This window comes from Pangasianodon hypophthalmus, chromosome 3 (assembly GCF_027358585.1).
Source record: "Pangasianodon hypophthalmus isolate fPanHyp1 chromosome 3, fPanHyp1.pri, whole genome shotgun sequence".
NCBI classification, from domain to species: domain Eukaryota; kingdom Metazoa; phylum Chordata; class Actinopteri; order Siluriformes; family Pangasiidae; genus Pangasianodon; species Pangasianodon hypophthalmus.
In genome coordinates, this window is record NC_069712.1 from 27,142,559 (window position 1) to 27,197,705 (window position 55,147).

At 38.1% G+C, this 55,147-nt stretch overlaps 1 protein-coding gene across 1 annotated transcript; it reads left to right on the top strand.

The window, feature by feature from the left end:
- The first annotated feature begins 1,918 nt into the window (after positions 1-1,918).
- Positions 1,919-47,436, top strand: lrrc1 (leucine rich repeat containing 1). The gene is made up of 14 exons (XM_026939470.3): positions 1,919-2,512; positions 19,950-20,067; positions 22,866-22,944; positions 23,818-23,907; positions 34,312-34,368; positions 34,478-34,541; positions 34,880-34,954; positions 37,523-37,667; positions 38,723-38,841; positions 39,237-39,320; positions 41,453-41,568; positions 42,661-42,830; positions 44,156-44,295; positions 45,969-47,436. The coding sequence occupies exons 1-14, from the start codon at positions 2,354-2,356 to the stop codon at positions 46,125-46,127; spliced, it is 1,575 nt and encodes a 524-aa protein (XP_026795271.1). The 5' UTR covers positions 1,919-2,353; the 3' UTR covers positions 46,128-47,436.
- The last annotated feature ends 7,711 nt before the right edge of the window (positions 47,437-55,147 follow it).

Sequence of the window (55,147 nt, forward strand, 5' to 3'; positions counted from 1 at the left end):
TTTCCCACTTTACACACACACACACATATATATGTAATATATATATATATATATATATATATATATATATATATATATATATATATATATATAGGTATGAATTAGTGGTCATATGAAACACAGACATGTTCGTCTGTCTCTGCCCATGGAGTGAGAGTTTTATGGAGTGTCAGTGTTTTGAGTTTTAAAAAAGCCACTTTAAAAGCTACTGAGACTCTGAAGTCTACATGAATCATGGTGTTATGGCTGTTTTCCCACAGCATGTTTGCCAGTGGTGTGTGCTGTTATATGATGAAGAGCCATACCCTGACATCATAATGAATGTGTAGGAGGACAGTATTCAGTGCATACAGCAGAATGGCATTAACAGGGTCTTTGCAGCCAAGCTAATGCTGACAACCAGGTGATTTGCCTGACTTAACAAAAGAACTGAGCATTATCTCCAGTGTTTTATGGTTTAATCTATTAATTTTAATGCTTCTAATGCTTGTGAAATTAGGCTAAAATCTATGTAAATTAAATTAAAACAAGTAATTTAAATTTAGTTGCTGTCTTTCTATCTGTGAAGATAGTAGGAAACAAACTACCATGATAGATTCATTTTCCTAGCACATGTTTTTGATGGACAAGGTTGCTTAAAACTGGTAAGTGGAATTCCTGTGACACTGTAAGCCAATGTCAGTCAGGTATCTACTACTATTTGTAGGCTTAACCTGAATGAAATAGGAATGACCTGCCTTCTTCAAATGAGGTCTGGAGATCAACTTACTGATTGGAAACTTAACTTATTGGAATTGTTTTTCAAAAATACCCTCTCACTCGCTCATTCACTCACTCACTCACTCACTTTTAGTAATCACTTTATCCTGGTCAGGGTTGCGGTGCATCCAGAGCCTATACTGGGAACAGTGGAATACCCTGAATGGGATACCAGGATCTATCACATGGTGCAAAAACTAACCTTATTTCTAATATCTTATATAAAACAGGGTTGGGTGCCATATAGCAGTGGTTCTCAAAGTGCCAGCTGTCCGTGAAGCATTTTTATTTTTTTTATTTAGCTACAGCCAGGGTGGATCGTATCAATATGGCAAAGCCCCCATGTTTTTCCAAGAGTAACAGGTTTGTTTTGAGGCCCACATCATCTTTTTCGTGGATAGCAAATGCTTTAAAGAGGATTATTATTATTTTTTTTTTTTTGTGAAACTGAGTGCCTCAACACCACTAGTGGTTATAAGAAGAACACACAGAATGGTATGAAGCGGGGGAGGAAACCAGGGTACCTGGAGGAAACTCCGAAGCACAGTACTATTATTATTATTATTATTATTACTGAGACCTCAGGAGATAGTCAACACTAGAAGTTTTATGGTCGAGCTATTGATAGATATTAAAATTCAGCCCTTCCTTCCGGTATCACTAATAAGTACCATTCATTACAGTCCACAACCTACATTTATCAAAGCTCTGAGATTTACTGAGTTCAGGTTATGAGCCTGTTTGCCTGGTCACGTGAACTGAATAGAAGTGAATAGGTTTAATCTAAAACTCAATAACTCTCGGATAAATAATGTTACCTTGGACCTAATGTGTTGTGTAGAAATAACAAAAAAAAAAACTTTACAGTTCTAAGAAATAAGGAGGTGATCAGGGGAATCTATAGTGATAGTATATAAAGCTTCTGTGTATCTATAGTGCAGAATTACACTATCCACTAGTTATTTAATACAGTAGGCTATGATTTGTGAGTAGTTAACCATGTCAAAATTCCCTGGATCGTGTTGCAAAGGAAATACTGATTCATTCTGGTGAGTGGGAAGCAGGTACGCTTGGCAGCTAACCTCTTCCTGAACTCCTGAGTTGTGTGGCATCACAATTCCCTCCCTTCCGGCTTTCCAGGGGTGGGCGGGGCTAAAAGTGGGAGGGGCTCCGGGAAAGCGTGACGCCAGCCTGGAATGAAGGAGTGAGTTGAGTGAGTGAGTGTTTTCCGGGTCAGAAAGTGGACTAAGAGGAAATAAACGAGGAGCAGCGCAGTAGACATGTACAACCCGAACAAAGTATGGAAAGTTTGTCAACATTCCAGCTAAGACGAGTCGAGAGCGATGATGGAAGGGGCGATGTTTGAGAAGTGGACTTGCTCTGTGGTTAGTGCATGAGAGTGTGTGTGTGTGTGTGTGTGTGTGTGTGGTGAAGCCCGGCCCGGGACGTGCTCCATCTCCTGCGTTTTGAAATCTGAGTTGACGATATTAATCGGAAGTTGCAGGCGCTTTGATCTGAATCGCTGTGCGTGACAGCGTCGTGTTGTGAGTATCGCGCCTTGTGGACGATCCGATCCGATCCGATCCGATCCGGGATGTTTCACTGTATCCCACTGTGGCGGTGTAACCGTCATGTCGAGACCATTGACCGGCGCCACTGTTCACTGCTCTATGTCCCAGACGAGATCTATCGCTACAGCCGCAGCTTGGAAGAACTTCTGCTGGACGCGAACCAACTCCGAGACTTACCCAAGGTGAGCAAAGTGAGAAACAGAGGAATACACACACACACACACACACACACACACACACACACACACACACATACATACATACATACATACATACATACATACATGTGTGTGTGTGTGTGTGTGTGTGTGTATGTATGTATGTGTGTGTGTGTGTGTGTGTGTATATGTGTGTGTTAATATATATATATATGTGTGTGTGTGTGTATATATATATATATATATATATATATATATATATATATATATATATATATATATACAATAGAAATTCTGATGGTTTCCACTACAAACACCACTACAAACCATCAGCTAACCATTAAAACCATTACCATTACTGCTAGCATAACATGCCACCAATAAAAGGTAAAAAATTACCTGTAGAGACACACAGGGACCGTTAGAGTTTCCATTAAAACCAATATAACTCCCATTATAACCATTAAAACCATTACTGGCCATTAATGGTATTCACTAGACATAACATGCCACCAATTAAAGGTAACACATTTCCAGTAGAGACCCACAGGGACCATTAGAGCTCCCATTAAAACCAAAACAATTCCCATTATAACCATTAAAACCATTACCATTATTAGTCCTTAATGGAATCCACTAGACATAATATGTCACCAATAAAAGGCAACAAATTACCAGTAGAGACCCACAGGGACCATTAGTGTTTCCATTAAAACCAATATAACTCCCATTATAACCATTAAAAGCATTACCATTATTAGTCCTTAATGGTATTCACTGGACTTAACATGCCACTAATAGAAAGCAACAAATTAGCAGGAGAGACCCACAGGGACCATTACAGTTTCAATTAAAACCAAAGCAATTCCCATTATAACCATTAAAACCATTACCATCACTGGTCCTTAATGGAATCCACTAGATATAACAAGCCACCAATAGAAGATAACAAATTTCCAGTAGAGACCCACAGGGACCATTAGAGCTTCCATTAAAACCAATACAATTCCCATTAAAACTAATTCAAATCCAAGAGGGTTTCTACTGTTTGTTATTTTTCAGCAGGGACGATTCCAGGGAAACCCAGGGAAGATTCAGCGGCTTGTATGACAAACAAAACCTGTAGGATATCACTTAGTAGCACTAACAACTGACAGGCCCTGCTAGGAGCTGGTGATCACAACAGCATTATGGTTATTGAACCCTACTTTTCAAATATTCTGTATGTTATTACTAAACTGTTAAGTGTATTGTGGCTCAGTAGGACTTGAGCACAGAGTGCAAGAGCTCACGTGTGGCCTAAACTCTTAACACTTTCAATCTCAAGGCCCAGGTTTGATCAGAGACGAAGATTAGACATCTGTCACGATGAAGAGCAAGCTTCCTTGCTTAACAACTTCATGTTGTTATGTGTCAAGTTTTCCTGTCCACTAGGTGACAAAGGATAATCCAACATTAGTTCTGCATTAGTTTAATGACACATTAAAAGTGATGATGAATATTAAACCCTGATGGAGTCAGCTCACAAGGGCATGATTTCATGATAATCGTTAATATACCAATACAATACTATAGCAATATAGCAATACAATGGGCTCCAAAAGTCTGACCACACTAAAAATGGGTATATCATATATAGAACACACTATACAAGAAAACATGAGCTTCACAGACCACTGAAGAGTTACACTGTCTCAGACATTTCAGGAGAAAAGTAACTTATAACTTGACAGGTGTAATAATTTGTTCAATTTATTCAAATTTTAATCAAATGTAAAGTGTCTAGAGGCCTGATCTCGGGGCATAGACAGGTTCACAAGGCATCGAGTTGAGACCAGAGGTATGCATCGGATCCTGCACTGGGATCCCACAGGACACAACTAAAAAGTAATGAGAACGGGAGGTTCTTACTTTCATGCACGTATGAGCAATCGTTCAGATATGCAGTTTGCGAGACACATTCATTAACATAATTGTGAACTATGCATTTAAAAGGTTCCTTCATTCATCCTTAGTCACTGCCTGGTCAGGGTCACAGCAGTTTAAATTAGGCTACTAGTTTGCTTATGTTTTGGAAAATAGAAGCAAATAAATTAGAAAGAAAATGCTACAGTCAGAAAAGTGTTCGCCCTAACATCTGGAGATAGCGAGTTCGAAACCTGATGATACTCAGCTATCTGTGGCCGGGAGTCCAAGGGAGCAAAATTGGCCATGCTCACAGGGAGGGAGAGGTGTCATACCATTCATGGCTATGTGTGAGCTCATGTATGCGGAAGTGAGCGGATAGCGCTTACCTCCGTGTGTGTTACGCCACCCCCTGACATTGCATGAGCAGAAGTTCGAAAACATGTGGTCGGCTGGCTTCACATGCCTCGGAAGAAGCACATGATGGCCTTCGCCTTCCCTGATTGGTAGCTATCGTGTAATAGGGGAGAGCTACCTGATAGGTGGGAATCAGCCATGACTAATCTAGGGAGAAAATCCGGGGAAAATTTGGTTTACATTTGGTTCAAATCTGAGTACAGTTACAGATCTTTGGACTACTAAACAAATAAAGATACAGATAGTGGCATTGTGTTACACCCCTGAATATCTTGTATGTTTACAGTTTTCATTTTTTGTAGTGGAGTAACCACAAATTAATTTCTGGGGGGTGGGATGAGAAAATATGCTAACTAAAATCACCATGGGATCTGTACATTTAAATTTTTTGGGGCTGCTAGACAGTAGTAGACACAGTTGTGCTATTCAGAAGCTGTCATTTAATCATTTAAGGCACGATCTACCGTCAGCCAATCTTGCCATATTGATAGCGTTAATAAATGTAGGAAATAAAATACCTTTATGACACAGTTACACTGAAAATGAATGAAATAACATGCTGTAATAAGGAAAATGACACCCTACATTATAAAACCAGACCTATACCTCCAGCAGTATACCTTCAGTACTTCGTTGGTGAGGGAATGATACCCCTCTGCTCAGAGTGTAGTGAGGTGGCCAATAGCTTTCAGACAGAAATGGGTAAAATAAATGATTCCAACTGCATGGTTAATCCTATTTCTCACCATAGAAGCTGGTAGCCAATAAGATGGGATTAAACAAACTGAGGGATGTGTTCACTTGATGTCTGGGGCAATTAAATATGGAGCAGTTATAACGATGACTTTGTTGACCTTTTATGCAAATCATTATAGCACAATCAGTTACTGTGCAAAACAAAATTATTTAATGTGTATAATACTCAGCTGTGATGTATGCGTGTTATATTAACCACCTACGATTAAGCATTTGGAACTTTCAGAAAGTATTTCATGGGGTTTCAAACCCGACAATGGCCCGTGACCATAGATTTTGGTTTTGAGCAGCTTCTAGACGTACCTTTGTTCAACTGTGTTCGATACAGCAGGTGTGTTTCCTGTCGCCATTCTCACAGTGTGCGAGGCACATACAGAAGGGCTAGCATCTTTAGCTAGAGTTGCCAGGTTTCAGGAAAATGTTCATCCCAACAACTTCTCTAAAATGACACAAAACACCTGAAACTAGCCCAAAAAAAAGAGTGACACATTTTTCTTCTTTTTCTCAGACTTTGTGTGGAAAACTGTGGTGCACACGCATTTCTAATGAACGGACATTATCCACTTCGTAATCCACTTTTTTCCTCTCCCAATCTTTGCAATAGAAATAGTTTTGTACCTCATAGACACACTGTCTGCACTTTGGCATTGTTGTGTGGCGGTTTATCAGATTTAATTCCAACTTGCGAGATCAGACAAGATCTTGGCAGCAACAGAATATTATTAAACTAGCTGAAGTTGGTGTAAAACCGTGACCTTGGCAACCCTGTACCTGTCCTGTCCACTGATCCTCCTCTACTGAAAATAGAGTGAGCATGGAGCAACGTGATTCTTGCCCCAATGTGTTTTTATTAGCACTTGTTGCAGTTCCCATTTTGGCCACTAGGTGCAATAATAACTACAGAGCTAAATGGGGCAGTGAGCACTGTTCCCCACGACTGCACAACAACTAGAAAGGTGAGCAATTCAATGGAACATGGGCTTATTTTTGTCAAATAGCAATTTAAAAGAAAAATACTGGTAGGTCAAAAGAGGTAAATAATATTTCAGCAGAATTTAAAATGTATGGAGTTGTAAATGAGGACTTTATGAAGATTTTGAACATTTGTTGAGCACTTTATATGTTCAATGTCTTTTATATTTGGTGGGGCTTTACCTCAGCTGCCCCTTTAGATAAGGTGTAACTATCCAAACTAGAAATCGACCAGCTATGCCTCAAAACAACAAAATACTGTATGGGACGGCTTTAAGATTAAGCTCATAATTTCATGTCCCTTAAAGTGTGTTGCAGTAATGATGTCAAGTGCACCATGCAAAGCTGTTAAATTGAGCAAAAGAGCTGCTGACATGGAAGTAATCAAATCCCATAGCAGCTCAGTGAACCAATATCAGTTAAATGGGGGAATCTTTCTGATCAGCAGAACGTTGAAGAATTCAAAAGAAAACGCTGATGTTGGAGATCCACTTTGACTAAACATGCGTTCAACCTAGAGGACAATTTTACCCAATTTTAACTGATCAGTTCTTCAATCAGTTCATCTCCAGTGGCGCTGGTCTCAGTAACTTCACTGAATGGGGAAGGTGAATATGGTAGTATGTGACTGTAACTAATTCCTCATTTTAATGGCTAAATTGTCTAGAAATCATCGAACGGCTCAGGCTTATCGTACAAGAGTTCATTTTGACGATATAAAAATGTCAATCTGTAGATCTATTACCTTCTTTCTTTTTTTTAAGGGCATTTTGTTTTGATTATTTCTTGGAAACCTTCCCCATAACATGCCAGTAGAATACAGTTCCTGCTATGACCTTGAGAAAGAGCAACAACGATGGTCATGTTATCCATCATTTACATTTCCTAACCAGGGAATTAGTCATGTTCCTTAAGAAAACAAACTAAAGCAAATAGAATCGCTGAAAAACCACTGCGAGTAGCCTGATCACGGGACCGTTGCTATAATACTGTAATTTCAAAACAAGAACTGCAGCCTTGGTGTGTAAGTTATCAAGTTATTTTTCCGTTGCTCCTAACAGCTTTTTTTTTTTTAAAAGAAATAAACAAACTTGAGTAGCTACTTATTTTCTCACCTACATGTGTAAACATGTAAACCAAAGTTAGTAGCTGTGTATTTCAGTTTCGCTTTTAAAGGGTGCTGTGTTTACACTCGAAGAATTCCTGCTTTTAACCGCTGAATGCATGAGCCTTGCTTTATATTAATGACAGGCTTTTTAATGGGTTTCCTCTTCACACTGAGATTACATGACGAGTATTCAGCACATTTGATAAGTTACAATAACTGGGAAAAGGTTAAACACTTCCAATAATGGTGTTTTATCATTTTTTTAAAAATGGCTATAGACCAGGCTGTACAATATGATAAGACCTTGTTGCCTGCCAAGTATTTTTTCATCATAGAAGTTCATTATAGCTAGCGAACTCCATTTAGCTGAAAGAACACAGAACATCAAGATCGTTAGGCGTGACAATATGTACACAATCAGGTCCATAAATATTTGGACGTTGACAGAGTTATTGTTATTTCAGCTATGTACATTATAATAGACTTGAAACTACATGAATATGAGCTCAAAGTGCAGACTTTGAGCTTTAATTTCAGGCCATGGTCTTCCTTATTTTGAGGTTTACCAATGGTGTGTATCTTGTGGTAAACCCTGTGTATTTACTCTGGCGAAGGCTTCTCTTGATTGTTGACTTTGACACAGATGCACCTACCTTTGGGAGAGCTGTTGTGAAGGGGTTTTTCTTCATCAGGGAAAGAATTCTGTCATTCGCTGCAGTTGTTTTCTATGGCCTTCTTGGCCTTTTGGTGTTCCTGAGCTCACCAGTATGCTTTTTTTTCTTGTTAATCATGTACCAAATAGTTGATTTGGCCACACTTAATGTTTTTGTTTGATTTTTCAGCCTAATAATGGCTTGCTTCACTGGCAGTCAGATTCCAAATGCCAAACGTAAATGCTTGAAATCAGCTCTAGATCTTTTATCTGATTACTTGTAAGTGAAATAAAGATGGAAAAACACACACTTGGCCATGGAACAGCTAAGCAGCCAATCGTCCAACTTTTGGTCTCTTAAAAAGGTGGGACCGCATATACAAAGTGCTGTAATTCCTACACTGTTAACTCAGTTTGGATCGAAATACCCTCAAATTAAAGTGTTTCTGTGCCTTATTTAATTTCAATTCCAATATACTGTAGTAGACAGCTAATATAACAATACAACAACTTTGCCAATGGCCAAATATTTATGGACTTGACTATAGTTTTCTGTATAATGTCACCTGGATGCTGTAGATTTACACCTAAGAACTGCTGCTGTAATCATAAAGACTCATCCCAAGACATCTTTTCGACACACTTGGCATTGTTTACCTTTACTGTTCTACACCCTTATACTGTAATGATTTATAATCCCTCTATCCGGTGTCACCCAGGAGAGGACAGGTTCCCCTTTGAGTCTGGTACCTGTTAAGGTTTCGTCGTCTTAGTGAGTTTATCCTCGCCATTGTCGCCTCTGACTTGCACATCTAAATAGGGATCTAAATATAAATCAGCATCCGGATTTCTGTAAAGCTGCTTTGTGAAAATGTCTGCTGTTAAAAGTGCTTTACAAATAAAATGAATAGGATTTATATAGCTAAGGTAGCCACAACAACACCGGCTTTCCAAGTGAATCACTTGAAGTGAATTTGGAGCATCGGGAAATAATAGCACTTGGATATAAATATTATAGACACCCCAAAACAAGGGAACAAGAAATCTTTTTTTTTTTGTGCATTTTCATTTTATAAGGAGCTTTAAACTGTAAATTAGCTAAACTGCTAGCTTGTAAACTGCATTTCACAAACATCGTTAAACTGCACTTGTGTATAACTTGTAATTGCATTGTGCGTCATTTGATTTACGTGAAAGAGCTTTAAAATTCACTTTGAATTGCAGGTTAATGTGGCAACTACAGATCCGATGAAACGTTTGCCATTCCTGAACAGACTTGCTGTTATTCTTTGTGCCTCATTTTACAGACTGCTGTAGCGTGTTTGATTAAGTTAATGAAGTTGTTTAGCTGTTTGGAGAGCAAACAGGAGTGGCATATAACAGAGATATAGCCTATTCATTTAAGGCCTTACCGAAGTGTTTAACGACTTGATTTATAGTAAAAAATTGTGGCCTGACTTCTTCACTTCCTGCAATAAAACACCTTGCTAATTCTACAGGATGGGGCGGAATTAGTAAAGCCGTTGTCAGCATGATTTCACTGTTATTTGCTATATATATATATATATATATATATATACTGTAGAGCAATGATGCCTTCAAAAATAATGAAATTAAATGTTTCTACATTTAAAAAATACTATAAAGAGCAGTAAACAGTAATAAATAAAACAGTCAATATTTGGTGTGACGATCCTTCACTTTAAAAAAAAATATGTAATCTGCTGCTTTCTTTACTGACATACAAACATTTTTCTGTAACATTTAATTTTGTGCTGGAAAACTCATGTTTGGAATCTAAAATGTTTTTGTACTGAATCAATAATGTAGAAGTCATAAAATACAAATCTATAACAAAGTTTGTACTAAAAAATACAGGGTGCCTAAGACTTTTGCAGTGTACTGTGTGTATGTGTGTGTGTGTGTATATATATATATGTATATATGTATGTATATGTAAGTGCAGGTTAGTCATATTTAAAAGCTACAAAAAAGTCTACACCTGCTCAGAACTGTGTGGGTGTGTCAAATTGGAAACTTATTGGCGGTGGCGTTTCCCGGCAGTGTAAACAACCCAAACAGCAAAGAGAGCAGGAATGACAAAGCGTCATGTTTCCGCAGTGCTTTTGTTTTTTATAAAGGTCCTGTCATGTTTCTTATGATCTGGTTTTGTAGATCATAGATTTGTATATGTCACCCTACTGTAAACAGGCTACTTCACCCTATATACTTCACTAAATACGACGGACTGAATTATTTTATTTGCGACTAATAAGAACAAAATACTCAGTTTTAACATACAGAAATTACTTGTTGTGTTATGCAAGGAACAATATGTAATGAATAGAATGAATAAAACTTTAAACTGAAAAGAAGTAAAGCTTTCCAAGTGGCACATTTGAAATCTTTCACCCTATCATCAGGCGATTGCGAGTTCTCTGGGAGTCTAGAGAGCAGAATTGGGAGGCATGGCATAGTCTCTCTCGTCTGTCAATCACAGCAGCACTAGCCAATCGTGGGGTTCTGTGAGATCATGAGGTATGTGGAAGAGGGCAGATAGTTTGTGTGGAAGATTTCCTCCTAGTGTGTTAGTGGAGGTTGGCTTGACATGTTTCGGAGGTGGCTAGTGGGTGTGAATTGGCAAGACCAAATTGGGGAGAAAATGGGGGCGGGAAAAACCCTTAAAGGTAAATAATACCAGATTTAGCCAATTTTTGTCAGCTAGTCAGTTATTTGTGCCTGCTATAATTTCTGTCAATCTTCCCCAATGTGTCAGTGTGCACTGTTTTAGCACACTACACATTAAGGCCAATACACACTAAAATGTTTTAAGATGTGTTTTGATATAAAGGCATTTACATTTTGACCCTATTCAACCCCACCATCTCTGTAAGACGTGCATTACAACAAGAACCCGTCTGACCCGCTGTGGTGATAATGCACCATGTCTTCTACTTTTTCAATTGTGAATCGCAAACTCCATATAAACCCAGTCAGATCTCTCCCTCCCACTTTCTATAGGCTGTGAATTTCATTTCAATTTGCATCAGTGTTATGGCCTGTAGCAAAGAGCAGACTGATTGTCTAGTCAGTAATAAATATCTTATCCAGTAATGAGCTTTATTCTCTGTCATTCTCTCCGTATTCATCCTTTTTGCTCATTTTCTCGTTTCTTGTTTATGCCCTTGAATCTCTCTTAGCCTGATATTGGTGTCTTTAAACTCTTATTGAAAACCAATAATAATTCAATATTTCAATTTAATATGTTGAATTAAAGAAAGTTGCATAGGATTAAAAGTGGTAAAGAACATAAGGTACTAACGTGTGGCAAATTAGTTTGCTAGGTAAGTGTGTTAATACAGACTAAAGGGAAATGAACATGTATATGATTATTATAGTCTTAACAAAGTGTCTAAAGTAGCATATCATGTTTGCACCCTGGGCAAAAAGTCAGCAAGTCATTGGCCATTGTTTTGGCTTTGAGTTTTTTGTGTTCTGTCCTCACATCGCACCTAAAAGATATTTGCGTCTGGCTAACATTTTTCTCCATATGAAACTGCATGATGACTGTATGTATTGTAGCATGTGTTATAGTTAATGTAGCGTGTGTTATAGTTACGCTAAAGTGCATAACACCACTGTGAAGCTGAGGTTTAACACAGCTGCATTTAACACGTTGAGGTTTAACACAGCTGCATACTAAATGAAACCATGAATTTTTTGGGTTTTTGAACCTACTGTTCCACTGGACGACTACGAATAACAAAACTAATATCTCAGACATGAGAGTTTACCAGTCTACTGATTTGTCCAAGTCTGCTTAAGTGCGTGGATCCGTGACTACCTGCCTCAGCGACACGGCACATGTAGATTAATAACTAACCCTACGCAATCCTCCCCAGTTTTCTCTGGGCTTGAAACCGGCACTGAGAGCACCCTGTTCCCTGACTGGGAATCGAACCCGGACATGAATTGGACATGATGCATTTAACTGTTCACTTATGCTGAAGAGTTTGTCTTTTCTAAACCACATTAGGCCTAGCGGCTGAAAGCTTCACTTCTGACTATTCTTTAATATGTTTTTGATGACTAAATGATGCCGGATACAAGAGTAGAAGAGTAGAAAGAATTGAGTCAGAACCTGGACCAACATTACTGATTTCATATCTCTAGTACTAGAAAGCATGTTCTTGGGTTGTCTGCCTGCCCATCCGTCCATCCATCCATCCATCCATCTATCTGAGATTTTCCTAAGTGTTATATCTTTAGAATGAGTGGTTGGATGTGTGTAGGATTTATATGGAATTATCACTGCAACCAGTAGATGAACTGAACCGATTTTGGATTTGATCCAAAACAGGGTTAAGGTAAAATATCTGAAATACTTTTTCTTCAATAGCTTCCTTAACGTTTAATGTATATTTTAAGGGTATTTCAGGCAAACAAGAAGCCCTAGACGTGTAAGTGGCAGAGACATCCCTGTCGAGTTTTGTTCAAAATGATTCGATAACAGGAAACGCATGATCTCATAAAGATTGAGATGAGACCGATCCCCGAACAATGTTTTTGCAATGTTTTACAGCTAAACAGACAGATCATGCCATTGTACCCTAAGCTTCTAGTTTTTCCAGCTTCCATTTGGAATGACCTTCTAATATGCTAACTTGCAACCTCAGCTGTCTGTGTATGTATTTCGCAGTATACCTACAGCTTAAAAAGAGCTAGTTTTTGTTTACTCCTTGTAAATTGGCTGGTCATCCTCAAACAGTTGTGTTTGCTGTACTGCTGGGGTGTGAAACAGGCCTCAGTCAGGTTGCAAATCTCTTCACCAGAGACGTAAATATATGCTAATCTCCTGCAGCGAGATGAAATTTACATGATTTTATTCAAATTTTAAGATATGGGGTGAAAGGTTCCAATCGGATGACTGGGAGTCCAAAGTGGTCCACCTGTTGCTGTTGTTGTTGCTGTTGGTAGGGTACGGTGTCTCTCAGGAGACTTTACAGCTTGCAGGCTGAGCTTGAGGAACAGGACAAGTGAGATTTTTGTCTGACACTCATTGCAACGATTTTCAACACAGAAACCAGTGACGCTTGATGGGGATTTAGTTACACGGAATGCGAGCTGATTTTTTTTTTAAACAAGGCTGACATGTTCTCAGTTTGCACTTAGACGGATGGCACATCTAAAAGGAAATACTGGTGGCTCTGTTGTGCGGTGGGAAGAATGGTGTCGAGGCAGTTCTGGTGGCTTGTGGTGGCCAAACATCTTACCACACATATAGTCACCTGGTTTAATGCTGACTGTTCTTGCACAGGAAGTGCTAGAAGTCTGTCCAGGATACTGCTGATGCTGTTGCAATTCAGAAAAAGAATTGCTTAGATATGAGATGTCCAAATAGAAAGGTGTTTTGTGTTACAAGAGTGAATAACCTTCAATTATTCTGTCTAGGCTGCCAGGTATATCTGAAGCCCGAGTGGTTAAATGTTTGTAGGATTTATATGGTATTATCATTTTAACCAGCAGATGAACTGATTAGATTTTGGAATCGATCCAAACAGGATCAAGGTCACAGCAAGGTCAGATGTCTGAAGTATTTTGTTTTTCAAAAGCTTTCTTCTTGTTTGTCATGCAGACATGTTACTTACTTGGTCATATTCAGAAACCCGTGGCCCATTTTCTCATTAGCACGATATCTCCAGAACGAGTGCTTGAATGGTTGTAGGATTTATATGTAGTTATCATTCTAAGCAGCGAATGAAATGATTGGATTTGGAATTGAGCTAAACAGTGTTAAGGTCATATCAAGGTCATATATCTGAAATAGTTTTTCTTCACTAGCTTGCTTCCTGTTTGAAGTATATTTTAAGAGTATTTCAGGCATGCAATTTAGTAACAAGAAGGACTAGACTTGTTGGCGGTGGAGGCATTCCCATCCTGATATTCCTGTACTTCTCCTACTCAGCATGTATTGATGTATGGAAATCTTCTGGACAGGTTTAAACAACATCAATTCTTGCAATATGGAGCCCCAGATAACCAAATATTGATATATGTTTGATAATTAGTAGAGTTTGATAATTAGTAGTGTTTGATAATTAGTAGTGTAATTTGGTAGTTTTGGTAGATTTTTTTTAAACAGTGCACCAAGTTTTAAAAAAAAATAAACGTCCACCTGATGATGCTTACTCTGTGTATAATTATCACAGGCATAGTCCACACTAACATGGCTAATTTTAAAAACACTATTTTTATGTTTTGGCCAAACTAGTTTTCAGTCTGTTTCTCAAAATGTTCCTGTCCACATTGAGAGAAAAAAAAAACACAAAAAAGGACAGAAAACTGTATGTGCACTGGGTGTCAGCCGTGGTGTATGATCCGAAGGGTACCTCATCATCAGGATGGAAAATACTTGCGTAATTGTACTTCAGTATTTATACACTTGCCATATTTATCCTTTTTTCTAAATAATTTTAAAGTTCAGTACTTGTACTCTTAGTTACTTTCATGTATAAGACAAAAACTTGCTTTTTACTCCTTACATTTTTATTTGGACCTTCAAAATATACAGTACAATTCGCAAAAGGCCTCTTCTTCTCTCATCTAGCCAATGACTGTAAACTATATATCAATAGAATGGGCTCAGTTTAGCATCTCATCAGGTTTGTAAATGTAGAAAAAAAAAACCTCCTCAAGAATCGTACCAGTTCATCATCGGCTGTGATCTCGTGTAGTTAGTGCTATAGCTATATGTGTGTTTAGAGCTGGAAAAGCCACCAGATAACAGTGTGGAACTTGAGGATGAGTGGCCCTGGTCCTATCTCAGTAAAATGTTTCAATAAGCTGGAATAAGCAAAGTCTCCTTTGAAATAAGATATCTTCTATGCCTGCCTAAAAGGCATGAAATCCATCTAATATGAAAAAGCATGTTCAGATAAGTTTCACTAATTTGCTAACATTAATTGGCTATATATTTTTTTGGGGTCCCTGGAGGACTAGTGGTCCGCTGCGGCAACAGTTCACTCCCAGTGACGGTCCCAAGCCCGGATAAAACTGGGGAGGGTTGCGTAGGGAAGGGCATCCGGCGTAAAAACTGTGCCAAATCAAATACATGGACCAATGATCCGCTGTGGCGACCCCTAACAGGAGCAGCTGAAAGAGCAACAACAATTAGCTATATATTTCTTTGCTAATGCCAGGTTTGATTAGCACTGATTCCAGTAGCTAACATAATTGGCTAGCTGCTTTAAAACAAAAATCATCTTCTTACAGTTTTAGATAAGAACTAAAACTTCATTTTGATATCAAAACATGGCTTTAACTTAATTTCATCAGTTAAACTTTTACTTTTTAATGCTTGAAGACGTTTAAAAAGTAGCAGCTGTTTTACTTTCACTCATGTTTTGGCTGGATTCTTTCACTTTTTAATTACATAACTTTATGACACTTTATCTGTACTTTCACATAAGTAGAATTTCTCAGTACTTTGTCCAAACTTACTCATTGTTGATTATTTCAAACCAATTCAAATCCATGTTTTTTTTTAAAACCCCAGACACACTCTCTCTTTCTTCCCAAGAATATCTTTCTAATGTCCTGTTCAGATTAGACTAGTTTTACGTAGAAAGTGGGGGTTAATGTAATTATTCTGTTATGTCAGTCTTTTTATTTAACTGATGATTACTGATACTGAGTTTAAAATGCAGAAAAATAAAATATAGATGATGGATTTGTCAGAGAAGCAATACTTTCAGGATATTATCGCAGTCCTAATACACGTAAAGCCTAAATATATTTAATGGCCATGCAAATAGAAGTCGGGGATTCGAACCTTTTGGTTTTTTCGTTATGGATATAAGGATGTGCAAAAACATTTTCATAATAAATATTTTGTTTAATTTTTTACTCCAGGAATGTCTCTGTCTGTGTAAATGGCTGATTGATATTGTGATATTGTTAGGATGGATTATCATACCTTGAAAATTTCAAACCATAACACCTTTAATCTTTTGCAAATTGCAAATTGGGAATATTTGTTAGCTGCAAACCAATTCATAAAGCGCATTTAACAACGGACACCGTCACAAAAGCAGCTTTATAGAAATCCAGATATAAAATTAAAACTTTAAAGCAAGCAAATGTTAACCTTCTAGCTAAAGAGCCAGCGTGAGTGCTCTGGTTTAACAGTGTTGTTGTGTCTATTTCTTCTTACTTGCTCCTAGGCTTATCTGCACCTCTCTTTGTGACATGCCTATGGCCATCTACTCAAACACAAGGATGGGCGTGACGCTGTCTGATAAGGAACTAAATTGTTTTTTTCTTCCGCCAAGCCAGACAGCATCTGAGATTTTTTTTTTTTTTCTTTAATGACTCAGGGAACTGCTGCTTTGTAAGCTCTTCGGCCTCATTGTGCATTATAATCACGTGTCCATGTTGTGTACGAGTTTGATAGCAGCTTTAACTCATTGCTAGTCTTGAACAGAAAAAGAATAACAAGAAAACCTGCAGGAACCTCATCACTTTTTCACCCGCAATCCTTCTCGAGTTCCCTCTCCTCTGCCTGTGTGTTAGTTACGCTTTTTATTAGCATAAATTAGCATTAAATTCCTGAGAAAGAGTGGCTCAGCATAGTCTTCTAACGGCAGCGTGTCATGACAGTTAAGGATTGCGTTCCTCACGCAGTACGTTCACGCGAAACGAATCCGTGATGTGTTTTTGGTTGGTGTGAGCTGCTGGAGTGGAGGATCTCTGCATTATTCAGCTAAAAAGATTGCAGTTATTCAGAAGTATAAAATGGCAGATATATGAAATGTGCCATCTAATCCGTATAAGTGCTATTCGCACCTTTAGGTACACTTTAATTCTTACTGCATTTATTTCTCACATGCCCTCAGGTTACGTCTTGCCTACGCATAAATCCTGTTTAATTACAGAATATAGTAATCTCTCAGAGAAAAAAATCAAGTAAAAATAATTAAGTGTCATGTAGCCACTTTCTTTAAAACCCGCTGTAGATGCCAAGGTTTAGTACAGAATAATAAATTATTTGCGAAGGTTTGCTGTAGTGCATTGCTTAGAAAAGTCTTTCCTTTCCATTTTTTTTTTTTTTTTTAATTAAAGTCTAACACCCTATTCACATTGGACTAGTTTGACATGAAGGAGTGGAGTCATGTAATTATTAATGGAGAATCTCTGGGATTTTAGTAGCAGGGATTGACCAGTAGAAATAACCTCAGGTAATACATATCCTGTCTGAACCTGGTTTTTCCTTTCCACTTTATTAGGCTGCTTATGAATTCATGCACTTTCAGTGGGTATTCTTAGGTGCACATAGTGTCCAATCATACATTATCGTATAACAAGATTTACAGTGGATATAAAAAATGGCAACGTGCTTGAAGGTGAAATTTGTCTTCATCTCCAGCTGTCTCACAGAACCCTGCAGATTTTGTGCCAAAATAGATTGGACAGATAGGAGCTGTTCATGATTCCCTCTATCCTGACTAGAGCCCCAGTCCCAGCTGAAGACAAGCATCACTATTGCATGATGCTGCCACCACCATGCTTTACCATGGGTATGGTGTTCTTTGGATGATAAGTTGTCTTGTTTTTTTGCTGAAGATATATTTTCAAAATATGCCCGAATAAACGTCTACTTTGGTCTCAGCTGACCGTAACACAATTTGCCAAGTGGTTTGGCAAAATTTAGGTGGGTTTGGATGTTTTTTCAAGAGCAAGGGCTTCCTATTCGCCACCCTACAACATAGAAATAACCCTAGGTAATACATATCCTGTCTGAACTGACATGTTGGTAAAGATTCGCTTATAGAACAGTTAGTTCCGGTCCACTAATCTGATTGGTCGAGCGGCGTTCCGAGAGTGTTTATATTTCCTATAACCGCACTGAGACATTTCACTGTATGTATCACTTTTTTTGGGAACCAAATGCTTATAATAAAGGACAATGCAATGAGTTTGCATTAAAATACACACAGAATTTTTAGTGTGACAAGCATATGTACATTGTGAAAACACTCCCATCTCTGTGATATTACACAGAAATCACTATTCCCGTGTGAATCGATCATAATTCCTACAGACATCCTCCGGCAGCAGACATTACCAGACATATCTTATCCCCTCTGAATAGTACTTAAAAGACAAATAAACTTGATTCTGTTCTTTGTTGATAAATGCCGTTGCATGGGCATTATTGCAGTGCTCATCTTGTAAAAGTGGCATAAAATCAACAATGAAATTACTCATTGTCATTATATTTATGATAATAGTCTGTGATAGGCCAATTCTGAAGAGTCTCATTGTCTCTTATCAGAGACACCAAGTCATATGTCATGTGGTGACATGCACAAAGCTAGCACATGCCTATTAAGAGCAACGGTTGTTTCGAATCTTCTGCATTAAATAGGATTTAATCATTTACTTTGAATGTGTGAGTTGTGCACGTAGCCTCTGACGACTAGCAGGTTTCCCTGAGAGCCTGGAGAATCATAGATACCCTGAAAAACAAATTCAATTCTTCCACTTTCTCAGGTTGCGAATTAAAGGTTGTTTATAGTGGGAATTGAAGGCAATATCACAGGCTATATAACTATTTTAATAATATATTTTATTTATCTACGCTATTATGTATGTACTGACAGACAGAACTACTGTGTGACACAGAGAGGAGTGGTGTTGGAGCACAACAAAAAAGCTGCATTTCCTTTTCTTTTGTTAACCTTTCGGGTGTTTATTAAGGCAACTAGACACTTTAGGTTCTGAATAATAATAATAATGCACCTTATTATTAACTGAATGAAAGTCTGGGCTATGTGTTGTTACATGCCGGGACCTGGATGGCTTTGTAAGGTTTAATTACACACTTCCTGTTAGGCTTCAAATCACTTCCATTCAAATAGAAGCCAGGTTACATCTGTATAGTTCCTCTAATGGTGGTTAAGACTTCAGTTGTGATGCAATCCACTGTAGAGGAATTGTAGAAGTAGGGCAGATCAAGAGTTAAATGGCTGATTACATCAGCAGTGGAGGGATACACAGAGCTGTTTTTGCCAGGCCACTGGACAATCTTAATTGCTGAACTGTTCTTTTTGGGAAAGGAATCGATCATGACCTGTCTACAGACATTTTCTGGATTGGTTTATGCTTCAACGACTCACTGACTGTTTGTGCTGCTTGTACGTGGTGTGATAATTAGCTGATTAGTTGATGTGTACAATGGAATATTCAGCATCTTTTGATGATAATTTGGAATTTGTTTTGAAGGAAATGTACCTATGCACTTGCCGTATTCAAGACTATGATTTTTTTGAATACATGATTAGTGCGTTTCAGTCTCTGCTACAGAGCTCATTTATTTCAGAAGGGAAATTTTTTTTTTTAATAATTTGTGCTTTTGATTGCTCTTGTTGCTTTGTCTTTAAAAAGGCACGTTGTCTACTTCTTGGAAATTGACTTAAAATATGAGAACTGTCTGTAAGGAAACATAGCTAATGGCTTTGGCCTTTGAGGAGTAGGAGGACTGATCTGAATAGATAAGTGTGAGATGGAGAATAGGATTTAATTGCTGTTCACTACTCGTAAAAATTGTTTTCTTTGAAGCAGAGACTCAACATTTGCTTGCTGTTTTTTAGCAATTCTTCCAGCTGGTGAAGTTAAGAAAGCTGGGCCTGAGCGACAACGAGATCCAGAGACTTCCTCCTGAGATAGCCAACTTCATGCAGCTTGTAGAGCTCGACGTCTCGCGCAACGGTAAGAGAACCTGCTTTCTCCTTTCCTCCTTCTTAGGCAGTCACTTTCAGGGAATATTCTTAGGTGAGCATAGTGTGAAACCATACATACAGTATAACAAGAATTACAGTTCCAAACAGAGGTTTTGTGCCAAAATAGATTGGTATTTGGAGCTGTTCATGATTCCCTCTATCCTGACTAGAACCCCAGTCCCAGCTGAAGACAAGCATCCCCAAAGCATGATGCTGCCACCACCATGCTTTACCAGGGGTATGCTGTTCTCTGGATGATAAGTTGTCTTGTTTTTGTGCCAAAGATATATTTTTTTATAATTTTTATGCCAAAAAAAAAAACTTCTCCCTTGGCCTCACCAGACCATGTGGTTTGGCAGAATTTAGGTGAGTTTGGATGTTTTTTTTTTTTTTTTTTTGTCTTGTTTTTAGGAGAAAGGGCTTCCTTCTTGCCACCCTACAGCAAAGCCCATGTGAAGAATACAAGAGTTTGTTGTCACATACAGGAAGTGACCAGTACTTGCCAGATATTCCTGCAGCTCCTTTAATGTTGCTGTAGGTCTCTTGGCAGCTTCCCTGACAAATTTTCTTCTTGTCCTTTTATCAATTTTGGAGGGACGTCCTGTTCTTTTAAATGTCACTGTGGTGCCCCATTTTTCTTCATTTTTTTGTTGATGATGGCAGTCATGGATTTCCATGGTACGTCTGATGTTTTGGAAATTATTTGCACCCCCCTCCTGATCGATATCTTTGTAAGCTCTTTGTGGACTATGACTTCAGCAGTTAGATGAAACAAAGAAGATGTCAAGAAAATCCTACTGAAACACCTGAGGTTTATTTAGGGTTAATCAGAATCACTTCACTGATGACAGGTATATGATAATTACTTTTGAACATGATTATGTTCTGGTATGTTTAGTGAACATATACAGTGGCTTGCATAAGTATTCACCCCCTTAAAGTTTTCCACATTTTATAGTGTTACAATTAGGACTTTATTGGGATTATATGTCATGAACCTACCCAACATAGTCATAATATTGCTATGAGTGGAAAAGAATCTAGGTATTTTGCTATTTACAGAAAAAAAGGCCACAAGTTGGGATTGCATAAGTATTCACCCCCATTGGTTTGAAACCCCTAAATTAGTTCTGTTGCCATCAGAAGTCACATATATAGTTGAAGGGGGTCCATCTGTGTGCAATTAAATTGTCATGTGAGCTCAATATACATACAGAAGACCAAGTAGCTATAAAAATGAACAGCAAACGGAAGACCAAGTAGCTATAAAAACAAGAAAAGTATCAATCAGGTTTGTTTATTAAAAAAAAAAAAAAAAATACCCCAAACTTTGAATGTCCCATGGAGCATTATTAAATTTGTTATGAAGAAATGGAAAAACTATGGCACAAGCATGACTCTGCCTAAAGGAGGCAAAAGTTATTGACCTGGTAAGGAAGGGATAAATCAATGATTCTACAAAAAGGCCAAAAGGTTAACTCAGCACGATGCTACCACCACCATGCTTCACTGTTCTCACCGTGATGAGCAGTGTTGGGTTTCTGCCAAACATAGCGCGTTGTGCCAAGGTCAAAAAGTTCGATTTTTGTCTTATTAAATCAGAGAATCTTTTTTCCATGTTTGCGGAGTCTATAACATGTCTTTCGGTAAACTCCAAATGGGATTTCATAAGGCTCACCACTCCTCCTTAAAGCCCAGCTTATTGGAGTGTGCAGGCCATCTGAGCTGTGGATATCTCCAGCTCCTTCAGAGTGACCCTTGACCTCTTGGGTGCTTCTCTGGGGTGAATACTTATGCAGTCACAACTTTTGTGTGTTTTTTATTTTATTTTATTTGTAAATGATTTTGCAAACCGTATAGATTTTTGTATCACATCAATATTTGAGGCTACTTTGTGTAGCTTCATGACCCATTGAAGTTCAAGGGAGGGATACTTATGCAAGGAAGTATATACTGAATATAAAATATTTCAGGTTTAGCCTGTGTTCTAGGAGATTAAATTAAAAAAAATCCTGTTTGAAGATGAGCTCATGGATTACTGCGAGGAATTATGATCTCGGTTTTCTCTGTGTAAGGAAGTCACACTTTTCAGACAGTATAACACTAAGGGATCATTAACATTTTAAAAACTTTCATATACCAAATCTTTAAAGTAATCATACCTTTTACATACGTTCCTCCGTGTTATTTTGATCAGGACTTTTTTTCTTTTACAGGAGGCATTATTATTCTAAATAGCAGCTCTTTCCCTTTAGAATTGGTTCCCACACACTTGCTTGCACACACCCTGCATATTTTTTGCATCTTCTCTGGGTTTTTTTTTAATTTTATTTTTTTATTTTAAACCCTCTGAGATTAGCTATGGCACTGACATCACTGAGAATATTTCTCTGCTGGGAACATGGCCGGGATGATAATTACCCCTTTTCTGTTCACTATTTTCAAGTTTCATACGGCAATTTTACAACCTGGACTCCATGTTTGGCGAGGCCGTGCCGTAATTTGCGGCGGCGCAGATGGATTTAAATGGCCGTTTCCCTCGAGTCTGTTTGGTGTTTCGTGTCTCGTGTTGCATTAATGCCGAGGCTGACTCCAAGCGCTTTTGTTAAACATTTATAGCAATCTGAATTGAACTTTGACCTGCTTCTGAATCAGTGTACACTCCCTGCTACAGATAGATGCTTTGCATTCTTGATTAGATTAAAATAGTCAAGTAAATTATGTTGTAACTGGGTGCCCTTATTACGACTGTAACTACTTTTTTCCTCTGTGTTCTATTTTCTGCAGACATTATCGAGATTCCTGAAAACATTTCCTATTGCAAAGCCCTTCAAGTAGCAGACTTTAGTGGCAACCCTTTGACAAGGTAAATGAAAGATGGATGTTACACTTAACACACAAACATTGAACACATCAACCTCAGACTGCAGTTGGCAAATAATTGGTTAGATTTTTTTTTTTTTTTCCAAGTGATTGACATGCTTTATTATTATCATCGTTCTTTTCATCAGTTGGGCCTGATAATATAGCAGCTGTGTGCATTTTGTGTGCATTTTCCTCCATCTAAATTACTTTTGATTTCATTTTAATCTATCTGTGCATTCATGATTCGGCCTTTTCATCAGCTCTCTTACTATATTTATGAGAACTATGGTTTCTGATTTAAGGTGATTGCACATCTTTTTCTGGATTGCTGCTACTTTTTGCATGATTAGCACAAGTGTCCTCGCACTGATTGAGCTGTTTACCATGTGTGTATGTGCTACTTTTGGTCTTAATAGAACCCTAATGGACCTGTGACTTGGCTGTGGTTACTGTGATATACTGATAATTGCATCGTTTGGTTTTCAAAACTGATTTTGGATCGGATCAATTTTCTTGATCAGTTTTGTTTGTCCACTCTGCCGTAGTGTTAGCGCTGTTATTGGCTGTCGATCACAGGCACATGCTTCCATGTTTTACACTTTTTCAGGATTTTAGATAGTCTATACTGACATGTATGTGTCGAACAGTAAGAAACGGATTATTTTCATCTTTTCAGTGCTTGCGTTAATCACTGTTTATGTCCAATGTCAGCTGTTTGCATTATTACAACTTTTCATCCTTTTTATAGGGATTAGGTTTAGTCTCAGTATTTTATTGTTTTCAATCCACCACATAAAACCTTGTAATATTGTAGTAATAAAGTCTCTCTCTCTCTCTCTCTCTCTCTCTCTCTCTCTCTCTTTTTTTTCCCCAGATTGCCAGAGAGCTTTGCTGAATTGCGGAACCTCACATGCCTTTCCATCAATGACATTTCTTTACAAGCGCTTCCTGATAACATTGGAAAGTAAGCACATTTCCCTTTTGCCTGCTGACAAAATGTTAAGGGAGGAAAAAAAGCACAGATATCGCTGTACAGCTTAAAGCAGACTCGATGATTATGCATATTGTTAATGACTCCCTGAGGGACATTGTCTGAATTTTAACAATAGCTGATTTATCAGGCTTTTTTGTATGAGCTGCTGGTCCTTCTTCTCAACTTAATCTGCTGAATTTTGAATTGATGGACGTTTCATGAGACCTGACACCATGACCACAGTTTTTCCCAAGCCGTCTTTTTTTAAAACTTCCTTTCCAACATTTGATAAAATATTTTCCATAACCTTTTCACAGTTTGAGAGCTGTAAGTAAACTTTCCTGCAACAATAGCTAGTCTTTTAACTGACAGTTTTAATATATTTGGCACAATGATATTTGGCATTTTTGTTTTCGCTTGACACAGCCAAGAATCAACATTGACAATTGGTGGATCGAGATTTTCTTTCTTTTTTTTTTTTTAATATAATCTTTATGTCCAAGCTGTCAGTTAAAACCACTTTCTCTTTGGCAGCCTGCCACTGTTTGTACATGTTATGTTTAATGTTTCTGCAGTAAATGTGTCATTCATTTGGCACTTTTGGGATATTTATATGCCGGTTCTGTTTCCCTCTGTCTCTCTCGATCTCTCTCATCATGCCATGACTCTGTTCATTTCCTGTGTAATTTCCGCTAACTTCTTTGCTCTATCTTGCATGCAATCAGATGGGAGCCTCTCACAATCTGATTGCTTTATTTTCAAAGAACTGCGTTCCTCTAGCCACTTACAGGAATTGAATTATCATTGGCATATATATATATACAGTGAGAGTAAAAAGTATTTGATCCCTTGCTGATTTTGTTGGTTTGCCCACTAATAAAGACATGATCATTCTATACTTTTAATGGTAGATGTATTCTAACATGGAGAGACAGAATATCAAAAAGAAAATCCAGAAAATAACTTTAAAGAATATATATTAATTGATTTGTATTTCATTGAGGGAAATAAGTATTTGATCCCCTAGTATGCATTAGGAGTTCTGGCTTTCACAGACCAGTTAGACACTCCCAATCAACTTGTTACCTGAATTGAAGACACCTGTTCTAACTAATCACCTGTATGAAAGACACCTGTTCACAGAATCAGACAATCAGACAGATTCCAAACTCTCCAACATGAGTAAGACCAAAGAACTCTCTCAGGACCTCAGAGACAGGATTGTTGACCTGCACAAATCTGGAATGGGCTACAAAAACATTAGCAAGATGCTGGGTATTAAAGTAACAACGATTGGTGCAATTGTGAGAAAATTTAAGAAGTATAACATGACCATCAATAGACCTCGGTCTGGTGCTCCACAGAAGATTTCACCTCGTGGGGTGGCAATGATCATGAGAACTGTGAGAAATCGGCCTGCAACCACACAGCGGGAGTTAGTGAATGACCTCAAGGCAGCTGGGACCACAGTCACCAGGAAAACAATTGGCAACACTTTGCGCCGCAATGGATTAAAATCCTGCAGTGCCCGAAAGGTACCCCTGCTTAAGAAGGCACATGTGGAGGCCTGCCTAAAGTATGCCAATGATCACCTCAAAGATGTACAAAGTGATTGGGAGAAGCTTCTGTGGTCAGACGAGACCAAAATTGAACTATTTGGCCTAAACTCTACTCGTCATGTGTGGAGGAAGAAAAATGCTGCCTATGACCCCAGGAACACTGTGCCCACCGTCAAGCATGGAGGTGGAAGCATTATGTTTTGGGGGTGTTTCTCTGCCAAGGGCACAGGGCTACTTCACCGCATCAGTGGGAAGATGGATGGAGCCATGTACCGTGCAGTCCTGAGGGACAACCTCCTCCCCTCTGCCAGGAAGTTGAAAATGGGCCGTGGTTGGGTCTTCCAATATGACAACGACCCGAAGCATACAGCAAAGGCAACAAAGGAGTGGCTCAAGAAGAACCACATTAAGGTCATGGAGTGGCCCAGCCAGTCTCCAGACCTCAATCCAATCGAAAATCTATGGAGGGAGCTGAAGGTCCGAGTTGCCAAGCGACAGCCCACCAACCTTAATGATTTAGAGAGGATCTGCAAAGAAGAGTGGGCCAAAATTCCCCCTGATATGTGTGCTAACCTTGTGGTTAACTACAACAAACGTCTGTCCGCTGTGCTTGCAAACAAAGGCTGTGCCACCAAGTATTAAGTGCTTTTGGCTAGAGGGATCAAATACTTATTTTCCTCAATGAAATACAAATCAATTAAAATATATTCTTTAAAGTTATTTTCTGGATTTTCGTTTTGATATTCTGTCTCTCCATGTTAGAATACATCTACCATTAAAAGTATAGAATGATCATGTCTTTATTAGTGGGCAAACCAACAAAATCAGCAAGGGATCAAATACTTTTTACTCTCACTGTATATATATATATATATATATATATATATATATATATATATTTATATTCTTTTTTTTTTTTTTTAAGCATATTTAAGCATCTTATTTAAGCATCATATTTAAGCATCTTTTAAAGTCCAGCATTGAGCTGCATGTAGCTGCTGTGTACTCATGGGAGATTTGACATTATTAGACAGATTTGGAAGATTTGTCATCTGGATAAATTATGTGATTATATACAGTACTGTGCAAAAGTCTTAGGCATGTGCAAAGAAAGGCTGTAGAGCAAAGATGCCTTGAAAAATAATGAAATTAAATGTTTCAACATTAAAAAAAATACTATAAAGAGCAGTAAACAGTAATAAATGAAACAAAGTCAATATTTGGTGTGATGATCCTTCGCTTTAAAAAAAAAATAGTAGTCTCAGGTACAGTGTGTGTAGTTTTATAAGGAAATGAGCTGTAAGTGTTACTGAGCATCTTGCAGAAGCAGCCACAGTTCTTCTAGAGACGTTGACTGTCACACTTGCTTCTTATTTTTGCAGCAAAACCCAGCAGCCTTCATTATATTTTTTTTTCTGAAAAGTGTCTCTTATGTAATCTGCTGCTTTCTTTACTGACATACAAACCTTTTTCTGTAACATTTAATTTTGTGCTTGAAAACTAATGTTTGGAATCTAAAATGTTCTTGCACTGAATCAGTAATGTAGAAGTCATAAAATACAAATCTATAACAAAGTTTGTACTAAAAATATAAGGTGCCTAAGACTTTTGCACAGTACTGTATTTTCTGACAGTGTGTGTGTCAGTAGCTTTTTACGAATGTGGCACATGAGCTCCGAGTCCAAAGACACATTCTTTCGCTGGATGCCACATACCCACATTCATTTGCATAAAGCTGCACTTTGCTAAACCTTTTCCACCACACACCCAGCCAGCAACCCACATGGACCAGGACTTGACTTATATAGTTATTCCATTTATCGGAAAGCTGTTTAGGTAGACCTCTATTTGGACCTTTGTTTACATCAAGAGAAAGGCTGAGCTGTTTACAAGGCCTCATAAGACAGCCATGTCCATATTGTATTGTATTATGGGATAATTTAAAGTCAGTATCTTTAAATCTGTAACTGACTTCCACTAATATATACTATATAACGCTGTAATACCAATCAGCACAAACAATTTCTTTTCAGCAAAAATCTGCACAACCACATGTGAAGCTTCACGGAGAAAGCAATTCTATAATTCTGTTCACCGATTGACATTTAAAAAACATTCACAGTAGGGCTTGTGTAAAAAAGTTTCTAATCTGGAAAGCCCGGTTTCAAAGATATCTGCGAACACTTAATTAGTGTCCACGGCAAAATGGTTCCAGATTTGAAGTGGTACTCGACATACCTGCTTCCAGCAGAGAGTACTTTCAGCCTACGAAGTTACATGAAAGAACCAGTGTGAAGCAAAGACCTGAAACCTAATGATCATCATCATCATCATCATCATCATCATCAAAGTGACGGAATGATTTTAATAATGAACAAGCATGCAAGCACTTCAAAGCTCCTGTTTTACCTCAGGAATGATGTGACTTTGCATATGATCAAATAAGGTTCTTAATTTGTATTGATATTTTCACTTCAGCTCAGTGGCAGTTAGAACTTACGCAACATTTTTTTAACCCAAGAACGCTTTACTTCAGCACGGTGCAGGCTGAAGTATATCTCATGCACTTTTTAGATGATGAATATTATATTTTTGTAGCATTTCAAGCCAGGAACAACACATGTGGAGGATGCAGCAAGCATATAATTTACAGTGGCTGTAAAAAGTCTACACACACCTGTTAAAATAGCAGGTTTTTGCAATGTAAAAAATGCAACCAAGATAACTTATGTCGGATTTTTAACTTTTTACATCCTTTAATGTCATATAGCAACCAACAAAATTGAAGGGAAAAAACAAATAGAAATGTTTTAAGGAAAAAAGAGAAAAAGCATGGTGGTGGCAGCATCATACTATGGGGCTGCTTCTCTTCAGCTGGAACTAGGGCTCTAGTCAAGATAGAGGGGATCATGGGTAACTCCAACTACCAATCTATTTTGGGACACTGTTAGACAGCTGAAGATGAGAAAATCATTCACTACAATAATGACCCAAGCGCATATCCGAGTCAACAAAGGAATGGCTTCAGATCAACATTTTGGAATGGCCCTATCAGAGCCCAGATCGAAAACCTGGGGAATGACTTGAAGAGGGCTGTGCACGCTAGATCCCTTCACAATTTGATCAATCTGGAAAATATTTTGCAAGGAAGTGTGGAATAAAATTGCCAAATCGAGATGTGCTAAGTTGGTAGACTCTTACCTAAGAATATTGTGTGCTGTACTTACAAGTAAAAGGTGCATTAACGGAGTATTAGCTAAGGGGTGTGCACACTTATGCAAGCAGGTTATTGTAAGTATTTTATTTCCAAAACATTTCTGTTTGTTTTTCATTAGAATTTTGGCAAGGCGAAGGTCAGCTGAAATGATTTCATATCAGCAGTACTGTTTCAAGATGCAAGGTGGTGGCAGCATCATACTCTTCTCATATGCTTCTCTTCAGTGGGACCTAGGGCTCTAGTTATGATATGTTTTATGTTTTAGGGAAATGTTTTAGGGAAAAAAGAGAAAAAGCATGGTGGTGGCAGCATTATACTATGGGACTGGTTCTCTTCAGCTGGAACTAGGGCTCTAGTCAAGATAGAGGGAATCATGGGTAGCTTCAAACACCAGTCTATTTTAGGACACTTTTAGACAGCTGACGATGATAAGAAAATTTAGCTTTCAGTACAATAATGACCCAAAGCACACATTCAATTACTTAAAAAGTTTAAGTAATTACAATGAGAATGATAATGATCTTGTGTATTGTGATTAGAGATGCAGCGATACTGATACCGGTATTGGGTGTCAGTCTCGTACCATGCTCGTTTGCACATACTCAAAATTTTAAAAAAATGCTCCGATATTAAGCATGGGATGTTATGTGATGTAAGCCAGTGCATGTTGCTTGAGCTGTTGAACAGACTTTGATGATGAACAGATGTATTTCGCATGTATTTCACAATTAATGATTTGAAAGACTTGAATACTGTACTCTCTGAAAATATCAAGAGGATGTTCTGGCCCCATCCCAATGTGGCATGACGATGCATCTTACAGGTTATGGTCTCTGAATTGGTAGCTATCCAGGTGGTGCACTGAAAACAACATTGTGGGCTTTATATATAATTGGAGTACTCTTGAGGGCAGGTCTGGCCTTTTAGGGTGGGACAGTATCCAACACTTGGGAAAGTGCTGCTCTTAATTCTTGTTGAAAAATTATAATCTTAAAACAGGACTACTTAATTGATGAGAATCCAGAGCTGTGGCCAGGCAGCAGACAAACAGGCTAAACTGAGCGTCTGCTAGCTGCCGTAAGCTCACTCAGGTTCCATCATTCTGAGGCTGGGTCTGTTCTCCGAGCTAAGCATAAACAAAAATGTTCTTAAAAGTTCTCAAAAAGTTTGTTTTAGTAATCAGATTAACATAAAATTATTAATATATACAATTATTAATTAGAATATTAGATGCCTTACATCTAAAGCGCTTGTTGTAAATGAAGCTATTCCTTTTATGAATAGTAAAATAATCAAGGATCAAGAATCTAATTCTCTCTGTTTAACAGAAATGTGGATTAGACCAAATGTCTGGCATTCTTTCACAGCACTGCTCATTTGAATTACTGCTCCGGTCCAGCCTACAGTCTTGCCACTAAATAATACATGTGCTCACGCTATGAAATGTGCCCCATATAGACAGTTCTGTCTACTGTAAAAATTCAATAGTTAAAAGTTTAGAGAGTTGTTTTTTTCCTCTCAACCCTCAATCTGTCAGTTTCAGTGCACAGCTTATACCGCTCACCCCTGAAATAAAAGGCACCGTCTGTTTCCTGCCAACATTTTTTTTTTTCATTTCTTGTTGCTGGTCATGGAAGGATGAAGAAGAAATACCATACAGGCATGTATGTTGTTGCCACACAACTTGACAAACCTGGATTTCGCACCCTCGTTACGCTGTTTTGTTGACGGTTTTCTGGTTGCCGTGCTAACACCCCCATGGTTAGTGAGACTGCTCACACTGTCTGACAGCTGACCAAAAATTCTGACAGGTCAGAAATGTTACCAATAGTCTGACTGCTCGCTTGGAGATTGTTAGGATGGTTGCTGCTCCACTCAATACATGTCAAACAATGACCCATGAAGCTGCAATTTGGCCTGATTCTGAAAATTGTTCCGTGGCCAAATCGTGTATCCACTTTTGTTCGGATTAGACAAAAGTGCATTTTATTTCTTTTGCATTTCCCCGAAGCCTTATGATGACCTGAGGTGTTTTTTTCTTTTCATTATGCAAATCCAACACCAGGTTTATCTGGTTTTGAATGAATCGTTCCAAATGTTGTTGTTGGCAGCAGCTCAGGTTTATGTCTCAGAACAAAACTGTTTCATGACTTTTCTCAGTTAATCATAGTGAGAGTGGCTGGGTTTGGGATGAACTCTCAATCTGACTCACATCGATGCTAAGCCCGTCATCGAGGAGATATTATTTATAGCTATAAATCACAGCACTGTGTGTTTTTAATCCGGCAGTGTGTTGCTTTTTTAGGCCCTATTTCTCCCCATTCCATCCCTCTCATTGCAAATGGAACACAAGAAACCTTAAGGCCAGTCACAGTAGATTTGCACTGCTCTGTTCTCCCTTCAGCACAAGAAATCGCTCTAGCAATTAAGCTGCACAAATTAAATTGTCATAAATTTAAATTGTTTTTTTTCTCCCTATTCTTATAAGAGTGTCTCTTTGGCAACACTGGAATCTGTCCTTGCAACTTTATACTTTCTAGCATAGACCGTTTATCAGTAAGTCACTACTATTCCAGGTCGTTGTACCCCGTTGCTACCACATACACAGATTTGTTTTGGCTGTTTGGATTGAGATGTGGCATGCTGTTTCTTCTTGGTTTATGACAAAGGGAAAGAATTAAGGTAAGAATTCGATTCAGATCGAAAAGGCCCATGTGAGGAAAATGGGTTGCATCTGTTTGCATCTTTGTGTATCTGTTTAGAGCACAGTGTACAGTATTAGAGCTGGTGGTGCCTCAGTGGTTAAGGCTTTGTGCGTCTGATCAGCAGGTTGTGATATTAATCCCACACACATTTGGGCCCTTGAGCAAGGACTTTAACCTTCAACTTCTCAGCTCAATTGTAAGTCGCTTTGAATATAGGTATCAGCTAAATGAGTAAATGTCACATGGTTGTGTAGTAAAACATCTTATTGAAGCCAATTGTTTGGAATCAGTGCTTAAAATTGCTTCTTCACCTTCTGTCAAAGTTATAGTCTCAGAAAGTTCGTACTCTTTTTTTCATAAAGCATATCATTTATGGAGTTTTGTATAGAACAATGATTTCTATACAAAACCTACCAGACATCCTTCTTTTATTTTATTGGTTTTTTTATTCCCTTTGAGCCAGTGTTCCTGATTACTTTGTGTTTGACTTCAATAGGTCTGTAGCTCTACTTTATTTTTTTTCCATATGGCTCAAATCTTAATGTTTCATAGCTGTATAGTGACTAAGCTGAACTTTGAGCCAGGGAAGCACTTTGTGGCTTTTTACACTCACTAAATCACGCTGATGATATAACTTGAGTGTTGGATGTGGTGCTGTTTGGATGTATGCTGAAGCACGCTGAAGCCGAATTGGTTGCTTCTGTTTGGGGTATTTTTAATTTTCAGGGGTTTTTGTCTGCTTTGGGAGTTGAGATGAATTTTATACAGTGAATTTACTGGCCTTTCTTTTGGTGGGAAGTTGTAGCTCAACCCTGCTTAATGCATTCTCAGAACCGCTGCTAAGAGCAGCCCAAAACAAACTTGGGGAAAAAAAAACAGAGTGCTCATGGCCTTTGTGATCAAATAACGGGCAGGCTGTAAGCAGCAAGGAGTAATGGGTAATTACTGGGAATATTTAATGGGAAATTATGGGCTTCTAAGACCTTATTCTGGGACCTTTTGAAACAAACTGCGTACATAGTAGAACTTGAAACATGAATGGGTAGCTACTCTTTAAAAAAAAAAAAAAAAAAAAAAAAAAAAAAAAAAAAAAAAAAAAGAACAAGCTCCTTCACAAAAAGTTCAGGAAATTATTAACATTAACTTTATTAACTGTTGAATCAGAAAGTGAGCATTAATTTTGTCTACCAACACGGTTGTGACTGGGTTCCAGTTTATATTAATAAGCTTGTCATGATGCATTATTGTTTCTATAGTAACAGCTCATTAACGGAGAATTATATGGCAGACGCTCCACATAATCTAAGGCTAGTAATAAATAGATTAAAAATTAATATTTAACGAGGAAGGAGGCGTTTAAGTAACATTTATGGAAAGGAGTCTCAGGTGTCTGTGCTTTGTAACAGTATAAAACTTTTCCGTCATGGGCGAATATTCAGGAGAGAGGACTTTCTTGGATTCTCGTTACCATGACAAGCTGTGTGTTTTGTCTTATTAACTTCAGATGAGATGATTTGAGAGAAAAAAGGGAATGCTGAGGGAATGACCATTTATAACTGGTAACTGGTTACTGGTAACAGAAACGAACTTGTCTTGCATTTAACATTAAATGTAACTATAAACTGTTAAAAGCGTGACTTGTCGTAAAAAATTGTAATCATTGACGTAATCATTGTGGTACCACCACTTTCACACCACCCTGGCGTGGATTACTGCCTTACAACAGCATGACTCATTGTGTTTTATACCTTACATATGAACTGAATAGACGAGTGAACAACTCTGCGTTCATTTTGCTAACGGAGTCTACGACATAAATGTATCACCTTTTAAAAACTGGAAAGCGACTAATCTAAGACAATGAAACCTCATTAATCCAAACATTCCTCTGTGACGAAATGAAGCAAACTATTTGAAAAGACAAGAATCATCAGCCACTCTTATGCACCCTATTATAGACTATATCTTTAAATTTAAACATTTATTTAAAAGCTATTATTATACAGAGCTATTAATATTTGAATTGAAAACACCTTTCATGTACCTACCAACCTGAACATGTTCTATGTACAAATCCTTCATGCTTAGGCTACATAATAAGCACATTAAGTCTAAAAAGTCATGGTGTGCATGTTTCGTCAGAAGCCTGTTTGGATTGGAAGCATACATCAGCCTTATAGATTAAACTTCAGATCCTAGGAGTGCCATAGTTTCACTGTTCCACTCTTGAGTTTTACTCAGTTGCTCAGACCCTCAGTTGAGCTTAATGCTTGGATTGTATTCTGCCTCTCCTATAACTCACTTTGGGTATAGGCAAGTGCAAGATGAATAAATATTCTAAATGAATGGAAACTTTTACTTTGTTATATGTTTGACATGTTTTTGCCCTCTGATGTTGTTTCCACCCACATATACATGGACCTGTAATTACAGCAGTGTATGCCATGTTTTTTCTGGTGAACTTTAATCTACAGAGGAGGCTACATGCTTTCCATTCATCTTGACATCTTCTTGTCCATACAATGTTGTTTCCAAAGACAGCTTTGCTGTTGATAATATGTACATTTTCATGCGTATACGTCTAGTGAAGTTGCAGTGTGCGGCCAAGTTAACTTGCCTCCACTTTATTTTAAACCTATATATCTATATATCTATATCTATATATTTATATATGGTGTATGTTTTATTTATAAATCCCATTTAGATAGGTGTAATAATTCAAAATATAAAAAATATATTAATTTAAAATAATATATATATATATATATATATATATATATATATATATATATATATATATATATATATATAAATTGTATATAAATATTATTTGTATTTATTATAATAAATATAAATAATATATATTAATTTAAAATATATAGAATTTGTAATTAGACTTTTTTTTTCTTTTCAGCCTTATTAACTTGGTATCACTGGAACTCCGAGAGAACATGCTAACATATTTACCCGAGTAAGTACACTATGCTAAAGTTGTGTGTGTGTGTGTGTGTGTGTGTGTGTGTGTGTGTGTGTGTGTGTGCTTGATTTCACGCTTTGATATTGTCTGTTGCCTCTGTCAGATCTCTTTCCCAGCTACACAGACTGGAAGAACTCGATGTAGGGAACAACGAGCTGTATAATCTGGTAAGCTCTGCTTTAGTTATTTGCTTTATTTCTGGAGACCCCAGTATTTTTCTATAGGTTTTGGAATTCCATTTCAACTAGCTGCTTAATTAAAAGTCTTTTCACATCAACCTTTGAGAAAACGCAGCCACTGAATTCCGTCATATGTACATTTGCCTCAACTTCTTTGCATGTTTGGTACAATTCACAGTTTTGTGAATCAGCAGAGACGGCAATGTGCTGGAACAGACTAGAATGTCGGTTGACAAATATTTTGCATAGCTCTGCATTTCTGTGCTTACTGGTGATTGTGACCTACTCCTCATTTTTCTGAACTGTGCAACACTGATTTCTTTCAGCCCGAGACAATAGGATGCCTTGTGAGCTTGAAGGACCTGTGGCTGGATGGAAACCAGCTGATTGAATTACCAAAGGTAAAGTATTCCTGAAATGCTCTCATTATTATTGTCATTCTTCTTGCCGCTGTGTATGAGGGGGTCCAGTGTTAGCAAACATTCACGGTATAATACGTGTTTAACTCAATATGATGGGTTTCAGTATATCACAGTATTTGCTGATACTTCACATATGTAATCAGGACGATATTAAATATTGTAGTTGCAATGCAAGTACTACTGAGACACTTAAAAAAAAAAAATGTATTCAAATTATTTTTACACCAGCATTTGGTTGAGCTTAAGTTACAGTCTGTGTGGCGTTTCGCATGTTTTCCTGTCTGCGTGGATTTCCTGTGGGTTGTCCATTTTTTTTTCTCCGGATCCAACTGCGCCTTTCTCAAACCTGAGGATCGTGTTAAAAATTTGGCAAAAGAATCCCAAAGACATGAAACGGCGATGGAGCAAACAAACAGATTTGACACACGAACAAAAACATGACAACAGCGAAACATACATCAGGTTCAAAAATAAACCTCAAACATTTAAATGGAAGAAAAATGTAAAAAGAAAGAAAAAAGAAAACGCTCCAGTGAGACGCAGCAGCAAAAACACCCCCACGCACACGGCGTACTTTCAACCGGATGCGTTTACTCTCTGATAGTATTACAGTAATCATCTCATTATGTTGTTAAGGTTTGGTTGAAAATGAAACATGTAAATCTCAAAATGCTAAAAGAAGAATTAACAACAGCCTAATGAGGAATTTTCAGAGAAAATTAGGATTAGCACAGTTTGATTTTCAGTGGGTGGGATCATTTTTATTTATTTTTTTCTTTGGTAGCGGAAAACGAAGGCTTTTTGAAAGGCCACTCTGTCTTACTGACCGCAAGCCTAAGTGCCAGAGAAGTAAGATTAAAAAAGTAGATCGACGAAGATGACTAGCCACATTAGGCACGTGTCCGGTAAAATGGCAGAAAGAGTACATAGAGATAATCACAATTCTGGGAATAAAACACTGTTATTATTACTATCATTACTATAGTGAGATACTCTATGGTATGGTGCAACAATCTGCGCAGCAATCTGCAGTAATAGTGTAGTGATTATCTGTCAATGTTTCTCTTTCCAAATGCAACTTATCTCACGGATATAAACAGAAAAGTCAAATTTATCATACAAGTTTCCGATTCATTTATATTTATTCACCCACAGGGATGTTTTCTTGTCACTGATATTTAGCCTGATTTTTTACATTTCTGCTATCCTATAATGTACACTATGAAGGCCAGATGGTTTCCTGTACATACATGCTAAAACATAATGGAGCTCTAAAACATGTCCTGTACTCTACATATGGCATTTAAGATTCAGCTCCTTGTTTTATAACACTGACTGACAAAGTTTGCAGTCAACATTGTCTCTGTTTTCACAAGCAACAGTGCCAGGTACGTTTTAGTTTTAAACATTTTAACGTAAAATAACAGACTTTCTGCCTGTATGTTTTTTTTTGAAAGAATATAAACTTGGAAATTTTGAGTAGTTATCGATCGGGTTTCATAGACTAGTCAATTAGTTGCTTAATACGTTCATTAATCGCTGCTTTTGGGACCTCTTTTGGCTAAATGTACTTCGTTATTCTGAAAATGAAGATCAACTGCGTAAGATTTCGTAAAGAAGTTTTAAATGAACCGTTAACACTTTGGGATTACTTTGCATGAAGTGTTGCCTTTTAAAGCGAAATAAAATCCTAATAAAATCCTTGCCCTGAGGCAGACTGAATAATTCTTTTTGTATTGTGACCAGCGCTGTGTGAAAGAGTGCTTACAGAGCCGCGGGTTGCACATCACTGTCTAATCCCACTAGTTTATAGGCAGACTAACTCAAAGATGCAGATCCAGACATGTTATCGGAACATGGTGGAACACCCTGTCAGATGCTGCTGTAGACATCATATCCTCAATCTGTTATTTCTCAGTAAGGTGTTTCTGTGCTGCACTGTGCGCTCTGAGTTTCAGAATCAATCATTTCAGCTGAGCCGCTAACTCAGAGTGTAATGCGATACGCAAATGTATTATTTTGCACATTTATTTCACCAACTTATTTACTTTTGTTGTTAACAATGCAGTCTAAAAATCTGGAAATTGTATTTGTGTGTCCTGTGTATGATTGTAAAACGTCAATTTGACACACTCTTAACTCTAACCCTAACCCTAAAATAGTTTTATGGAAAAAGACATGTAGTTGACTACTGTTTGAATTACTAGTTGACTAATAAAAATTCGTAGTTGTGCAACCTCTAGTTCACGATTAGTACTAGATTAATCGACTACTTGCACCCATCACTAATCACCCGTCCAAAGCCTCCCAACCGCCAGGCCCCTCCTATCTGAACAGGTACCATTATGTAATAGGCAAAAGGATGTAGTTGCTTGAACAGGGTACAGTAGTAGCTGAAAGTGCTAACTGTAGCAGCTCTTAGATGACACTTGCAGTGTTGAGCAACAAGTACAGACCGTGAGTTTCTACATAAGAAGAATGATTATAATCACTGATTGGGCTTAATCTCTGAAGCTGGACTGTGTGAATTTTCCTCGTTCCTCGCAGGAGCTAGGCAGCATGAAGAACCTGCTCTGTCTGGATGTGTCAGAGAACAAGTTGGAGCACCTCCCAGAGGAAATGGCTGGCATGCTCTCGCTCACCGACCTGCTGGTGTCCCAGAACCTCATCGATGCCCTGCCAGAGGGCATAGGTCAGTCGTTATACATCTTTCTGCACAGAAGGCGTGTGTGCGTTCACTGCTAAATACAGTAGTATACTATATGATCCTGCCATGTGTACATTTCTTCCATTTGCTTTGCATTTGCACTTGCATTTTAAACCCCAGATGTATTACAGTTATCATAATTATTATGATCCTGTTCAAGTTCAAAACAATTCTCCCTGTTCTGTGCACTGCTTAGCAACGAATGTCGCACTGGACATCTCTTTTGCTTTAGGCAGCATAATCATACTTTAAAACCTATTTTAAAGTTCAGTATATTTCATTTATTCGCATTGTAAGCATTATTTATGGAAATAAACACATGCTTGAGCCTCCTCTTGATGGCCTTTTCGAGCAAATAAGAGATGGAAGAAATGGAACAGGGACTTAAATCAGCTTTTTGTATCATATTTACAAACACCTGGCCTTTCTTAACTCATTTATTTCACCCTGTCACTCTCAGATTAAAATTATCATAATAAACATAATCTCATTAAAAAATGTTGTCTAGATTTATTAAAAGAGTTAAGCCTGGTACATAACATTTCATATTGGAGCAAAAAGATTCATTTTAATTTAAATGTGTTCTGAAAGTGGAATCCTGGTTTACACTTTTGGCTCGATTTTGCTGTCACACACAAAAAATCGCTATTTGTAGAAGAATTCTTTGGATGCGAGTTGAGATTGGTGTCGGAATGTATAATGTGACGTGTTCATCTGTGGCAAATTGAGTGCCATCGTGGCCTAAGGCCTCTGCCAAAGTTGTGGCAGTGTCAGAAATTATTAAAGTGAATCTCAGAGCGTGACTGCTGCTATGACAGTCATCTAAAAGCCAACAACAGGAGGGCAGGATATAGGATCATCTCATACAGCATGAAAAATAAATAATAATCTTAAAAGCCCACTTAAGTCTCAAACTTTTTTTTTTTTTTGCCTACTGACCTACATTTTGGGCTCCTAAAATGTGGAATGAATAGAAGCGCCTGCTCTCCTGGGACCTTTCGTTTAAGCTTTAATCCCACATCACTCATGTCTACCCACAGGAAAATTAAAACGACTCTCCATTCTGAAAGCGGATCAGAACCGCCTGGTCCATCTGCCCGAGAGCATCGGTGACTGCGAAAGTCTTACAGAACTGGTGCTGACTGAGAACCAGCTGCTGGTGAGCTACACACATGTTCCACTCAGCTCTATAATAATAATAATAATAAAAAAAAAAAAAAAAAACGCATTAGCATTTATGTGTAAGATGTGTGAGTCATCTTGTTCCACATTTGGCACTGCAATACTTTGAATAATGTCATAAGGCCCAATTAGACATTGAAGTGGATTTTAATAGGGCTTGAGGGTGCCTAAGAGGTCTAAGAGATTATTACTGTAAATGACATGACCTCGGTGTTGACCTCAATACTTAGAAAAGTGCCATCCTTTAATTTTCTTTCTTGTGGAAATACCTTTAGCTCTTCGAGAGTTCAATTACTTGAACAAGCTGGCTAGTAATAAAGACATTAAAGGTTCAGATCTGTATAAAAGAGATTTCATATCTGCTTTTCTCAGAGTTTGCCAAGAAGTATTGGAAAGCTTAAGAAACTCTCAAACTTCAACTGTGACAGGAATCGCCTGGTATCTTTACCCAGAGAGGTATGTACTATTTCACACATAACATTGATTATTTGAATGGTGAACCATGGTATTTGAATTATAGTGTGTGTGTTATATCATGCTGACATTTTCTAATTATTTTACTTACCTAATGCTGTCAAAGCAACCGTAAGCAATTCTAATGGTGCCGTCGATAATGTTATGGACAGTACTGTGAGCATCTCGCTGCTGGAAGTGAAAAGACCTTAATTGGGGTTGTAGAAAGGTGCTCAACCAAAGGATGAGCCAATTTTCCTTTAGTTTTCTATTTCTCATTGATTGCTTCTCTCACAAGAGATTGGATAAAGACTTGTGTAATGATCCAGCGTCTGCATTGGGACCGAAAATAGTTTTTCTTTGTTTTCAAGGGAGACCGATTTCACAGAAAATGATCAACATCAACATCAACATCAACTCCCAGGACCTATTGACCGGTCTAGACTTGCACTCCTCACTCTCATATCTACAAACCTCTGCCACTGAGTGATGCATCCAACATACTCGTTAGCATAATATCTCCAGAACGAGTGGTTGAATGTTTGTAGGATTTAAAGCATATTGTGCAAAATGATTGTGTCTTGAAATGGAGCTGCTGTCCTCCAGCTCTACCATCAAATCTGATTTCTGCAACCGACTGATTCCCACTGATTGTCAGCATTGTCAGCATACTCTGTAATTAACGGTCCATTAGGCTGGTGATGTGATGTAAAGTTCACACCCCACGTCACCTCGGCTGCTTTTAGAGGCTGCGTGTGGATGTGAGTGCTGTGGTTTCTATAGCATGACCTCAGTACATGTTGTGAGGCTGTCCATACTGTGTGTGCGTGGTCAAATGGAGAGCTCACTTTGAGGAACAAATGGTGTTTTCTAGGAAGTCAAAGACATTCTAGACAATTGTGTTGGTGTATAGTGCATATTAGGCTGTATTTTCTGGCTGTATTTTACTATTTTTAGTTATATATATATATATCGTAGTGCTTTAGACTTTCAGACAGCAATAATGTTTTGTATAATGACGAAACTGGCACATCACGACACTGTATTCTTGCCGCATCGGTCATCCCTGGCTCTCTCACACTCATGTAGCTCCAGTGTGCTTGGGAGAAGCGAGGGCAGGCTGTGGTTAATGTGCAGTCTGAAAGCCCTTTCTCAGACTTGAAACAATAGCCCAGTGTCACACTGATTCGGATTGTGTAGTGAGAGTGTTCACCGCTCGGCTGTTTGTCTGACCTCACACAGTGCCGCCACACACCACGCACTGGCACGTTTCCATCATGCCGTTACACACCACACGTTCAGTATCCAGATCACTTAGAAATGATACTTTTCGTAAATTATAAGGGAGACTGTATTGGTGTGGCAGTCTAAGATTTAATACATTTAAATCCTCTAACACTCCTGACCTACTTTTATATTTGGTTGAGATTTCAAGATTTGTTATTTGCTCGTTCTCCCGAGTCTTAGAAATAAGCTTCCCCACCTTAAGCCACAGAGATGAGTGTTGAACTTATATCTCTTTATTCCTGCTCTGTGGTTATGTTGAGATAGGGCTACAGGTGTATGTACTGTATATTGTGTGTGTGTGTGTGTGTGTGTGTGTGTATAATATAATGTCAGGCTCAGGCGCTGGAAGGTAGATTTGTCGCTGCCTGGCTGTCAGTTAATGCCATGCTATAGATCCCCACTAATTGCTTCTAAAATTAGGCCCCACTTTCAGCCCCATCAGCAGTGTATAGATCCCACACCAAGACTTGCATGTGAACAGGGGTGCTGTTTTTCATGCATGGGTTCCTTCCATTCTTTCATCCATCCTTTTGTAAAATAGATCGCATATAAAACAAAGATTGTACGATTATTGTATGCATGCATTTATGGATTCGTGCATTAAAAATAAATGGTCTTTCTCCATTTTTTTTCCAGGATTGTAGTAATAAAAGCCTAGGATCCTCAAGAAACTGAACATTTAGAGCCTTAAAAGATTAACCCCTGGTCATGACTGATTTGCCCCATATAACCAAGTTAGAATCAAAGTGCTGTTTTCCACTCAACTCCCAAGCTCCTATTATAGTGCTTTTCCCTCTAGAGCTATTACTTCTGACATGATTGTGTGTATCTGATTTTTCTTTTCGCAGATAGGAGGCTGCAGCAGTCTGAACGTGCTGTGTGTGAGAGACAACCGTCTGACCCGCATCCCTGCCGAACTTTCACAGGCTACAGAACTGCATGTTTTTGATGTGTCTGGAAACAGGTTAGGGGTCAATCTCAGATGAATTCAACCCAAAATCAGAATCTGTTCGTTCCCCAAATATACAGCGTGCACCGATATTTGAATAGGCAAATCAGCACCATGTATACAAACACACAAGATATAACACACTTACAAGATTTGTTCTGTCTAAATGTACTAGTGAGAACAACACGACAGAACGTGGTATGTAAAATGGGTTTTCATATTTTATGGACTTTGCACATAATGCTAATGCAGCTATGAACGACCAAGCACGAGCCATTATTATGCCCGAGCGTTAGTTTTATTTCCCTGCAGCCTTTCATTGTGATCAGAGTTGGCATTCATAATCACGCTGACTCGTGTGTATACTCGTATCTATTTCCTACACGTGCATACTAACATATTTGCCAGGTGCAGTTGTATGCATTCAATATTATTCAAAGAATATGTTATTTAAAATGGAGGCAAGTCAATTTCCAGATCATTTACTTCATATATTTAATTCTCATGGTAACACAGGTATATTCTGAACTAGTCATATAGTGTTCATTTTCATCATTGCTTAATGAACGTCTGTTTTTTTTTTTTTTTATATATATACAATGCATGTATGTTGCAATTTATCTCCCAAAAATAAAAAAAAAATTACAACTGAGGGAATTAAAAGCCACGAGGTGGTGGAGACAGTATGTTTTGTAGGATTTATATAGAATTATGATTATAACCTGATTAGATTTTGGAGTTGATCCAAACAGGGTCCCAACAAATGTCACAAATAGTTTATCTTCAATAGCTTCCTTGCTTTTTGACATATATAATTTAAAGATATTTGAGGCATACAAATTAGCAACGAGAAGGACTAGACTTGTTGGCGGTGTTCTTCTTGTTCATTATTAATAGTTTATTTGATCAATTTTTGCTTATGATAATGAACAAAACAACTCACCAAATGTTTTATCCAATATAATTTACTTATAATTTCTTTGTTTTCCTTATTTTGATTTCCTAAGGGTATGCAAACATTGGTACTCGACTGTATGCATGAATTCCTGTGTTTTAGAAGGTCTCTGCTCAGCGTCAGCATGTTGTCTGTCCCTGTGTTCTCTGTAGGTTGACTCATCTGCCCATGTCTCTTACCACGCTGAAGCTCAAGGCTCTCTGGTTGTCGGAGAATCAGTCTCAGCCGTTGCTCACGTTCCAGACAGATGTGGATCCTGACACAGGGGAGAAAGTGCTCATCTGTGTGCTTCTGCCTCAGCAGCCTTGCGAGAGTGAAAAAGGTGCCGAACACATTACTGAGAATGAGTGCAAGTTCTGCTGTATAGATGATGTTTGAACATATTGCATACGTTACATCTGCAGGTTTAGCCATAATAGTTTTTAAGACGTTTGTCCGTTTCTGCTTTTCTGTTGATTCTCCTAGAATTTTCTTGTTAGCAATGTTTGTACCTCCAGTTAAGGTTCCATTTTAGTGAACACAGAGCTTTAAGTTCAAATCCCAGGACCGCCAGGACTTGAGCAAGACCCTCAACTGTAAACTGTAATGTTGCCTTGTGTAAATCTGTCTGCCAAATGAGTACATATATACGTACTTACTTTACATACTGACTGTATAGTATATAGTATATGATAGTATATAGATACTATATACTATCCTGAGGGATTATGGTCAGTACCTTATGCAATCATGATGAAGGATCATTCAGTTATGTGTATTTTCAATTATATTTGTTGTAATTTTCTAATAATTTTCCACATCAGAGCCCTAAACTGCTGCACTTAACTCACCAAGGCTTTGTAGGATTTTATTTTGCTCTGCTTGTCTATCACATATTTTTATAGAGGGGAAAAAAACCCATTATGTGTGATATTTGATAAGCAGACAGAGCCTAAAATCTCTCATCTTGTCTGGCACTTTCTCGCTTGGTGCCTGAGCTGTTTTATGTACACCCGCTGGATTGCATGGCTTAAAGAAGCTTATCTCTGCTTAACCACACTCGTCGATATTAAGCACTAGCCACAGTTGCATCACATCCATCACTGTGTACTGAGGGTGCTCCAGAATTAAGTTCATATATATATATATATATATATATATATATATATATATATATATATATATATATATATATATATATATATATATATCTTATGAAAGTAAATGTAGTGTTGATAAAGATGAGAAGTAAGTTGGTCACCTCTTAACCTCTTCTGGCATGCAGCTGTGTTTTTTTGTTTAGGCTGAGGGATTATGGTCATTTGTCGTGACACGGGCTGATGAGGGTGGAAAACCCATGGAGGCTAGGTCACTGAGGGAGGGAGGGAGGGAGAGAGAGAGAGAGAGAGAGCACAGACACTCTTGCACGAAGTCAGGATTTAACAAGCATCAAGTAGAATCTAATCCCTAATCTGACATTTTCACTTGCTGGATATTGCAGGTGAACTCTTCCCTAGGTCTTCAGCTGAAGTTCATGTATTTTGGTTTAACCTTTAGCCCATCACATGGCATGGGAAAATATTTTGGAAATGATGAGGAGAGACGTGATGGTGGAAAGTGTGTTTGTGTTGTGTGTGTGTGTGTGTGTGTGTGTGTGTGTGTATGTAGGCTCCGATAACCTGGCACGCTGCGGCGCTCTGGAGAGTCTAGTGAACGACATGGCTGATGACACGTGGGACACCAGAGCCATGAATAGAATGAGCACCATCCGATTCCTAGATGACGATGATGATGATGATGATGAAAAGGTGAGAGAAATGTGAAATGCTGCTCTGTCTTGCCTGATTGAGCTTCCTGATTGAGCTTGTGTAACATTAAACCAAAATAACAACTCGGATGATTAATATTACTACTAATACTAATGTTACTACTACTGCTGCTACCTTAATCTTAATTTGATGCATGTATTTGCTGTATAATGAATAAAAATGCAATTGTGTAAAGGCTTATGTCAGAGTTTCAGAATCCTGAGTTTGAATTATTGAAATCTCACCCCTGTGGATTAGTCACTTGTAAAAGCGGAGATTACACTGTAGGTTTGCTGAGTCAGGGTTGTCAGAATTTATGGCGAGCTTGAATAAATGAATGAGTACATGAATAGCAAAATAACTAAGTAAACACTGCAGCCAAAGAAAAGCCAATGGCAACAAACATTCCTGATAGTTAATGCTTAATGTAAAATTTGTTAATCTTTTGTTAATACAGGAGTGACCCTGGTGGTATGAAACACACTTTTGAACTCTAAATAAATAAGAATATAAAGCATAAACATTTAAACAGCTAGGTTTTGAGTAAGTCTGTATTCGGCTCAATAATTAAGCCATGACCTTGCTTAGGGGGTTACTTCACCTTCAGTCTTTTTCGTTTATTATTTATCTATAACAGCATGCTTGTTGTGTTTTATTCCGTACTAATGATACATGTATCATAAGTACGGATGGTCTCTGGTTAGTTGGGTAGCAAAGTCAGTCACATGGCCTTGTTCTGTAAACGTAGCTTGTTGAAATGCATCACTGTTGTAAGAAAAGAATAGAGCACAACCTGTATTGCTGTGTCACCGGGTCCTGTAGGAATTGTTGATTTTATACGAGTAAAAGTTATCGAAGTTATCCAATACATACAGTCATGCAGGTACAGGTCAAGGGATTGCTGTCAGCTAAGAACAGGAATCTGAGGCTACTGTGGGAATTGCTTTTCTGCTCACCATGGTTGCAAAGAGTGGTTGTTTTAGTTCTGGTAGCCTACCTCTCAGCTCGAACCAGTTTGGCTATTGAGCTCTCTTTTGATCTCTCTCATCATCAAGCGGTTTCCGCTCTTAGCACTGCCGCTCAGTGGATGTTTTTAGTTTTGTGCACCACTCTTTATAAACTCTAGAGACTGCGTTAAAATCCTACGAGGTCAGCAGTTCCTTAAAAGCTCAAACCAGCCCATCTGACCACAGCAACCATGCCATGGTCAAAGCCACCCCATTCTGATATTTGGCGTGAGCATTACCTGATGCTCTTGATGTGTATCTGCATGATTTTATGCATTGTGCTGCTGCCACAAGATTGATTGCATAATTGCACATATATATATATATGACCTTGTATGTACACTCAGTGGCCGTTTTATCATTTAGGTATATTATAACTGAATGTGATCCAGCTGTTGCTATGTCAGCCACCTGTGAGAATAATAACCTGGTGACTCAGTGACTACGCAATAAAAAGAAAAGAATAGAACACAGTCAGTTGAAATTATGTAAGGAATGAATGGTGCATCAGTACCCAAGTAACAGGACAACCCTGGGAAAGAAGCTGTTCTGGAATGGTGATGGATTGAATGTGATAAATAGCAATAACTAATCCTCTAATTATAGCTCGTGTACCTCCAGTGATGGCCTTTCTTTCTTTTCTTTATTTCTTTTCCTCTCTTTTAGGGAACGCTGCTGCGACGGGCCACACCGCACCCCGGAGAGCTGAGGACCATGAAGAAGGTGGTTGAGAATCTACGCAACGATCTGAATGCTGCCAAAGGCCTGGACTCCAACAAAAACGAGGTCAATAACACTGTGGACCGAGTGACTACATCTGTGTGACCACTTTTTACCTCCGAGATGGCCCAGTCCCCATCGTGTCTTCCCACATGCACCTCATCCAGCCTTCTCCCTGTGCTTTTTCTCCCTTGAATGTGACTATCCTTTCTCTGTGCTGGGTCTGTCCTGTTCTCTCCTTCATCTCCTCAGATCCTGAATCAGGGAAAGACCACCATGATAGGTGCCTTCTTTTTTTTTTTTTTTCCCCTTTTTACAATGTTCAGAGCAATAATCCTTGGAATGCACAATTTCTTTTATTCCTTTTGATTTTACAATCCAGTCCTTTTTAAAGCTTTTTTTTTTTCGAACACTCAAATAAGTAGATGCACTACATTAAGTCTTATCCAACATTAAATGCTGACAGAAGCTCCAATTTTATATATATATATATATATATATATATATATATATATATATATATATATATATATAATTTTACATTCTATTTTTTTATTTAGATTTTTTTTAAAACACTGGGTGGATGTTTCTTTCTTCCTTTCTTTCTCCGAGTCTTTCGGGACATGTTGAGCCCAGCTATTTTTGGACCTACTGGTTTTCAAAATTGTTGTATAGATCTTTGTGAATATCAAAACTTTTTGTACTTGTGGCAGCTCAGGTGGTGTTAAGCCTGGAGGGGACGGAAAAAAAAAGATGTATAGCATATTTCTTAATCAATGAGCATTTTTATTCCTGCAAAAATATTTGTGGTTTTACAAAGCAATTGAACAACATGTTTTAATGTCTTATACAGCAGATAGATTAGTGGGTGGTGCGTCGACAGCTTCATATTTGCTTTTTAGGTGTGCGTATTCGTAAATCAGCGATGGAAAGCAACATGTTTTTGTATTTGAATCTGAACAAGGGCTAACATGGCACAGAACAGTTCCACTTTTTATAACTGGAATGAGAGCTGCATCTGCATCAGCACCACTTTTGGATGTTACTCCATGTATAAATTCGGTACAATTAACCCTTTTAATTACTCTTGTTTTTTATAATTGGGTAGTTTCCTTTTAAGTGCAGTTTTCAGAAAAAAAAAACACACAACGCACTTTTGCAACACTTTTAAATTATATTCGTATTGCCTATCCATTCTATGGTACACTCCAGACTCCATTATATTTTTGCATTATATTTTCTCTATTACAAACAGACCAAGGTGTTGAAATGCTGATTTTTTTTTTTTTTATCCTTTAATTATTATATTTTATGTCAGTGATAAAGCTGCACAGAAAAAAATGATCTCAAATAGATTCTAGGCCTTTATTATTATGACTTCTAACCACTGATACAATAAAGTGATTTTATCAAATCAGAGCACATTGTTCGTTGTTTTTACACTATCACTAGGTTCTGTTTCCATTGTTCACTTTCTCTACTGCAAGTTTCATTTTGTTCTACAATATCAGAAACATTGTCATGTAATTTCTCATCTCATCCTGCATGTTTATGGACAAAATGTCAAATTTATGCATTTTGATTACATTAAAAAAAATCCATTAGCTCTTGTAGGTCAGTGTGGTGGGATCTTTGTTAAAATAGCAATAGATTATTAGAACCATTATAGCTATTTTTTAAAATCTAACATACTACAAAATTAAAAGAGACACGTTGTACCACGTTGGGATCAGAAGCGAAGGCTGTGTATCCTTATGGAAAACCTTTACACCACTTACTCTTTAAATCACTGAGATTTATTTCCTTGAACAAATCGTTGGAAATAAATTAATATGCACATTTCTATGATCTGCTTGAGCTTGTTTTTTCATCCAGTGATCACCCTTCCATGTTCCCTCTGTATGTGTGTGTGTGTGTGTGTGTGTGCGTGTCTGCACTTTTGTCCCGTGAGCAGTGATGTATCTGGTTCATTAATAAAACCCATTTAATATAAAAACCATTTAATAAATATCTAATATAGTCTGCCATCTAATATGTGCCACATGAAGGTCATGTTATTCTTCTTTTGTTCCTTTTCTTTGCCAGTCGTTTTATGATGAAATAATATTTAGAATATGGTCTTTTAAGAGCATTTATTTGTCTATGTGGATTTTTTTATTTGCTTATTTATTTATTACATTTTTAATGTGCTGCCATCCCAGGAGCAGTGTGTACCCAGAGCTTTTCATGGGGCACAACAACCTTAATAACAACATATCCTCAAACAAAATTAATTCAAGAAGCTATCACACTTGACTTTATGCTACGTTTGTGTACAGATGTGTTGACTTTTGAACTGAAAAGAAGTAAAGACAGCACTCTGCAGGAAACTATTTAAAAAAAAAAAAAACATTTTCTACAAATATTCATGCACAGTTTTTGCATATTTGTTAAACCTAAAAAATTCCTTACAGATCGCTTCTAGTTCTAGTTCATGTTTAATATCTACCTAGATATTTTTAATGATGGTTAAGTCAGGGGACTGTGAGGGCCATTTCAAAAGCTGTAGCTTGCATTTCTTTAGGTAAGTCATGGTGGATTTTGAGGTACACTATATGACCAAAAGTATGTGAACACCTGACCATCACCTGACCAACACACATCACATCTGCTTTTTTAGCATCCCCTTCCAGATTTAGTTCCCTTTGCTGTTATAATAAGCTCCACTCTTCTGGGAAGGCTTTCCACTAGATTTTGAAGCATGGCTATGGGGATTTGTACTCATTCAGCCACAAGAGCATTAGTGAGGTCAGGCAATGATGTCATACAGTCTGCATTCCAGTTGATCCCAAAGCTGTTCAGTGGGGTTGAGGTCAGGGATCTGTGCAGGACACTCGAGTTCTTCCACTACAGCCTTGACAGCTATGGACCTCGCTTTGTGCACAGGCGCATTGTCATGCTGGAACAGGTTTAGGCCTCTTAGTTCCAGTAAAGGGAGATTGTAGTGCTACAGCATTCCATGACATCCTATACAGTTGTGTGCCTCCAACTTTGTGGTAACAGTCTGGGGAAGAACCACATATGTGTGTAATGGTCAGGTGTCCACAATTTTTTGTCCATATAGTGTATACCAACTGTTATTTCCAACAGAGAAAAAAAGCATGTTATAATCCTCGATTGCGGGTTTCTGAGTGTTGCGACAGAAAAGCGTTCGATGTGAAAATGCCACAGGCATCCCTGGCCAGGAGTCCTATAGAGCAAAATTGGCAGTGCACATTGGCTGGATAATAAGCATGGTAACATTGCTGCTGCACAGCTTCAGGGTCCCCGGTTTGATCCTGACCTTGGATTACTGCCTGTGTGCGATTTTGCATGTTCTCCTCCAGGTTCTTAGGTTTCATGCCAGTAGGTGGTTTGGCTACGCTAAATTGCCCCCTGCCATTATAGGGGGATGAGGGATGAGGATTTAGTAAACACACAGAATAAAATCTTCTGTAATGCTTCTATTTGATCACTAGATGTCAAAAATGTATGTGTTTTTTTTTTATGATGCATCAGTTAATATTTCCTCATCTTTGTAAAATGGTTTGGTCTGCTGCATTTTCATGGTAAGAGATTCCACAGCAGCTGAATTACGGACATTTTCCTCAAATGTAGAATTTATAGCTTTTTTTGGTGTAGAAATGGTGATCCTAACCCCCCTGTCATTAACTGTCCTCCTCCTCCACTGCTCCTCCTCCACTGATAATGTTCATAGAGTCAGGATCATTCCAGCCCCAATGGGCCTCTATTAGCACTTGTTGCAGTTCCCATTTTTGACCAATAGGTTCAGTAATAACTCTGGAGCTAAGTCGGGCAGTGACCTCTCTGCCCCATGACTGGGCAACATATAGAAAGAGAAGCAAAACAATGAAACATTGGCTTATATTTGTCAGATAGCAACATTTTTTTAATTGTTGGTCATTCAAAAGTGGTAATTAGTATTTCAACAGAATTTGAAATGTATGGAGGTGTGAATATGAATTTATGAAGATGAACATTTGTTGAATGGCTGATGTATGGTAGGGCTCACTGGACGAGCCACCAATGCCTCATCCTCATCTCGAGTACTACTTGCAGCCCGAGGGAAGGAGTTCTGCTGAGGTCTACAGTTAATATTTCTCAAACAGACAGTGACTCAAGGATGTCCAAGAAAAATAGCTGTGTGGAGTAGATTTGGCTTAAAATCAATTAATGCATTCAAGATTAGTTTGTCAGTTTAATATTAAGTTTAATTCCCAAATGGAATAGCACTTTTTTAAACATAATTTCATACAACCTGCAAAGCAACCCATAAACTGCGCTGTATGGGATTCACCCACTGTAATACATTCCCATATTCCCAGCTTTAATACATCATGCTGTGAGGGTTTCTGGCTTTAACTTTGTATCCAAAATTTCTGAGAAGATTATCTGACACCTCAACATCACTTTACTTACATCCCATTATAGCATTACTGGATGATATTTCAATGTTAACATCATACAAACATCTAAAACCTTTTATATATATGTATATATATATATATATATATATATATATATATATATATATATATATATATATCAATATCACCAAAAAAGAGCATAGGGATTAACTGGAAAAAACATCCAAAATATCCATAAATCCTTTCTAAAAAAAAAAAAACAGCAAAACTGAAGCAATATTAAATCCTTTTTACAATACAGTGTCTTCAGAGCTGACACCTCTATCCACACTAGACCCCTGATGACTTGTAAAGATAAAAAAATTCCGGCTGATTAAGAAGAAAGATTATTTCCAACAGACAAAAGCAAGCATGTTACAATTGTAGTTGTAGTTGTATTTATTAGTAGTAACTGGAGATACAGCAGTTGTGTTCAGCAGTCACATAAAAGCAGACTTTAAGCATGGATAATAAGCATGGTAGTGTTGCCCCTAGGGTTAGCTCCAGGGTTTAATACTGAACTCGGGTTACTGTCTGTGTGGGGTGTCACATGTTCTCCTCATGTCTAGGTTTCCTCCAGGCTCTCCGGATACCTCCCAACTCTCAAAAACATGCCGGTAGGTGGATTGGCTACTAAATTGCCCCAAGGTGCAGCTCTGTTGTAGTGGCAATATGCCATCATGTGTATATGGACGGTGAACAGTGATGGACTGACGTCCCATTCAGGCCATTTTCCTGCCTTGCCCCCAGTGTTCATTGTCCAGAGTGGATAGGTGAATGAGCACAAATCCCCACAGCCACGTTCCAAAATCTACTGGAAAGCCTTCTCAGAAGGGTGGAAAAAAGGAAAGCAACTCCATATTAACACCCATGGTTTTGGAATTGGATGTTCAATGGTCAAGTGCCCTCATACTTTTGGCCATATAGTGTACATCACGTTAATATTACAGCCTGTGCCTATTAAGCTGGTGATGCCCATGAACACTTTAGGTGAGTAAGATAAATGAAGATGGATTACACTGGTATTGAAATGCGACTTAGAGACACACTGTATTAGCCCAGGTATAAATCAACAATTTTTTTTTTTTTGCTGAATTCCCTTTGAGGATACACTGTCCCAAAGTCTAACTATAATTGAACAAATACAGATTCACTTTGATTTGTAGCACGAAGCAAAACATTAACACCTTTTAAAAAAAAAGGCACAAAAAGACATCATCTAGTCTGTTTCACCTCAACCCATTCGTCAAATTCTTTTCTTATTACTCTAGTATGTAGCCATACACACGATCTGTCAGGTGTGATAGACTAGTCAATTTGCCATCTGTCAGTGTGGCAGTTACCTGCTTTTCAAAATCAGTATTCGTAATTCCTCACCCTGATGTGCTCTTTTGTCACGTGTAGGGATGCCGAGCCGCTAAGCGTTCTGGGAGTAACGACAGCCACGTCTGGGGTCTTCCTGGCCTCCGCTGGATTTTGGGGAAGGAGAAGCTGCATGGCACTCTTAGTCTCTTCCCGGTTAACAGCTCGAACTCAGAGAAAGAAGCTGAAGAGATACAGCAGCGCAGTACTGAGGTTGCAGCATCTCATAACCTTGATACATTTTTAGTACTTGTGTCTGTTTGCGAGGTTGTGGACTTTAACCCATGCTGCAAAAAAATGACAGCAAGTAATGAGATATCTTGAATAAAGAAACAGTTGTCTAATATTTCTCATTAGGAGATTGTTATATAACAAATATAAGATCATTATAATATCACAAATATAAAACATACATACTAATTTCAAGCTTAAAATGGTCTTATTCTATTGGCAGATACTTTTGCTTATTTCTGGAAATACATGCAAAAAAATAGGCAAATTCAGCTAATATGTATTTTTCCTAAGACATAATTTTTGCACAAATTGTAATCCTCAATTAGTAATAGATATCTTTTCAAACACAGACCATCTCTTTTGATTTTATATGATCCAAATATCAGATTTATTACAAAATATTCAATATACAGTACACTCTATGGATATATGCCAAAAGTATGTGGACATCTGACCTTCACACCCATATGCGGTTTTTTTGAACATCCCTTTTCAGATTTAGTCCCCTGTGATGATCAGGTGTCCACAAACGTTTGGCCATAAAGTGTATCTAATCATCATTTACTATGATACTAGCATACTAGTACTATGATACTAGTTACTAGCATTATATACAATATTAATGTATACATAGAAATGCAAAAACAGGCAAAATCGAAGAAGGGAAGTGAAGCCATAATTATTTTATTCCTTCACACTGAACTACTCAAAGGTTTGCAAACCATTTGCGCAAAAAAGAGACACCCATTGGTAACACACTCCACCTTCCTAGTTAGCTCACATTTGTAGGATGTCACTGCACCAAGCAGATGGCCAAAAGGGTTGTCTCACTCAAGGATCATCTTGATGACAGGTGTGAGTGTGTGCACAGCTGGGAACGCAAATAAATGAAGGAATTGGGAGAGGGAATAAAAGAACAGTTATTTTCAGCACTATTACTTCACCATATTAGAGTCAAAACAAATTTTTTACTTTTTCTTTAAGGTCACAGTCAATAGTTTATAGACAAACGTTGGCACTGGTTCAACCTTACAGCACTGTTCTGTTGTCCTGTCCAGTTAACCTGCACTATCCTGTGTAGTTCTTGTATATTTGGCATTGTCATGTATTTTGTTTGTTGTGTATCTGCATTTTATATAGTCCTGTCTACTGTGCCACTTTTATTGGTTCTGCCTTTAGAGTATAGGAATTCTCTGACCTGGTATGTGCAAGATTTATCACCTGAATTGTGGCAATGTAATTATTAGTGTCTCTCTCTCTCTTTCTCTCTCTCTCTCTCTCTGCCTTCTCTCAGGATAGCTCAGCTTATTCCTCAGAGGTTGGCAGAACTGTGCAAAGATTAAGGCAACCCTGCGGGAACAAGAAGCTGCCGTTATGCCGAGCACAGTATTTGGCAACTCTTCCTCAAGGGGACAGAGGCCAGGAGCACAAGTGCTACCTTGATTCAAAGAGGATCAACCAGTCGGCTGTGTCGGAGCAGTCTCATCCACACAAGTCATTCATCTCCCGGGTGCCCTTAAGAGTAAGGCATCAAGAAGATGATGATCATTCATCAAAATCACATATGCATATGCTTTATATGCTGCAAACATAGAAATGTATGTCATTTGTCATATCTGACAAGGCCGTGGTGGTGTGCATTTACTTGGACAAGGCATCTCTCCCCTCTCTCTCTCTCTCTCTCTCTCTCTTTCTCTCTCAGCTCCTAATCAAAGTAAGTGGCCAGAGAGATGGTTTGGGCATCAGCATTGCAGGAGGCAGGGGCTCCCTGCCCTACAAAGAGAATGATGAGGTGCTTTATCTCCCCTTAAGCTTGCCTCTCTTTCCACCATATTATCACAGCACTAGCTCGGCATTGATCACACACACACACACACACACATATACACACACACACACTATAATACCATATGCAAATGTTCCAAGGTGATGCATTTAGTGGAACAATGTAGTGGATGTGATATTGCTTGATAACAAAACAAACATTTGTCCATCACCCTATCCTGGGAACACTGGCCATGAATACACCCTGGATAGGAAGCGATTCCATTGTAAAGCATGATGCACATACATATTCACACACTCATTCACACCTCGGGGGAAATTTAGCATAGCTAGTTCACCTAAAGGCATGTTTTTGGAAGGTGAAGTTTTGGAAACAAGAGAACCCAGAGGAATCCCAAGGAAATGGACACAGGGAGAACATGCGACTCTAACACACGTAGACAGTAACCTGAGATTGGGATTGAACTGAGGACCCTGGAGATGTGAGGTAGCAGCACTACCTATTCCTTGCCAAATCTCCCTATTTTCAAACTCCAACTCCCATCACTCCAACTGAAAATCCACAAAAACCACCCATAAAAGTCTCATTTTTGCCTGAATATCAAATATATAAACACACTGAACCTATGTACTGTATGTGTATGAGTGTATGTGTGTACATACAGTATATATATCGTATATGTTGTATATATGCGTCGTATATATGCAGCACCTTTAAAATGCTGTAGACAATACTTCTGATTGCTCCAGGTTCTCATGTAGAGGGCTAAAGCACTTTGGCAATGCTAATGCTAAAGAATCCATACGCACCCAGCTCTGATCAGCCAGTATTTACTGAGATGTGTTTTTAGTGAGATCTGACTTCATACCATTTAGAAATACTTTGCAGTATATTTAAAGGAGCTAAAATAGCTCCATGTCCCAGTCTCTGGTTTTATCTATAGTAAATGAATTGAGTAACTCACTCTGATTGGCCCATGGCAGCCAATGCAAACAGCACAAATGATATATAGGGTGCTAAACCACATCCTATCCATCTATCTATTCGACTACATAAAGTAACACTTGTTGGCACACACTATTTAGTACATTGGTGTATGATTTGGGACAATGTACACAGGTCTCTGAGAAATAACCAGAAATTATTAGAGACAGAGACAGTAGAGACAGCCCACTGCTTAAAATATGAATGGGACAGCATGTACTGCTCAACATGGGGGCTGTATTACTTACTTACTTAATTATTAATTCCACCCATTTCAGTAAAAATTACATGATAATGCCTCTCCTATCAGATTC

What these genes read in the sequence shown, in the direction of transcription:
- lrrc1 (XM_026939470.3), top strand. Translation starts at nt 2,354, where the DNA reads ATGTTTCACTGTATCCCACTGTGGCGGTGTAACCGTCATGTCGAGACC. An exon ending in GCTCGACGTCTCGCGCAACG is followed by an intron (nt 20,068 to 22,865) that starts GTAAGAGAACCT and finishes TATTTTCTGCAG; the next exon opens with ACATTATCGAGATTCCTGAA. An exon ending in TGCCCTGCCAGAGGGCATAG is followed by an intron (nt 37,668 to 38,722) that starts GTCAGTCGTTAT and finishes GTCTACCCACAG; the next exon opens with GAAAATTAAAACGACTCTCC.